The sequence below is a fragment of the Mesocricetus auratus genome, unplaced genomic scaffold (assembly GCF_017639785.1).
Source record: "Mesocricetus auratus isolate SY011 unplaced genomic scaffold, BCM_Maur_2.0 Super-Scaffold_100025, whole genome shotgun sequence".
In the NCBI taxonomy this organism is placed as follows: domain Eukaryota; kingdom Metazoa; phylum Chordata; class Mammalia; order Rodentia; family Cricetidae; genus Mesocricetus; species Mesocricetus auratus.
In genome coordinates, this window is record NW_024429206.1 from 4,995,500 (window position 1) to 5,066,468 (window position 70,969).

Consider the following 70,969-nt stretch of genomic DNA (forward strand, 5'->3'; position numbering starts at 1 on the left):
GGGGACCTGGCACAGGCCTGTCCTCCTTCCTTTGTGTCTCTCTTTTGTTTTCTTCCTCCTCCTCCTCCTCCTCCTCCTCCTCCTCCTCCTCCTCCTCTTCCTCCTCCTCCTCATTGTTTTCCTTACAGCCATGGTTTTCCTCTTTGAGGTCTGACTTCCTCCAGCTTCCCCAGGGTGCCTCTTTCTTCTCCATCTACCCCTTACTGCCCCTCTGCCTCCCTCTGCCCCTCTCACCATCAGCTTGTCTTGGTCCCTGCATTGTTGTTGCAAGTGTCTCTCCATCTCTACCCCTTGATCCTGAAGCTCTCAAGTCCTCTCTCCTTCCCTTCCTCCCTCTCTCCCACCCCGTCTCCTCGTCTCCTCATCCTGCAGAGTGGGGGGTGACTCTGTGGGATCCAGGCATCATGAGACAAATGTACCCGGGCTGGTAACCAAGGAAGTGGTTTCCTTAGCAACAGAATCTGCAGGCAAGGGCTGCACTGCCCTGTCCTTAGCTCTGCTATTACAGTAATGGGATAAAGGAAGAGAGGAGGGAGGAAATGAGTGAGACAGGGAAAGAGAGAACAAATGTCAGGCTGAGTACCTCAGTGTGACCACGGCTGGCTGTGGTCCCTCCAGGAGGGGACAATGCTCCAGCACCAGCACAGTGTTGGATGCTTTGAGAACACTCAAAATTGGAAGCACAGAGTGAGTGGGTGAGGGCTGAGAGAGGCGAAGTGGAGGGTGTTGGGGTTAGTACCTGAAAGACTAGACTATAGGCCAGATATGCAGAAAAGACAAACAGGGTCTGGAGCTCCCAGGCTCAGCACCCCCTCCCACTAGGGATCCTGTGACTGGGTGAGAACACAGTGAGGGGACCAGGTGGAGGTGGGAAACATTCCCAGAGTTTCCTGCCCCTCGGGAGCTACCCTTAGCAGGGATGGGAGTAGGACCGTATAAAGAAGGGTGCAGAGACCTCCCATCCCATCCTCCCCTTCGGAGCTGCCAAGGAGAAGCATGGAGGTGGGAACCATCCAGGGCGGGACCGAGGCACAAGATGCTCGAAGAAGTTAAGTAACTCACTCTGGGACATGAAAGTTGGTGACAGTGCTTGGGCTGGAACCAGACACCATCAGAGTCTGTTTGGAAGGTGGAAGAGGCCAGAGGGTGTACTGGGATAGTGGAGGGGGAGCCAAGAGAGAGAGGCAGAGGAGGGAGGAGGGAGGAGGGAGGAGGGAGGAGGGGGAGGGAGGGGAAGGGGGAGGGCATTAAATCATTCCTCTGGCATTGTTTTTACACACCTGAATGCATGAGCATCTGTGCAGCTCTAAATGACAGTCTCCAAAGAACACATCTGTCCGGGTGCATTCCATCCCAGAGAGATGGACTGGGGGTCCCCTTCTAGGCTGGTGTTCAAGATTCAGAGGGATGTAGGGGGCATAGGGAGGGGGCACAGAGAGCTGTTTGTGGGGACAAGGAAACATGTCCAACCTCTTTCCAAAAAGCACGGACGCACGGGGTGAGGTGCGCACAGCATCTGTCTAGTCCTTGTCTAGGCCAGCATACTGCTTCCTTCAGATCTGCAGCCTGAGATCTGCCAGCATTCGGGGGAGATGCCTGGAGAGAGGAGGGCACCCCTTGGAACATGGAGGAGGGAACGGTGAGGTGTTTCCCCACCCCAGCCCACCCCCACCCCCCACCCCGCCTTGGCCCTCATCTCAAAAGTGGTCACATATTCCAGCAGGCCCCACAGCCCTGCCTCTGGTTGAAATGATCAGGCCTTGAGGGAGGCTGTTCATCGATGCAAATGACTTTGGGGCGTTCAGGGGCATTGGCTACTAGACTGCAGGGAATGAACAGTCAGCAGTGTGGCAGAGCAGAGCAGTCACTGCGCTGGTGACCTTCATGAGTCCCCATGTAAAGGGCTGGAGGGAGAAGTCTCTAGTGAGGCCTGAGGTAGGCACTCATTATGGCCACCCAGGCTTCCTGACCATGACATGACTGCTGATCAGGTCTTCTGAAGCCAATTTTCCAAAAGGCTGGGCCCAAGGTCCCAAAGTTTCCTGCCGTAAGGACCACAGCAATAAGAGCTAGCAGCAGCAGGGGCAGCTCCTATGACCATGCCAATTTTGTGCATGACAGAGCACACGGATGTCTAGAACACTTGGACATCATCCTAAGGGTATGACACTGACAGCTATGGCTATCACCCCACTTGGTGTCCAGCACATCATAGGTGCCCAGGATCTCCAGAAGGAGTGTTGTTCCAATAAAACTGAGAGAAACCACAGTCCAGCCAGGGCAGGCCTGAGTTAGTTAGCCCTTGACTACCTGAGGTCTCTCCGCCCAAAACACTGAGATATCTCTTGCTATCACCCCCACCTGAACCCCCAAAGCTAACAGTGTGGTGTATCTGCTCATCCTGGTCCCCACGAGTCAGCAGTGCACATCACCCAAGTACACAGGCAGCGACGTCACACAGAAACTGGTGGATGCTACTGGACAGATGTGGGAGGGGTTGCTGCCCGCCTCCCACTGCTCCCAGGGAGAGGCTAATGACTAGCTGTCTATGGAACTCCATTCAGGCTTCTTCTCCCAGGCAACCTGACCACATGGACCACATCCAGCTTCTCCTCAGCCACCCTGATCATGCCTTTGGATGTGACAGTACGTGTGGTGTGTGTGTGTGTGTGTGTGTGTGTGTGTGTGTGTGTGTGTGTGTGTGTGCGCGCGCACGTGTGCGCGCGCGCGCATGCGTGTTGTGCATGAGATTTCCTGGAAGGCTGTGTTTGCAAAGGTAGGTTGACTCACTGGGACAGCAGCAGTGTGGGAAGGTTGGAATGTTGCCGGTACAGAGCCAGATCACAGTTTACTTTGGGCTACCTTCAGGCCCCTGAACAGCCAGCATTCCTTAGCTGCCTCTGTTGGCCCTAAAGTTCTATGACTAACAGGTGACACCTTCTGGAATGCTTTAGCTCAGCAGACCCTCAGCTTCCACCAACCGGGAAGCTGAGTGTCATCAAGGCAACGGAGGCCTTCAAGCGAGGTTCCTCTACCAGTGAATTTAAAGTGTCTTTATCTGTGATTGACTTTTTCTGTTACTATAAAAGCATGATACGGCTTCCATGTGAGGATGTGGAATTTGGGGAGACCTAAACCTGTGTTCCTGGGACACAGCCACTCCTATTTGTCTCCAGAATAAACTCTCTCTTCTTTTTGGGGTGAGAGCTGTGTTTTTGCATTGACAACGTGTATGTGTGTATATGTGTGTTTGCATGTACATGGTGTGTGCATGGGGGTATGCGCATGTGTGCTCATATGTGTGCATACAGCTGTCTCTCTGTGTGTATGTGCATGTATCATGTGCGAACTCCATGAGTCTGAAAACCCAGCCTTCCTCCTTCATTTACAGGTATCTCCTGATGCAGTGACAAGCAAGCACTCACCTGACAAAGAACAATGTGCCCACATTGTCACATCCAGTGCCCCCTGGAGCTTAAGCATTTGAGGCCCAAGAATGAAAAGATCCATCTGTTGGACACTGGCCAGAGAATGAGGGGACCATGGGAGATGATGGCTCCCATGGTGACTGATGCTTCTGGTTACTAAGCACCAATCATGTGCTGACAGATGCTAACACCCCAAAGTCACTCCCAGACTCCTGTGAGGAAGGAACTTGTATTATCCCCATTTTATATCAGGATACCAAGGCTCAGAGAGGGAAGGTAATTTGGCCAAGATTGCACAGCTTGAAGAAGATGGAAAAGGACTTTGAACTCCAGGAAGTCTGGTTAGAATGAAAATGGCCCCCATAGACTCATATATTTGAACTCTTAGTCACGAGGTGGGGGATGGCACCATTTGAAAAGATTAGAAGGATTAGGAGGTGTGGCCTTGTTGGAAGAAGTATGTTACTGTGCAGTGGGCTTTGCGGTTTCAAAATCTCAAGCCAGGCCCAGTGTCTTTTTCTGTTCGTTGATGTAGCTCTCTGCCTGCTGCCAGGCTTCCTGCCAAGATGATAACGTACTAACCTGTAACTGTAAGCAAGCTCCCAGCTAAATGTTTTCTTTCACATGAGTTGCTTTGGTCACGGTGTCTCTTCACAGCAGCAGAACCCTGAGACATCTGGTCTGAGAACCGACTTACGTAATCGTGTGCTGGATGGTAGGCGCGGGGCAGACATGAGGTCAAGTTGAAGAAGGAAGCTGTGGATCGAGAAGACACTGGAGAGGGGCACTGAGGGTGACTGTCTACCAAGGAGGAGAGAAGGAGACATGAGGCACACGGCTGGGCTTTCCGGGGTTACCTAGGACCCAGATTGGGAAATGAGAAGCCACTAAAGCTGTGGTTCCCAAATTCACACAATGAAACCCCAACTTCTCGCACAGGGGTGTTTAGCAACATCTGAGGCATTGTTGGGTTTTTCCACAGCTGGGGATGTCACTGGCATGTTAGTGGGTAGAGACAAGGAATGTGGCATCTCAACCCACAGTGCACAGAGCGTACCATGAAGTGACAGGGACCCAAGCCACTTGGAGTGCAGTGGGCTCAGGGGTGTCCATGCAGACACTTCCCAATTCTTAGTTGTACAGGTGACTTACAGGTTCCCATGACAACTGCCAGACAAGGAAGGATTCTTGGAATCATAGATTTTTCTGCAACTCTTTCTCCTGCTGGAACTACCCCCAATCCTCCCCCCCACAGTCCACAGAGAGGAAGGCGTGGTCCAAGAGCTTTTCCTGATGATAAATGAGGGTACAGGATTAATTTGGGGTGGGGTGTAAAAAAAGGAAGAGTGTAAAACCACAAACACCCAAATAGCATATGTGGAGGAAACTGGGTAAGGAGGTATTGAGCCACAGCCATGAATTGTCTTTCAAAAAAAACTGTGTAGACTCCCAATCCACTAAGGGGTTGAGGCTATAGCTCAGTTGGTAGAGTGTATAGTTCCATTCCCAGCACCACATAGACCAGGTTGATGGGGGATGCCCTTCTACATATATGTTTCTCTATTGGTTGATGAATAAAACATTGATTGGCCAGTAGAGGCAGGAAGACAGGCAGGATTAGGAGATGAGGAGAATGCTGGGGAGAAGAAGCAGAGAGAGGCCACCAGGGAAAGATGCTATGCAGAGTCCAGGAAGATGGGACACACCAGGTGTTCTCTGGTAAGATAAGACCATATAGAAATGCACAGACTAGAGTCATGGGTTAATAGTTAAGACAGAGCTAGCCAATAAGAAGCCCTAGATATCGGCCAACATTCTATAATTAATGTAGTGCCCATGTGTTTGTTGGGGCAAAGCAGCTGTGGGACCAGGCATGACAGAAACCCCCATCTTCACCAGGTGTGGTGGTACACATCTATAATCCCAGCATCCAGGAGATGGAGGCAGGGGAATCAGGAATTCAAGGTCATCCTGAGCTGTTGTTATTTCAAGGCTAGCCTGAGCTACATGAAACCCTGTCTCAACAAACCAAAAATGAACAAATCCATCCCTTGAGGCCTCAATTAGGAAATTAAACTCTCCATGTTAAAACAGCGGGTACCTGTTTTCAGGGTTGACAGTGGCCTCTATTATAGAGCTCCCCACCCTGGGGTGCACCCAGGAGATGTTTAAGCAAACAGAGTGAAGGGAGGTGTGCCTGGCATCTAGTAAGTTTGTATAAAACTTCACCTTACAAATTTGTAATTTGTAGTTTATTTCCTATGTGTCTTGCCTAGTTTTATGTCAACTTGACACAAGTTCGAGTTATCTGAGAGGAGGGAACCTCCTTTGAGAAAATGCCTCCATAAGATCCAGCTGTATGACATTTTCTTAATTAGTGATTGATGGGGGAGGCCCCAGCCTATTGGAGGTGAGGTCATCCCTGGGCTGGTGGCCCTGGGTTCTATAAGAAAGGAAACTGAGAAAGTCATGGAGAGCAAGCCAGTGACCTCTACATCAGCTCCTGCCTCCAGGTTCCCGCCCTGTTTGAGCTCCTGTCCTGACTTTCATCAATGAGGGATTATGATGTGGAAGTGTAAGCCAAATGAACCCCTTCCTCCCCAGCTTGCATTGCTCATGGTATTTCATCACAGCAATAGAAACCCTGACCAGAACACACTCTTCACCTACTCAGACCTGATCATTCATGTTTGAAATGAATCTTGATTTAAGATTCTAAGTAGGGAGCTGGAATCTGATGAGGGTTCAACGACCCCTTAACCCTTGCTTCTGTGAGGGAACGCCAACAGGCCGGATCACTAGTGGGTAGTCACAGCTGTTCTGGTTAAGATGGTGATGCCCAGTGGACAGTGTCCACCACACTGACTGTGGGTAAGGACTTCACCAGGATCCATGACAAAGAACATGATAGTTGCAAAGATAGTTTGAAAAAGTCTCTTAACAGCTGCAGTTCTCAGAAACCAACAGGAAATCTGGGAACTGTGGGAAACTCAAGCAAATAGGATATCCATCCATCCATTTACAAGTCATCCGATTCTTCATTTTCTGGTTCACGAACTTCTTGGCAATCCACTGGTCCATCTGTGCATTCATCTCCATCATCCTGCCCACCCCTCACCAGGAAGCTTCATTTGCCCAGTGCACCATAAATGCTTCTGACCCCACATTAGTCGCTTTTCTGTTGCTGTGACCAAGATGAGTTTATTTGGGCTTATGGTTCCAGAGCGTTAAGAGTCCATTGCAGGGAAGGAAGGCAGCAGGTGGCAGACATGACAGCCAGAGCAGGAAGCCAAGAGCTCATGTCCTCAACCCCAAAGCAGAGAAAGCAAGCTGGAAGTGGCGTGAGGTTTATCATCTCAAAGTCCACCGTCTCAGGTTTCTATTGCTGTGATAAACACCATGACCAAAAGCAACCAAGGAAGCAAAGGGTTAATTCAGCTTACAGTTCCACATCGAAGTCCATCAAAGGAGGTCAGGAGAGGAACTCACATAGGGCAGGAACCTGGAGGTAGGAGCTTGGAGGTCATGGAGGGTGCTGCTTACCGGCTTTCTCCTCATGGCTTGCTCAGCCTGCTCTCTGATAGAACCCAGGACCACCAGCCCAGGGATGATGCTACCACCCACACTGGGCTAGGTTCTCCTCCATCAATCACTAATTAAGAAAATACCCTTCAGGCTTGCCTACAGGCAGAGCTGATGGGAGGCATTTTCTCAAGCGATTCCTTCCCAGGTTTGTCTAGGTTAGCTTCTGAGTTGACAAAAATCCCAACAGCACACCTGCCCCCATGACTACTTCCTCCAGCAAGACTGCATCACCTACAACTTCCCAAACAGCACCACCAACTGGGAACCTAGGCTTCGAATGCCTGAGATTACGGGGGACATTTCTCATCTGAATCACCAGATGCTCAGTTCCAGGCTGCCCTGTGAGAGCTGAACCTGTGTCTGTCCAGCTGCTGTGTTGCTTCACCCTCAATTCATTTCTCGAAATCACAAGGCCCTGCAGTCTCCTGAGCTCAGTCCCCCTCTCTGCGAATCCAGGGTGTTGAACTAGGTGAGCCCCTAAGGACTAGGTATATGCATAGACAAAGAAGGGGCCACGTGTCGGCCTGGAGCCACAGAATCCAACCACGGAAGAACTGAAGGCTCAGAGAGGGGAGGGGCTGGTCACACCTACTTCGCTTAAACCATCAGCCCCACCTCAGTCTCTGCAAGTCTATGAGCTGAAGGACCCGAGGTTGGAGAAGCCTGGCACGGGCAGAGAAACCCACACCCACTTCCTGGCTTTCCTAGGCTGCCCAGGAGCAATAACCAGCCCATCCCTTGCGGTGGAAAGTGTCTAATTAATAAACACGTCTATAATGCAAGTTGATGTTAAAGAGCGACATTTAAATGCTAATTATTGTTATCAGGGGCTGTTTTCTGCCTAATTAAATACATGGATTCTGTAATTATTAAGCTAATTCCCAAAGAGAAGCCAGGCCCTCAGGTGTTACAACTTTCTCTTAGCCATTAACCTGATTCTCAAGGCCTTGGATGGCAAGCCCAAAGGGCTTGGGGCTTGGAAGGGGTGAAACAGGGTCCTGGGGAAGAAAATGGACTCCGCTCTCACTTTGCTGGTGTGATCATTAGGACCCAGCTGTCAGTTCCCTGGGGCTGGGCCTTAGGAATGTGACCCCCATGTATAGAAAATGAGAGACATGTGAGGGACCTGACCCTCTGAAACACTGGTGGCTGCAGCCGCTATGGGACTGCCACCTCCACCCTGGTTACGTTTCCTGCCAACTGTTTTGAGAGGTGTTTTACTCGCACTTGTCTTAGCTTCACATTGCTACAATTAAACACCCAAACTGCTTAATTTATGAAATTAAAACGTTTCTTTGGCTCTGGGATCTAGGAGTTCCAGCCTAGGATTAGGTAGCCCCATGGGCTTTGGACGTCTGTCCATGGTGGCATCACTGCAGGAGGGCTTGGTGGAGAAATCCACTTCTATGTTTTCGTCTTTTCTAGACCTTCACGTCAACAGAATCGTTCAAGGAGCCTGGCTTCTTCATTGTGTGCATTAGTATTCCATTGCTTTATAACTGTTGGACAGCAGTGTTCCCATGTGTAGGGAATGTTTTATTTCTATCAGCGGTAGCCAGCAATCCAGGGCTAATATTTCAATGTGTCTCCTCCCCACCTCGTAAAACTTTAATGCATGTCTTTTCACATCTCCTCCTGGGTGAAACTTTCCTTTAAGCAAAGGATCCCCTCTCTGCATTCCCAAAACTTCGGCTGTAGCGAATGGCCACTCCCCCTTCTCACTTTCTTTTAAAACTAGCCAATAACAGGGCTAGAAAGATGACTCAGTGGTTAAAGGTGCTTACTGTTTTTTGTTTTTATGGTTTTTGTTTTTTGGGGGGTTTTTCTTTTGGTTGGTTTTTTGTTTGTTTTTTGGTTTTTGGTTTTTTGAGACAGGGTTTCTCTGTGGCTTTGGAGGCTGTCCTGGAACTAGCGCTTGTAGACCAGGCTGGTCTCGAACTCACAGAGATCCACCTGCCTCTGCCTCCCGAGTGCTGGCTCGCAATCATCTGTAATTAGGTTTCAGGGTACCTGATGCCCTCTTCTGAGCTCATCACTGCACTGCATAGTGCACATGCATATATGCAGAGAAAACACATAGCCACAGAAAATAAAATAAACCTTAAAAAAATCTAGCCAATTAAAAGAAATTGTGAGTGGGATTCCAGCCAATGGAGGAAAGACTCTGTCACCACCTGCATTAGAATAAAACCCCAGTGGTAGTGTGTGGCGGGGGCACATCTCTAGTCTCAGCAGTCAGGAGACAGAGGCAGGCAGATTGCTGTGAGCTCCAGGCCATCGAGGGCCACATAGTGAGACTGTCTCAAAAATACAAAAACTGATATAATGTAAATGAAATGAACCTCCTACAGGTCACCACTTACCCTTTCCTTGCTGAGTTACTTTGACTTTGTTCCCAGAATTTTTTGTGCAACCACAAAAACATGTTTCCACACAGGTATGGGTGGACCACAGTTTGAACTTGCCCCACTTGGTACTTTGAGTTCTTTCCAGTGTGGGATTTTGGGGGTTTTGTTTGTTTCTATTATCAAAAACCTAGCTCGCACCTGTACTTTGTATAAACAGACAGTTTCACCCTCTTAAGCATCCAGAACTGCTGGGTCACAAGTAAGTTACCTATGAATGTTGCCACCAAGCTTCTCCCAAGAGGCTACAGCGTTTGTATTCCCATCTGTCCTGTCAGTCTCCCCCTTCTAGACGTGTGTGTGTGTGTGTGTGTGTGTGTGTGTGTGTGTATGTGTGTGTGTGGTGTGTGTGGTGTGTGTGGTGTGATGTGTGTGATGTGGTGTGTGGTGTAATGGGTGTGGTGTGTGTGTGTGTGTGTGTGTGTGTGTGGTGTGTGTGCATGTGTGTGCACCCTTACCCTTGTGTGCATATAAATGCAGGTGTCCATGGAGGTCAGAAGAGGGAGTCAGGTGACAGCCGGGGTGACAGGCAGCTGTGAAACACCCCACATGAGTCCTGAGAACTCAACTCAGGTCTTCTGCAGGTGGTCTGACTGCTCTGGTCCATGTTTCTCTCAGGGGCTGAGCTGGAGTATTGTTCACCCCAGGGCAAGTGCACTGCTGATGATGACACCGCTTGGCTCCAGAACCTTCCTTCCCGCCGCCTTTGGAAGAAGAAGAGCCTCTCAGTCTGGTGAGGTCCAGTGTGTCGGCTTTGCTGTTAGGTTGTTTTGGATTTGTCTCTTCCAGATGTCTCTGTGAACCCAGGCACACAGGGGCCTCCTCCCCAAAGCACTACTGCTCAGTTTCTCACACTGGTGCTGGTGCAGTCCCTAAATGTCCCCAAAGGGTAAAATCCATTTCTCTGGCTTCCAACCTACAACAGGTAGTAAGCAAAGGGTCCCCCGTGTCCACCATTAAAAATGAGCTGGGGCCTGGAGGAATAGCACATGGTTAAGAGTGCAGGCTGCTCTTGCTGGGGACCTGGGTCCGAGTCCTAGCACCCACATGGTGGCTCACAAACATCTCTACCTCCAATTTCAGGGGATCTGATGCCCTCTTCTGGCCTCTGCAAACATTGCACACGAGAGAGAGAGAGAGAGAGAGAGAGAGAGAGAGAGAGAGAGAGAGAGAGAGAGAGAGAGAGAGAGAGAGAGATGCAAAGCAGACATTTTACAAGAGGGCAAAATCACCACCCCCAACTCCATTCCAAAGGTGCCCTTTGCTGTAGTCTAGTGCGAAATAGACCAGAGGTTTCCATGTTGGATGCACTTTTGGAGGCTCTGGAAACCCTCTGGAGGTAGAACCTGCCAAAGGTCCCTGGGGACTTTGAGGCATTTCATCCCCCCCTTCTCTCCCTCTTCTCTCTCTCCTCTTTCTCTCCTATCTCTTCCTCCCCCTCCCTCCCCATTCTCTCCTCTCTCCTCTTGTCTCTCTCTCCCTCCCTTTTCTCTCTCCCTCCCTCTACCCACTCTCTCTCCTCTCTCCCCCTCTCTCTCCCCACCTCTTCTTCCCTCTCTCCCTCTCTCTACCTCCTGCTGCTTAGCCCAGACCCTCAGAAACTGTGAGCCAGAACAGAACCTCCCTCCTTCGTGCTGTTTCCATCACCCTGACCACACAACAACCACCTGCTCCAGATCCGGCTGGGGTCTTCAAGGAAGAAAGGGGGCAGATGCCTGACCTCAAGTCAGCCCTAGGTCAGCAACATGGCTTAGTAGGGAAGGTAATTGCCACCAAGCCTGACCACCTCAGTTCAGTTCTCAGGAGCAGGAGCCACGGGGCCGGAGGAGCAAACTGACTCCTGCAAAACTGTTCTCCCATCTTTGGGGGTTAACACCATCAACTCCAAAAATCCACCTCTGGTCCTTCAGGCCGGAAGCTGGGCTAGACGACCCCCTCCATGGAAGAGAGCATGGGTCACACCTGCTGGGGTCAGCCTCTTCACTGGGTCTCCAGCTAGCCCTGGGCATCCACCCTCCCTCCACTGTCCTAAGGCCAGGGCCACAGTGGTAGTGAACCTATCACGTGGAGGGCGACTTACCAGCAGGTATTCCCAAACTAACCCTACTGGTGGAAGCCACAGTCACCCCCCCTTCCTCCACAAAGCACACTGAAGTCCGGAGGCTGGAGCGAGATTTCTGAGAGCAGGAAGCTGAGACCAGGACACAGACCTGGTTGAGCCTTTTATCAAGTGGCACAGACCGGAGCGACTGGAAAAGGAGAAGTTTGTGGGGGGGGGGGGGGGGGCGATGACTGCCAGCCCATATTCTTCCAAGGCTCTGAGGAAACGCAGCGTGTAATGGGCTCAGCAGGAAGCCGGTGCTGGGTGCTGGAGGCTGGTGGGGGCGGGGTGCACATGGAAAGCCTGAAGTCTCCAACAGCCCTCCCTTCCTTCCTGGGCGCCTTTGAGGTTTAAAGTCCACAAGCCAACCCTCTCCTTAATCCAATTAAAATGGGCTTGTTTGTGCTTATCAGGTCTTTATTTTGGTTTGTTAAAACCAAGCAAATTACCCAGAGGTCTCTACAGCCCCTGAACCAAAAGGCTTCTGTAATTCCATTCTGGGGAATCTAATTAAAGTCAACTGCTAAAGCTGACTTTTCTGGAGTGGAACAGATCAGGGAAGGGAGGGCGGGGCTTTAGGGCAGGAGGGACATGAAGAGGCCCCCAAAGGGAACCACCCGGTCCTGCTGACCGAGGAGCCTTCGTGTAGTGGGATTTTGATCTGTTTTGTTGTTCTTGTGATATGGTCTCTCATAACCCAGGCTAGCCTAGCCCACCATGCTCTGTGTAGCCAAGGATGGCACTGACCTCCTTATCCCTCTGCAGCCATTTCCCAAGCTCTAGGATTGCTAGACATGCATAGCCACCCCGTTTGTTCATGTGACAGGCACGGGAACCCATGGCTGAAAATGCCAGGCAAGCACTCTGCTCTCTCCAACCCACTCCCAGCCCCACAGCGTTTCCTTATGTCAGCGGCTCCACCAGGCAGCCATGACAAGGGCCACTGAGGCTCAGTGTGGGGAGCGGTCTGCTCAGGCTGGTCCTGGAGCAGGGTTTGACCCTTTGTCTGAAACCTGGGAGTGTCAGAGTGGAAAGGAGGGTGTCCAGACAACATGAAGCCAAGAGTAATGCTCTGGTCTCTCTGCCCAGCGAGTCCTGCCTCCCAGCATCAGAAGCTGTGGCTCCACTCTAAAAAGAAGTACCTTGAACACAGTAGGTCTGCATAAGTGCTACACCCTGAGGACCTTGCTGTCTTTCCTTCCCCTGCTCCCTTTTCCAAGCCAGAAGGCCGAAGCCAGAGAAAGAGGAGGGTGATCTTGAAGAGGTTGCAGTGTTCCTTGTCTGTGTTGCTTGGACATGAGGCTGGGCCCTCTGTGGGCACTTAGTTGGCTTTAATCTGGGGCTCAGCTGGGGCTCATTGATTCCACTCACAGCTGAAGTCTGGAGTGGGCTGAGGGTAGACAGGTGAGGCCCAGAGTGGTCCAGGAAGCAGTTTGGAGAGACACTGGCTAGAACCCAAACCCACTCCCCACTCCCTGCTGAAGACACCCGCAGCAGGCACCAACCAGGGTATCTTTTCAAGGCTCCAAAGGCCCACAGGATGGGTTCTTGATTCCTGGCAACCCTCAGCCAAGGCTCTCAGGGTGGCAGGGGAGCCCAGATTCCAGGCAATGTTAATCCCATTACAGTAAGAACCCACCACACCACACCACCCTTTCGGTGGGTCTAGGCCAGCCACCAGCCCATCCCCAGGTTCCTAGGAACCTGTGGAGTTCCCTGTGAATAAATCCAGTATGACTGCACACAGGAGTCTGAGAGCAGCGGCAGGGGAGCCTCTGGGAAGAAGCCCTTTGTTGTCACCATCCACAGTTGGCCCTGAGTGAGACTGGATGTCACCAGACACGTTGTTCTGGCTGGTTCTATCCTTTGTGAAATGTGAAAACTGTATGAATCATGACGGAAGAGTTGTCCTAATGACCACTGGGTCTTTTCATTCTGACTTTTAGGGCCTCTGGGGCTGTGGTTGAAGTGTTTGTGTCCCCTGCATAGTTCATGATAGTTCTAAACCTCGAATGTGACAGTGTTAAGAGGAGGAACCTGTAGCGTGTATGTTTGTTATGTTAGCAACTCTGTGGCCACGGTACCTGCTGGGAATAACTGAGGGTAAAAGAGATTGACTCAGGTTCAGTCTGAGGGCTCGGTCGATCCAAGTGGGGAAGGGGAGGTGAGATCATTACAGAGGCAGGAGCTGCTCTAATCACAGTGGGCCAGGAAACAGAGACTGTGTGTGTGACAGACACCAGAGGCAATAACCCTCAGGAGCCCATCCCAGGCATCCCCCTGCCCCAAACAGCATTGACAGCTGCTCGTGGGGAACATGCCACATCTGAAGTGTAGCATACACTACTGTCTTGAAGGAGGATGTCCCAGCTTCTGTTTTTATTCATCTAGTTTATGGTGCTGAGGTTGAAACCCAGGGCCTCGTGGCCTCGAGGCAAGTGTTCTTCCGCTGAGCTGCAGCCCGGACATCCAGGATAAGCCTGGATTCTTCCAGATCAGGGACACTAACTTGGCTCTGCTTCTCCAGGCTCCTCTGGGTGTGTGAGAAGGGTATTGTTGTTCTTGTTGCATTGGCACAAAAACACCTGAAGGAAGGGTTTGATTTATTCTGGCTCAACGGTTCTAGGGTACAGTCCATCGTGGTGGAGAGAGTATGGTGCTGAGAGCCTGTCAGGCTGCATTGACAGTCAGGAAGAGAGAGAGGGAAGAAGGCTAGAGCTTGACTCAGTTTTTCAGTTCTTACTCAGCCCAGAACTTCAGCCCATGGAATGGTGCTGCCCAGATTGAGGGTGTGTCTTCTTCTCCTTTCTGGAAACATCCCTTAGACTTGCACCTGGAGGTGAGTCTCCATAGCGATTCTAGATCCCATCAAGCTGTCGATGTAGACTGACCCTCATAACAGAAGTAAAGGGGGAGGGAAGAAAGCAGGGGCAGGCCTGGTGGAGGCAGAGAAGCAAACCGCCCAAGCCATCACAAATTGTCCAGACAGAGCAGGAAGGTCCATGAGGTCACAGATCTCCAGAGAAACCAGGATTGTCTTTCCAAAGTAAAAGGTGAAAAACCTGTTCTTCTGTCCAGAAAACTAAGAGTTGGAAGTGATTGACAGCCTGGTGATCTGCATTATCTGTTGGTCCAGGACACACCAAGCTCTTACAACCAGGACCAGAGGTGACTAGTAATCTCAAATGACCCTGGTAGCCAGAGGCTCCCCCAAGCTCCTACAACCAGGATCAGAGGTGGCTAACAGCCCTAATGACCTCTAATGCTATCTGTATGACCTAGACTAGGTCAGGCCTGGGCCCTCAAGCATGTGCAGGTAGCCTATTTCTAGGACTCACCTTTTTGTGAGAAATGACTTGTACACTGAGTTGAGTTTCAATGTAATTACAATTCCTTGTGCAGCAGGGATTGTATTTACACCCAGAAACTTTTTCCAAATTGTACTGGACTTAAATATACTGGGAATAAACTCCCAAAGTCTGAAACAGGTTGACAAAGTCAATCTGCAACAGGTTTTCATTCCTATTTCTTTTCGTGGTCCACTTCCCTGTGTGACACCTGCAGGGATCCCCTCAAGCAAGCGTCCAAGCACAGGGACAATCTTGTGCCTGCCACAGATGCTGCCCATGGTTTATTTTTGCTGAATGTGCACAAATCCTACTCGGCTTTCTGGACTCCCAATCTTGCAGGTGGAAGAGAGCTGAGGCTTGGACTGTTGATCAGCTCGTCCGATGGGCCAGATTCCAGACACTGTGTGGTCAGTTCCTCCTTGGCAGCACCTCCCCCCCCCATATTTCCAAGTTGCTTACCTCCGAAAGCTTCTAAAGAGCTCTTCAGTCTGCCCCATTCCCACCCCCAAAAGTGGAGCTGGGACCCAGAGACAAGGCTGGCAGCCAAAAGCTAGGTGGCTTGGACTGCTGGTGTCTTTAGAGTCAACTTTACTGGATGTGGAATCTCCTGAGAGATCTGGGGGTGTCTGTGAGGGAGTTTCCAGAGAGCCGTAACCTTGGGGAAACCCACCCTGAATGGTGGGCATTGGCGTCTCATGGGATGGGGTCCCAGAATGACCGAGAAGCAGGGGGAAGTGAACTGTGAATCTGTGTCATCTCCCACTGCTTCCTGACCGTAGATACGGCAAGATCGGCTGCCTTCCCACCATGATGGACCGTACCCTCAAACTATGAACTGAAGTAAACCCCTGCTGCCTGAAGTTTCTTTGTCAGGTATTGGCAAAGCAATGGGACAGCTAACTGCAGAGGGCACAGGCGTGAGCTTCAGCAGCTCAGATCTACTGTGGTGGGGATACGATGGCAGGGTAAGATTGTCACTATAGAATTGTCTAGAAAGCAAAAGACCTTGATGGGGACAACCACAGGGACAGTTGACCCCAGCTAGCAGGAGCCCATGGACCGTGTACAGACAGCCATGGGACCTGCATGGGACAGAACTAGGCCCTCTGAATGTGGGGGACAGTTATGTGGCTTCATCTGCTGGGGGGTGGCTGGCAGTGGCACCAGGACTCATTCCGTGTGCGTGAACTGGCTCTTTGGAGCCCATTTCCTGTGGTGGGAGACCTTGTTCAGCCTTGGTATGGGGGGAGGGGCTTGGTCCTACCTCAACTAGGTGTGTCAGACTTTGTTGACTCCCCTTTGCCTCCTCTGAGGAATGGATGGGGAGTGAGAAGGAGGCCTAGAAGGGAAGACAGCGACAGGAGAAGGGGAGATAGGGAAACTGGTGTTGGTATGTAAAATGAAAAATAAATTGACATAAAAGATACTTAATTTATTAAATAAAACTAGATGTTACCTCAAAAAAAGAAAAGAAAGAAAAGAAAATGCCTAAATATCCAGCAATAGAACACTGGTTAAACAGACTGATACTTCCGCTAGGTCTGTTAATAAACCACTTGGATTATCGGTAGTGAGCAGAATATTTGGGGGCCAGATTTTTAAAAATGGCTAAGAATGTTGTGCCACAGAATCTGTATGTATTATTTTAAAGATACTGAAACAAAACAGACATGTAGACTGGACTGTAAAACATCAGTGAAAATGGCACTAGAGCTCACCCATGGCTGACTTAGGGGATGACAGATCTTACTTTGCTTTGAGAGTTTTTGCTTATTCATATATGCTAACTTTTAAAGATTTATCTATCTCTATTTTGTAGGGTACATATTTTACCTGTGTGTGTGTTTGTGTGTGTGTACCATGTGTATGCAGCAGAGGCCAGAAGAGAGACCCAGATCCCCTGGAACTGGGATTACAAATGGTTGTGGGTTCTGGGAATCCAGACCCAGACTCTATAAAAGCAGGAGGTGCTCTTAACTGCTGAGCCATCTCTCCAGCCCCGCATAAATTCTTAATTTGGACAAAGATCATACATCATTTAATATGAAGAAGGGGAACCATTGCTGTCAAGGAGCAAAGCGTTCTGAGAAGCAAACAGTTTTTAGGAGTTGGGCCTCTCTCCTTGGCACCACCTGAGAGCTGTGTCTTTGAAAAGCTGGTGGTTTTGAGAGCCCGGCTCCCTTCTCTAAAGGATGTCACTGGGAAACGGGGGCTCATCTAGTTCCCTTCTTCCCTGTGAATGGAAGCCTGGTCTTGCCTTTCACGTGTGATGCTGTAGATAGGCCCTGATGGTCAAAGCTTTCCTTTCCCTGGCAGTGATTGGTTTAGCAGCAGCCATGTGATCTGGTTCTAGCTAGTGATATGTTAGGAGGGGTCTCCAGAGAGCTTCCTGAAGACCCCATTTCCTCTTCTATATGATGGGAGTCAGTTTGTGGTCAGGACAGTCACACCTTGGGGACAGAGTCGTGTCCTCTGAAGGTGACAGAAGGCGCATAGGAAACACTCCTAGGCTCACCTGCTGAATTTCCAGCCTCGAGGTGTTCTGAGCATGCGGATGCTTGCAAAGTTGATGTGAGATAGATACAATCCTTAGTTCATGGCAAATGGTGACTCCCAAGATAGATGCCAACAAGAAGGAGGCTATCTATCTTCCTTCTTTCTAAGATCAGCTGGGTGGTGGTGGCACACGCTTTTAATCCCAACACTTACGAGGCAAAAGCAGACAATCTCTGATCCAGGCCAGCCTGGTCTACAGAGTGAGTTCCAGGACAGCCAGGGCCACACAGAGAAACCCTGTCTCCAAAAGTCAGGAAATCTACTGACATTCTTTGTCTGCTTCTCAGTTTCCCAGGATTGTGTTGTGGTTAATCTTTGGTTGTCAATGTGATAGGATCTAGAATCAGCTTGGAGACAAAGCCACCAGCTTCATAAGATGGAGAAATGGAGCTGGGCTTAACACTGGTGCCTCTCAACTGAAAGGCAGTGTGACTTGATGCCACGGTGGATTATAATCTGGAACTGCAAGCCCCCCCCAAAAAAAATCCCTTCCTTCCTTCTCAGGGATTTGCTCACAGCTAACACAGACACAGCTATCACAGCCAAAATACAAGGAAAAGGCTGAGCCATTCAAACAATGAGCTGGCATGGCTCATCTCAGTACTGATGGGTTGTGGGACCAATTGACTATAGAGGATGTAGGCAGGGCTGGACCAGACAGACCATAAAACCTCCACATAGCTGAAATTTGTTGTAGAACAAACTGTTCGAAGAGATGTTTACACCCAGGAAGAGACTAGGAAAATAACATGAGATTTATAACAGGGTCACTTGTTGAACAGAAACCAGTGATTTTTTTTAATTCTATCTGTATGAATGTTTCTGCTCACACGTGCATCTCTGCACCCAGTGTGCCGGGTGCCTGTGGAAGTCAAAAGAGGGTAGGATAGGAGGCCATTCTTTACCGACAGAGTGGATCCTAAGTGGGAGGTAGCCAGGAAATGAGAAGATAGTTTGGGATCAGGACGTTTCACACAAGCTGGTGGCTCACGCAAGCAAGTTTATTCAGAAGTGCAGCACCTCATATACTATTTCCAGGGGAGAAATAGGACAGAGTCATCAGAAACTATCATACAATGGGATGAAGTCATCAGGAAGCTAATCAGGCAATATTGCACAAGGAGAAAACAGCATCTCAAGAACATTATGGACCGAGCACACAGCAGCCTTGGGACTGTTACTGTAGCCCCACATTGCAGGAAAGCTGAATTCTCAGGGTCAGAAGCCAAAGCCCTTGCAATGCTCTAGCCCCAAGCCATTACCAATTCTATCAAGCATATTTCTGGTTCATTCTGTGTACATGAGGGCCTTGGGGGAAAACCTTGGATTTGCTCCAACCCTCAGCAGGATTCCCTGGAACTGGAATTATGAACAGTTGTGACCCACCATGCGGATGCCTGGAACTGAACCTGGGTCTTCTAAAAGAACATCAAGTGCTCTTGACCACTGAGCCCTCTCTCCACCCCATAGAAACCAGTGGCATTTGATTCCAACAGGCTGGGAAGCTGGAGGTCCCTGTGGTGAGAGTGGAGAGGGACCAGGGAGCTGACACTCATTTTTTTCTCTCAGGCTACCTCAGTTGCTGCCTCTATCAGTCATTCACAGGGCTTGAGGAGAGATGGGCTGTTGGGTCAGACCCCTTCCTATCCAGAGACTCAGGGCCAGTGGGGAGTAGCAGGCAAGTATGTGTTGGATTCCAGAATCGGTCTCCGCTCTACTCCCATCTAAGACTTGAGCCTTCTCTCTCCAACTCAACAGCAAGCCTTTCTCCCCAGTCTGCCTTGAGTCCCTGGGATTTGGCTTGTTTAGCAGGAAGCGGAATGTGAGATGATAGAGGAATACCATGGCTACTCAGAACCAGTTTGGATTCACGCTAGGCCACGTCCGGCACACGGTCCAACTGACTCATGAAAGTAGGAATGGTGCAGAGTCCCCAGAGCCTAACAAGTACTCAGGATGGGTGTCCACATGGGTCTGTCATCTTCCTCGTCCCTAAAGCGGAGGCTTCTAAGGAGGTGACCTAGGATGGCTGATGTGCCACTGTCTCTGGCCTCATCTCACCATGCGTGAGAGCCCGTCCTGATTCAGTCCTTCCCAGAGTGGCACCAGTGGCTGACCAGAGCCTTATATTGCAAACGCCTGCTGCTGACCAAGAGCCATCCATTCTATCAGCCGAACCCTTAGGCCTTGAGTCCCCTTTCCTGCCTCCTTCAACATCTGGAATCAAATCGGAAATTCATTCAGTTATCCAGATGCTTGCTGTAGCATGCCAAACATCTGTGCTGTGGAAACCAGGATGCAGAGAAGCCTATGTCTGTTTCTCCTGGCACATCTGGGCTGCAGAACCTCAGGGCGTCAGGGGACCCCATCCACAGCCAACATAGACTCGATGACCGGGCCGATTCTTTCACGATTTCCAAGCGGAAGGGTAAACACAGGAAGTCTGTGGTCGCAGCCATGCCTGCCAAGCCTTTAACAGAGCCCTGGCCTGGAAGAGATGGAAAACAATGGGGAGGGTGTGGGGCTGGGGTGGAGGTATCTGCTTTGTTTATTCCCAAGCTGCAGTAAATCAGACAACCAGGAAAGAAGGCCCGGGGAGGCAGAAGCCGTTAATGAAAACCTCCTCTGCCACGTTGGTTCCAGCGGTTCCAGAAAGAGCCACGGCACCTCCATTTTGTGCAGCAATCTGGTCTACCCTCTCCGTGGAAGTCCTTGGGGGTGTGGTGAGAGTACAGCAGTAGGGGGCCAAGGGGAAGGGACCACATCGAGGGGGAAGGACTTGCATCCCATTCTGTGACAATGTCGTTTCCAAGCTAAGCTCTGCCGTCGGTGCTGGAGGCACAAGGCCAGTGGGGCACATGGGTTCCTGCCCTGATGGAGCCCGTCTCCGGACAGGGAACAGACAGGAGACAGCTAAACACATAAGCAAGTGAGGTGATTCTGACGGCCATGCTGCAGAAAAATGAGAACTAATCTGTGACCCTGAACAGGGGTTAGACCGCCTCAGAGGAGGTGATGTCTTGGCTGAGGGAGTGACTCAATGTTTTGGTTTAGGCTTTTCTTTTTGAGGTCAGATCTCATTCTGTAGTCCAGCTAGCTGCAAAACTCCTAATCCTCCTGCCTCAGCTTTTTGAGCCCTGGATTATAAGTGAGCCTCCATGGCCAGGAGGAGGAGGAAGACATAGGTAAAGCCAGCACCAGAGGCAGGGTGACCCCAAAAGAACAGCCTGGGGAGTGGTGGTGGTGGCTACCTGTTTGCCTTGGTTTAGCCTCAGAAGCCAGTGATGATGTTGGTCCGTGTGAACAAGTACTTGTGCAGGGGTCTCCTATAGCTCTGCAGCAGCTCGGAGCTACAAACCACCCCATGGAAAAGGAAGATTTTCAGAGATGTTTCAAACTTCCTCAAGGCTCTTGATCACTATGCACAATGCGGGTGGGATTCCAGCCCACGCAGGCTGAGTAAGGCGACTGTCTTGCCAAGTCATCACCATCAGAAGCCATTAAGCCTGGCTATCTGTGAGGGCTCATTCCCTGGGTGGATTCTGCCGGGATCATTCCCAGGCCTGCTTCTCCCCTGCTATTTGCAGGGGTGTGGAGGGAAGGTCAGAAGACACTCATCTCAGATGAACAGACTGAGGTTTTATTATATGGAGGTGCCCTTGTCATCACCTCCCAGGTCCAGAAGACACCTGCATCTAGGGCAATAGTGAAGATGTCTTAGAAATATCTTCTTTCTGCTCCAAAGTGGGTTTTGCCAAGACCTGACTCAACTTCAGCCAGGATTCTGCTCGACCCTGGGCAGGTGGTCACTAAAGCTGGCACTCAAGGCTTAACCATGAAGAGGGCAGCTTGGTGAACCCCAGGTATCTAAGCTGACATTTTAAAAGTGACTCTCAGGAACTTGGTCACACCACTCTCATTGAGGAGGGGGTGTCCCCAAACTATTTGTATCCTGTTCAGTTTCATGGTCTGGGAAATAGGGGCTGAGAAGGGAGGAACTTGTGTCTCCCAAACTCCGATACCCACAGGCTGAGAGGAACTGATAAGGCCTGTGAACATCATGTCCTCCCCTCCAAGGACAAGGCAATCCCTCAGACTCATCGCCACCCCACCTCAAAAGTTGATAGGGGTGCAGAGACTGGCCAAGTAGCTGGAGAAAGCAAGAGCTTTCCAGACAGATGGACAGATGACAGACAGGGCTTGGCTCTCAGGACTCACTAGCTGTGCAAACGTGCACAGTTTACCTCCCCTGTCTGAATCTCCCAGCTTCTCCCTCCATCTACAGGCACCGCACTAGGTCTTAGCACAAAATTTCCATGGTCTTTCCATAAAGATTCAATGAGATTGTGAGACAGAGTGCTTGCCCCAAACTTGAGCACGCGGGATAATCACACTGTTACCACTGCAACTGCTGAGCCTCCCAGCCCAGGTGGGCATGCTCCAGACCTTCATGTCTTCCTCCCTTGCCAGCTCTGTGTCCCCATCCCCACCTGGCCAGTGACCAGGGTGACACGCCAGGGTTGTACCCATCCTCTTCGGGAGACAGATCTGGTTGTCCACGGTTAACCTCCAGCCCAAGCGTCGGGAGTGATTCCCACAGCTGCCACCGCAACAGCAGCATTAGCTTCTGTGCGTCGGGGCTAATGTATGTATTATTTACACGCTTTCCTGATGTACTCAGAACTCCCCTGAGGAGTATAATTGCACACTGGGAGGTACATTTGAATAATATTTACAATTAATTTTCATCAACAAACGAATGCATCAGGACCTCTGTGCCGCACAGATGGGCCCAGGGTTGGCTTCCCGCTAACCACTCCCCTGAGAAAGCTCGGAGCTTTTAAATACCTCCCAAGCCCTCCACTCTCTCCAGCTTTCCCAGTCCAGAGACCTCTGGGGCTCCTGCTAAGGCGGCTGTGCAGCTGCCTCCTGGCTTCCTCTTCCCAGTGCTTCCCAGAGAGAGAGAGAGGGGAGGGTTCAACACGCCGTTCTGGTAGGTTGGTCAGGGCCTGTGCCTCCCCAGCCCTGGTCCTCTGCCCACCCCCTGCTTACCGTGCTGCAGTCCAGCCCTCAGACCCCTGGAATCGCTCTCTCCTTCCTCAGCACTGATGCTCCTACAGTTCAGCCTGGAGCACCTCCTGACATCTCTACAGGTTCCTACTCTCCCCGGGGCAACACAAGTCCCTTCCCAAGGACATGTCCCTGGCCCCTCCAGGACAAGCATCACACTTCAGAGTGACTCTCTCTGCAAGGATGAACAACTTCATCTGAACCCAAGAACCACAGACCCCAAAGTCCCTTCCCTGAACAGGGAGCCCCAGGGAATGAGCTAGAAGAGGGGGAGTTCCAAGAGAGCCTGGCTAGTGGGGAGGAGGTGGCTCAGCGGAGGTGGAGGTTCCAAAGTCGAGGTAGCTTCCTCCTTCCCCTCCCTCCCCTCCCATCTTGCTTCTCTGGGCTGACAAAGGTGAAGTCTCAGGGACAGAGTTGGTTCCAAGTGTCCCCCCATGCACCCCACATCACTGCCCAGCTGTGTGTCCCCGGCTTTACTTTCTTCATGATCCAAAGGGACACAGTGTGTGTGTCCCCCACCTCCAGTCACAGCCTGGAATGCTCAGAAACACGGGGCAGTCTCCTCCCCAGTGCACTCTGTCCCCCTCCCCGACGCTCCAATGGTCTTCCCTTCTTGTCCCTCCACATCTTGTCTTGTTCCTTTGTTCCCTCAGCCCATCACCCACGCAGGAGGCATCAGTGAGGTGCTTTGCTGGGTCCCAGGCCCAGAGAAGGTGCTGCCCCTGCCAGTCTTTGGAGGGGCACAGGGGGCCACCACAGTTTGCCAGCGGCAAGGATTGCACATAGGCCCTGGGAGATTGGGGGTGCCTGTGAGAAGCCACAAGGACAAGACTGAAGGTTTCACTTAGTGCTCTGCATGGACAGGGATGTCACGACAACCAGGAGGAAGAGGGTCTGACTAGTGTCACCCTCCTGTTTGTCAGCTTTTCCAATGGCATCAAGATTTCCTGGTCCCCTGCCTGGTCTGGCCAACCCTGATGTCCAGGAAGTGTACACACAGTCCAGGGGGCCATGAGGCCCCAGTCACAGACAAGTGCCTCTGTGACATGATGAATCCCATACCGTGGCATGCCTCAGTTGCACATCTGTGGCCCTGGGGAGGACAATGGGAACACTAGGCTGTTTTTAAACCCCCCTCTGCTCTCTCGATCCCTGTAAGTCCAGGCCCTCTGAAGCAATCGGAGGTTCCAGCTTGTATCACTTAAGAACTGCCTCATCTCAAGCCCCAACAAGGGAGGAACAGTCTGTCCCCTGATGGACTGTGAGTCCTAGCAGCCTAAAGTTCAGGAACTGGCAAAGCCAGAGGCCATGCATCTGTGTATCACACCCTGACGGAGAACTGAAGGCAGACACTGTGGGCCCGACCCAGAGGGGCTGCCCCTGCCAGGTTCCTCCCTCTGCTTGTCCAGCAGACTTCAGGGTGTGTGTGACAGGAGCCAGGAGGAGGTGGAGGTTGGAGATCAAGAGCATTTCTATTTCTTTATGCATTCTGGGTTACTCCGAAATTAACATGCAATTCTTCATAAAGACTATTAAGACGCTTGCCCAGAGCCAGGCAGTGGTGGCCAGGCACTTGGGAGGTAGAAGGAGGTGGATCTCTGTGAGTTCGAAGCCAGCCTGGCCTACAGAATGAATGACAGGACAAGCTCCAAAGCTACACAGAGAAACCCTGTCTCGAAAAATAAAACAACAACAATAAAAAGATGTTCACACGGATCGACTGAAGAACGATATTTATGGCTAAAACCGCCAACCCACCCATCAGTTGCTTCATGACTCCACCTCCCCTTTGAGTCAAGGAAACTGAAGTTCAAATCCAGTTTGCCAGCATCTAACTGGGTCCCCTTGGGCCAGTCACTTAACCTCTCTGAGTCTCTGACTCCTCATGTGTATAAGGACCTAACTCGGGATTTCTGTAAAGAATAAATGAGAAGATACATGTGAAACACCCAGCGTGTGTGGGAAATGTTAAATGATGCAGGCTATCAAATCTTCAGTGAAGGAGCAAAGCTAGCCAGGCAGAGACCCAGGCTCAGGTCTATGTCACTGACCAGGAGTGTGTGGTGTCGGATGAGTCATTTCCCTCCCCTTGGCTTCCCTGCCAGGAGAAAGTGTCTGATTTGGGGAGGAAAGCTGTCCACCATCTGCCCACAGGGCTGTGATGCCTCAGCTGCAAAGTGTGATTCAAGGACTCAGATTAGCTAGTTAATGTCACAGCCTTTGGGATATGCTCGGAGGCTGGCATCTCAAACTCCACTCTAGACCAGTCTCCAAGCTTAAAGGGGATGGATGGGGGAGACGACCACTCCACCCTCCACCCTCCACCCAGGAAGGTGTATTCTAAGACCTTCCAGCTGGAGTTGAGAGATTAGGGAAGGAGAGAAGAGCCCCTGACGCGGAGTGAACAACTTCCGTAAAGATGTCCCCACCCCAGACTCGGGTTACAGTGCCAGGTGAATAGTCACTGAAGTCAAGGGCTGCCACCACCTGAACCCCAGGCACCCTCAGCCTAGAGCACTGTGTCCCTGTGGCACTCGTCTGCGATGTTCTGCAGATGTCCTTTGGGGTTCTCAGCTCTCCCTCTCCATTCTTTACCACCACAGCACACTGCGCCTTTTCAGGCTTCCATCGGTCCCCCAGGTCCTGGTTTTCCCAGTTCATTTGAAATCCAAAGTCAAGGTCTTGGAGAATGGTGGCGGGGAGGAGGGGAGGGGAGACTTGCTGTATGGCTGTATGGCTGTATCAGGTCTACAATAGGTTTGCTCTGGCCTCCTCACCCACACTGGAGACTGTACAGCACACACAGGGAAATCTTGTGCCTGTACGGAGAATCCTGCTCTTTTCTGTCTGAGTCAGTCAAAGCTGGCCCCCTACAGCCCCCACTCCAGAGGCTCGGACTTCCGTTTTTCTAGAAGAGTGTCTACACACTGGGAATCCCACTCAAAACATGAGTCACTTTGTGCAAAATGTAGTGGGCATTGGAGCATACCAGAAAGTTTCCCACCATGTCTCCCACTTCAGGAGACAAGTCCCTGGGTGTCCCTGGGCTGCAGCACCCATGAGAGTATTCCCAAGTAAGGCTCAGAGCGAGATGGTTTCCTTCTCATTCACCGAAGGCTTCTCGTTCAGTGAGGACATCTTGGTGAAGCTCCTGTGGCTGGGGTAGGAAGAAGGCCCCGTGTCCTCACTCAGAGCATTGACCAAGCGAGAGAAAAGAGCCACCTTGAATTTCTTAAAGTCATGGCCCATGAAGACATACAAAATGGGATTCATGCAGCTATTGGCAATGGCAATGGCAGTGGCCAGGGGCAATCCCAGGCTGAAGACGGAGCCCGGCACAGCCATGTGGTGGAGCTCCAGCAGGTAGAGCGTGTGGTAGGGGCACCAGCACAGGAAGAAGGTGACGATGATGGTGATGATGATCTTGAAGGGCTTCTTGGTCTTGGCCAGTCGGTTGCGCTGCAGCTTGAAGACGATGGTGAGGTAACAGGCAGTGATGATAACAACAGGGATCAGGAAGCCACAAAGGAAGCGGGTGATGGTGACCACCATGTGTCTCCTGAACCCTACAGGATGCCCTCGCGAGTGAGTGGAGTGTGGGAAGGACTCAGCGGCAGACAAGCTGAAGTTGTTGAAGCAGGTTATTTTCCCGTTTGCATTGTTCGTGTCCCGGAAGACAAGAGATGGGGAACTCAAGAAGAAAGCCAGGACCCAGACCACCACACAGGTCATATAGGCCAGCCGGACACTGCGGTGGTTCTGGGACCAGACAGGAAGTACCACAGAGATGCAGCGGTCAAAGCTGATGACCGTCAGCAGGAAGACACTGGTGTACATGTTGTGGCTGAGCAAAAAGCTGCTGATCTTGCACACGGCCTTCCCGAACACCCAGTGGTAGTCCATGGCGGCGTAGGTGATGTGGATAGGCAGGAAGATATTGAATAGGAAGTCGGCCACTGCCAGGTTGACGAACCACACGGTGTTCACTGTCCTCTTCATCTTGAAGGTGGCAACGACGATCACCAGGCCATTGCCTAGGATCCCAAGGAAGCACACCACGCTGTAGATCACCACCAGGAAGATGCGGGCTACCTTGGCCTCCTGCGGATCCTCCTCCTCCAAATCTATGATGGGGTCAAAGCCGTCAGGGTACTCATCGTTGTAATTGCTGGAATAGTTGTAAGTGTCGTCGTACTCCATCTCTGCAAGGGAAGACAGAGTCATGGGCTAAAGATCTCAATGGACAGGTGCTGAGGCATTGCCTGTCACAGCGAGGCCAGCCACTTCCTCCTCACCATCTGAGCAAGGCCAGGGCGGTAAGTCAACCATCTCCCCTTTGTCATTTCATTTCTTTGCTTTGTGTTCATTTGCCTAACACACGGGCATGTGCGTATGCTCATGTAGGTATGCGCATGTGGAGGGCGGAGGGCATTGTCAGAGGAGACACAGAACATGAAACTCATTAGTTCATTTAGTACTGACAACCATCTCCCCAGCCCCTCTTCTCTCCCACTCCTACTGCTCCTCCCCCAGTCCTCCTCCTCCTCCTCCTCCCCCTTCTCCTCCCCCTTCTCCTACTGCTCCTCCCCCAGTCCACCTTCTACTCATCCTCCTCCTCTTCCTCCTCCCCTGCTCTTCCTTTGCCTCTTACCCCTCCTCTCTCTAGTCCCCCTCCTCCTCTTCCTTCTCCTCCTAGCCCCCCTCCCACTTCTCCTGAGACAAGGCCTCACTATGCAGCCCTAGTTGATCTGGAACTCACTCTGTAGACCAAGCTGGTCTCAAACTCACAGGGATCCACCTGTCTCTGCCCCCACCCCAGGTGCTGGAATTCAAGGTGTGTGCCACCACACCTGGCCTACTTTATTTGTTTTACAAACATCTGTAGCCATCCTGTAAGACCCACACCATAATAAGAGTTAGCATATACAGACAATAACAGCTGGACCCCACAGGTTCAAGCAGGAAAGTAAGTCCAGATGGAGACCCAGCCCCAAACAAGCTGAACCTGCAGATGTGGGATGAGTTAGGGACTCTGCAGTGATTGAACAAGAGTGGCCCCCATAGGCTCATACGTTTGAATATTCATCCCCATTTGATGGAACTGTTTGGGAAGGACTGGGAGAGGTGGCCTTGTTGGAGGCAGCATGTCACTGGGGTGAGGTACTCTCACTGTCTCCTGCTTGTGAGATGTAGACACTCAACCATTATAGACCCTCTTAAACAGTGAGCCCAAGTAAATGCTTTCTTTTATAAGTCACCTTGGCCATGGTATTTTATCACAGCCATATAAAAGTAATTAACACAAATCTCAACAAGGACAATAATGAAACCGTTCACCGCCATCATAGGAAAAGACAGGGTTCCTAAATCAAGTCTCACCAGCCTCTTAAGGACCCTTTCTTCCTCACAGTCTGTGAGTGAGGCAATTAGTCATTCAAAGACCCCTAGGGTAAGGGCTATCACACCAACTCTACATGCAGTAGAGAAGGGAGCCTGTTGCTGTGACCTTGGTTCCACTCACATGCCCAAAGCCTCAGGGACAGCCATAGTAGCATCCTCCCCTGACCCCACCCTGCTGATGGCCACTAGTCACCTTTGGAGACACGAATCCCTACCTTTGGAGACCTTCACTGTTCACTGCTGCAGAACAGAACTCCAGTGTGTGTCTCCAGACAGTTGGTCACTATGCACAGCTGGAAATACCTGCAGTGGGGGAGAAGAGGCAGCGGTAGACCCGGAGCCCAAAAAGAGGAAATGGCAACTCAGAGAGGTGGGAGCAACTCAGCGAAGGTCTCCCTGCTGGGAAGGGCAGCGCCCTTCAACCTAGAACCACTGGCTCTACCTAGAACAACTGCCATACCCTTCCACACCAGGATAAGGGGCTAAACACAGGTGGGCAAAACGCCAGTGCTACACAGACTCAGGGGGTGGCTCCCTAGACACTCACCAACGTGGGAAGACCCAGAAAACACCAACCCACAGGGCAGTGGGGGGAGAGAAGATTGAATAACTGCTCCAGAACCTGCCAGGCACCAAGGATATATCCCTTCATATCATCTAATCTTCCCAGGGCCTCTTCCCGGTAGGCATTGCTGAGCTTACTTTACAAAGTATGGAAACTAGGCTGGTGAGATGGCTTGGCAGGTAAAGACACTGGCTGGCCAAGTCTGACAACCAGAGCTCAGTCCTGGGGACCCACACGGTGGAGAGAAGTGAGTCCCCAGAATTGTCCTTTGACCTCCATACATGAACATGGAGACATTCAGGCCCACACACATGTGCCAAATGAATAAGTAAATTATTTTTAAAATTAGAAACGTGCAGAACAAAAATGGCTCCTGTTTATAATCTAGTAATCCAGGGAAGCTGAAGCAGGGGCATCATGAGTTTGAAGCTAGCCTGGGCTACATAGTAAGACTGCCTCCAAAAAGCGTGAAAACAGAGGGCTTCAAAACCTTCTCCAGCCCTGGTGGTCACTGTGAGTTAGATACAGTCCTTCCTGACCTGGTGACCTTGTGTGGGGACAGTGACCCTTACACATTGTCAGGGCAGGCGGCCAGCTGGTCCTGAATCAGCCCCATAGCAACCCAGTTGAATTTCTATGCAGTGTCCTGAGAGTTTGTGAACCTGGAGGTGCCAGAGGCTGTGGCTGGGTGCAGGGTTCAAACTTAACTTTTGTCACCTGCCAGCTGTGCACTTCTGGCATATGACTTCTGTCCGAGCTTCAGGCTCCCCATCAACAAAACAGGGACGTTCAGATCACAGACCGTGTTCGTGTGTTAGAGTAATGGACATCAGGATAAGGGCAATTGGCTTGGCAAGGGTACACAGAAAGCCATCATACTTAGGAGTGAAACATCACTGCCCAGCGGTGCATGGGTTTGACTGAAGGCTCTGATCTCCACTGTCAGGGCCCTCTGGTCTTGACAAAGGGACTCTAACCCCAGGGAGGCTGCCAAGCAAAGCCTCCCTTTTTTAGCAACCAGCCAGTTCCCTTGCATTCAGCTCTGCTCCTCTGAGGCTTGAGCTCGGCCTCTCATTACAGACACTTTTGTTAAATGAAAGCCACTTGGAAAATTTCACTGGGGCTTTGAGCCCAAGAGACCCAGATGTGAGCTTGGGTGTCGCTGTGCTTTGTAGACTTGGAGCGCTTCCAAGGAACGGGGCAGTTAGAATGAAGGTGGGGTACACCACGGTGGAGGAGCACCTTCCCAGCACCTGAGCACTCACTCACCCGCAGCACCTGTGGGTTCATCATCCCTACTGTAGGAGGGGAAGGGAGGGAGGGAAGGAAAGAGAGGGGCCCTGGTGTTGGGAAGACTTTTTGTCAATGACAATATGAGGTGCGGCTTGTGACTCTTACGTGTTGAGAGACTGGCCAGAGCGCTGTCTCAATGCTCCCACTGTGTGTGTGTGTGTGTGTGTGTGTGTGTGTGTGTGTGTGTGTGTGTGTGTGTGTGTGTGTCTGTCTGTCTGTCTGTCTGTCTGTCTGTCTGTCTGTCTGTTCGTGGATGAGCATGCATGCATGTAAGCTTGCTTGTTGAGGAATATATCAAGTATCATCCTCAATCTCTCCCCATCTTTTTTATTTTATTGTTTTTTTGAGTCAGGATCTCTCACTGAATCTGGAGCTCGCCCATTCTACCGCTTTGGCTAGCCAGCAAGGCCCTTGCATCCTTCTGCTCCTGCCTCCTCAGTACAGGCATTTCAGATTGGTGCTGCTACACGGGTTTTTGCTTTGTTTTGTTTCCTCAGGATGCTGGGGTTGAACTTAAGTCCTTGTGAGTGCAAAGCAAGCTGTTCACTGTGTGAGCCATCTCCCCTAGCAACGGACCCACTCTAACCCTGGAGAAGCTATCATGGGACTTGGGGAGCAGATGGGCCTGACCAAGCACACAGACGGGTGAGAAAGCCATCTAAAGCCTGCAGGGCGAGCGCGGGGCTTGACTGCCACGCCGCAGTGCCTTGACAGCTGCTGCCACATGTGCGTGTCCACTCTTCCTGTGCTGGGCCTCACAGGCACCAGTGATGGGAAACAACTCCCTTAGGATCTCTTCCCACAGTGGACTCACTGTGCTGGGCCAGGGTGAGCCCCAAGTATCCCGAGAAGTAAGAGGGGCTGGCATTCCGCCTGGGAGCCGTCGGCTTCCTGGGACAAGGGGCCTCTGAGTGGGAGTAAAGGGCGAGCACAAATGAGGATGCAAAGGCTGAGAGAGGAGGGAGAGGGCTCCACCCAGCAGCCTCCATCATGGCAAAGGGACCCAGAGGCACTGCTGGCCATAGGAAGATGACCCAGATGACGTCATGTCTGGTTCTTAGGCTGAGCTGGGAGCAGCTAGGGTCAGAGGCTGTGTCATTTCATCTCCGAGCCAGGGCCACAGGAATGGCTCGGGAGGCGTATATGTCCCTTTGCCAGGTCTGTCATGGTTCATCCTATTAGAAGCAGGTCCTCTCTTGGTGTAGCCTTCACCTCCCTGTCCCTAGCCCTCCTAACTGGGGGAAGTCCCTCACCCTCTGCCTGTCACCCCATACTTCTAGACCCCATAACTTGAGCTGCACGGATTTTCTGGGGTGGTGGGGGGGAGTCAGTAATCTCAACACTCAGTTGCCTTGTCTGCAAAGATGTGAGAGAATAGAGTGATAGGTCCTGCCTTGTAGGTGGCACCAAGGACTAACTCCAGTGTCAAGTCGCAGCTGGCTCCCACATGCCTCTTGGATACCCAAACCCTCACATCCATTTCTGAAATAGCATATTTGCATGTGAAACCACACCCATTCTGCCAGATACATTAAGCTTCCTGGGGATTGAGTTCAATGTCTAATGTCACAGACATGCTGTGTGCATAGCCTTTGTATCGCAGCATTCCATGACAAGAAGCGAGACAAAAAAGGCCACATACTGTCAGAACGCAAGCAATTTCAACCGAAATGGTTTCCTCTCTTTTTTTCCCTTTCTTTTCCTTTTTCTATTTTGCTTCTTTTTTTCTTCTTGGTTTTGTTTATGGTGTTTTGTTTTGTCTTTGTTTTTTTGAGAGACAGAATCCTGTTTTGTGGGCCAGGCTGTCTTCAAACTGGCAATCCTTCTGCCTCTGAGTACTGGGATTATGGGTATATGCTACCACATCTGGCTTTCCAAAATTCTTTTTATCTTTTCATCCAGTGACAGAACATTCATCAAACTGGCTATGCTGAGAACTTGCCTGGCATACTGCGTGGTTGTCCTTCATGCCCCTGCTGGGGGCCTTTGTCAAGGGAGATGGGCAAAGGGCAGCCAGAGAAGCTAAGAAATGGCATGTTCCAGTCCATCTGCCTTTCGTGCTTGGGTTCAGGGCCAGGACACGGTCACAGGGCTGGCCGCTCCTGGTTCCTAACCCCTGTCATAGTGCACCTCCCTTCCCTGCCCGGAACACCATGTGCTGTGACAATGGGTGCCCGGCCTCTGCCAACGTCAAAGAGTGATAGCATTTCTGTCACTCACATTCCCTATACACCATCACCAGCTAAAGAGCTGCTACAGCAGGGATAGAGCCCCAGATGTCCTGCATGCATCTGGCCAAGGTCCCCCTAGCTCATCCCAGTCCTGGTGAGCTTAATGGAGAAAACCCAGAAAAGCCAAGTCAAGGCCCCAGGAGGCCAGCACCTTCCAAGTGTAAAAAAAAAAAAAAAAAAAAAAAAAAAAAGTATGGTGGTATAGGCCTGTGATTCTCACACTTAGGAAGGAAGCAGGAACATTTTAGATACCAAACCAACCAGAGCTACATAGTGAGGGCTTGTGAGAGAGGGGGGAGATAGGAAGGTAGGGAGGGAAGGAAGAAGAGAGAAGAGAGAAGAGAGAGAGAGAGAGAGAGAGAGAGAGAGAGAGAGAGAGAGAGAGAGATTTGACAGTAGAAAATGAGGCCATGTGAAGATGAAACCAAGACAGCCACCTGGAGCCACCAGAGAAGGGAGGAGTCCCCCTGGGTGATCCCACCTGACCCATTGGATCCCACCTGACCCATTGGATCCCACCTGACCCCTGCTCCCATAGCTGTTTTCTCAGCCTTAGGAAATAAGCACCAGGACTCGGGCCAGCTCCCATGGCAGCCTGTTTACACGGGCAGGACCTGTCCTCCAGTAGTAGACTCTGGCTGCCTTATAGAAGTGTGCAGGTGGCTGGTTCCCCGAAGACAATGGGGCCTGGTTCTGCTTTGTCGCCTCAGGTCAGTGAGAGCAAACTGGGACTCCAACTGTGGCTCCTTCTGCTCTGTTCTATTCTGTCTTCCTAACATTGGGTGGATGCAAGGGATTTCTTCTCAGTATGGTGACCTCCAAGCCATGGCGTCTACATCACAGCCCTGGGTTCTGGGAGTGAACAAACCCTACCATCACTTCTGCCTCCCCCATTTTATGTGTCTGTTAAAACAGTCCCAGGCTCACAGCCAAAATACACCCTACGTGGCTCTCTCCCATTTTAAAGATGAGGAAACAAGCCGGGTGATGGTGGAATACACCTTTAATCCCAGCACTTTGGAGGCAGAGGCCAGCCTGGTCTACAGAGCAAGTTCCAGGACAGCTAGGGATACACAGAAAAACCCTGTCTTGAAAAACAGGAAGGAAGGAAGGAAGGAAGGGAGGGAGGGAGGGAGGGAGGGAGGGAGGGAGGGAGGGAAGGGAGAGAGAGGGAGAGGGAGGGAAAGATGGGAAAATTGAGGCTTTAGAGACACCAGCTCTGGCCGCCCTCCTGTGCCTTCGCATGTGATGCTTTTGCAATTCTGTGTACAATATTGCAGAAGCAGCATTGTTCAGTAGCAACCAAGCTTCCAGTTTTGAGTTTGGATCTTTTCCCAGATCACACATCAAGAGCTGAAATGTTCCATGGGCCCAGGTTCTGCCTTAAGCCTCTGCTGCCTTCGATGGAGCCTGGGACATAATGCCTTCTCTGCCAACAAGGACTATATCCCCTCAAACCAAAACCTGAAGTAGACCCTTCATCGTTTAAGTTGCTTCTAGGGATGGGAAATCCTCAGTGATCAGAAGTGACTACAGCAGGGCCTACCCCTCCCCCCCCACACACACAATCAGAAGAACCCTACCTCCAAAGAGGACCCACTGTCTAGAATGGCCAAGGAGCCCCAGGACAGGCAACCCCAACAGGAAAACAGACAAAGAATGGGAACAGATGACATTCAGACAGAAGTCCTTAAATCAAACACACACCAAGCTGAAGAGCAAGGGAAAGGCACGCTGGGGTAAACACTGGAGAGAGCTGGAGATGCCTCGGACATCCAGTGACAGTGACAGCTCATGAGTGAACACCCAGTCAGCCCTCCTCCACAGCCTGGCACACAGAGTCCATCTTCTCTGTAAGGAATATGTCTTCCTCCACAAACAAACACCAGTGAAGATTCCTACATACAAGGGACGTCCACCAAGCAGGCCGGGAAAATTGGGTTGGAGAGAGGGACAGAAAGGCTGAGAGTCAAAGGAGGTCGGGTATGGCATTATGCAAAGGGTTGCCTGGGCTCACCCATACCTACGCAGTGCGAACTGCCACGTTGTGGGAACGAGACAGGCCATGCTCCATGCTACAGAAGGTTGCGCTGGCCACCTCCTGCCCTTTTCCCATCAGCATCCCAGGTGCTTCCCACCTGCCAGCCCTCCAATAGAGCCCCAGGTCCTAGGTGCTGGGAGCAAGAGTCCACCGGAACACTAGCGCTTAAAACCAGTCAAGGTTCTAGGGACCTCTGCCAAAGGCTGGGTGCTGGAGGTCCTGCATGCCCATCATGGGGGAGGGGCAGGAGAAAGGGAGGCCTAGTCCCACCCTGGGATACTGAGCCACTGTAAGGAGCTGTGACACACTGAGCCCCACAGAGAGGGGAAGTGTGCCAAGAAGCAGAACCCAGCAGGGACCCTGTGACCCGCTGACCCACACTGGACCAGCTGCATGGCAGGGAGAACTCGGGGAGCAGAACTCAGGGAGGAGTACTTGCAAGAAGAGGACTCTTGGAGGAGCACTCAGGGGAGCACTGGGAAGGGGGAGAAGTCTGGGAGGAGCACTCGGGCCTGAGGAAGTACACTGTAACCAGAACAGAGGCCAGGCAGTTAGGCATGGGCATGATGGCATAGGATTTCCCTTTTCTCATCTCTCTTGAAGGCCAGAAAAACCTCCTAAGAACAAACACCCCAAACCCTTGTCTGGGGTTCACACCTGGGTCACCCGCCCCACAACCAAGCTACACTAACAGACAGAAAGCCAAACAAGCCCTCCTCAGGGCCATACTCGACAGCCTTCTCTGCTGGGCTGGAGTGGCCCAGGGGAATCAACAGGGACAATTCAGTGTCCCCACATCAGAGCGTCCTCAGCCAGCGACTTGCAGGACCAGCAGGGCCCCCAGGCAGATGGCTGCTCCTGCCCATAGCCACATCTGGTTTTACCAGCCACAGAGAACAAATCCCTAAGGCAGATGTCATCACCTTCTTCCTCGTTAAACTGACATGTGCACAGTCCTTGCTACACTCTGGTCACCGTCCCACCCTGAGTACGAAGAGGTGGCCAAGGCACAGAGAGGCTAAGCCATGTGCCCAAACTCACACAGCAAACGCAATCAGGAGAGGCGCATCAAATCAACCACTTGGCTTAGCAGAAAATGCAGAGGTGGGTGGGAGCTTTAACCCGGGGTCTGGCACACCAAGGATCCTTTGTCCTTGGCCTTAGAAGAATCTCCTAGAACCCCCACAGGATGGATGTCACTGTGTTTGCTGTTCTGTGATCCCGTCTAGTCGTTCTGCCTCTAGTGAGTGGCCATGTGAGGGATGGATGCTCTGGTCACACATTGCAGACAGGCTCTCTAGAGGGGCGCTCACTGTCTCCCATCCTTCAAGGATGCATGCAGGGTTCAGTTTCCCGAAACTGGTGTGGACCCTGGGATATGCCTAGGCGCAGCAGATGAGAACACACACGCCTCTTCCATCCTCATCCCATTTAGTGGTCCCCACCTCACTAGAAAGGCACTCGAGGCTGAGGTGGGGGCAGGCAGCAGAGCTCACTCTCTCTCCCAGTCACCCCCCCATCTTACCTGGTGAGTGGCAATGCAAGCCTGTGCTGCCTAAGAAGCCAGGGCTCCACCTCTGCTGTCCCTCGTTGGCCCGTGCCCCACCCACACCCATGGGAGGAGGATGGTAGGGCCAAGAGACATCTGGGCAGCAGAGGTCTGTCTTCCGCTCTGTTTCTGTCCCTTCTTGTACCCCTGAGCCACATGGAGTCCTACTCCCTGCCTGTCCCTCCTGCTGACTTCTGCGCCTCACTCCCTCTCTTTGTGTCTCTTTCTCTGCAAGCCCCCTTCCCTGGCCCAGCACCCCTCCCTCCCTGGCCCTAGTCCCAGCCAACCCAAGGCCTTTCACCTACATCCCTCACTCTCACCTCTGCAGGCACCTGGCCCTCCAGGCAGCTGTTTCTCTCTGTATGTTTCTGTGTGTCTCTCTCTTTCTCTCCCCCTCCATCCCTCCCTCCCTCTCTCCTCCTCCTCCTCCATCCCTCCCGCCCCCCCCACTACCTCTGAGTAGATGCCGACCTCTGCAGCAGCAGGCCCAGGACAAACACAGGGCCTTATCAGGGCAGTGGGTGTGGGCGTGGGAGGAAACTGGAAACCCTTCTCCAGCTCCAAATGGCCTGTATGTTTGGTCTGGCTCCTGTCCCCATCTCCCACTGCCCCAGCTGACAGTCCAGCTGGGTGATGGCTCAGCCACGTCTCTAATTCTCTCAGTCTCCAAAGGGCCTTTAGGAGAAGTCCCTCAGAGGTTGTCCTGGGCTGGGAACTGTGGTCCAGGGAGGGTGACTGGACCTCTCTAAGCCACAGGACAGGAGAGTTGGGCTATCATGTGCCGATGTACCCAGATTCTAGGATCCAGAACCTTACACATCTTAGGCTTTCGTGGGAAGCCTTGGCCCTGTGTCATAGGTTTGCACACACAGGTTCTGAGAGGCCACGTGACCAGACAGGCTCACATAGCATTTTCTTCCCAGGCTCCCCAGCGTGAACAATTCCAGACTGGGATGTCTTTGATGGTTAGTCCCATCTACTCAGAGCAAAGAAGAGCACCCCCCCCCAGCTCGTGTGGGTGGTTCCAGAATCACTTAGGGGCTACAGTGCATGGGGCCCCAGGTGTCTGGAAATCACACAGATGTTCCAGCCACAGGCCTGGCTCCCAGCCTTGGACAGAATTAGTTCTGTCAGAGAGTTTCCTCCCTGGTCCCACGCCCCCGCACTAGCTCCCTCTGAGTCACCACACCAGAGCCTGGAGACAGGCCTCATGGGCTCTCTGCTTGGAGGGTACTATGCCTGAGGCCAGGACTCTGAGGATTGGCAGAAATAAGAAGCCCACATGCTCAGAAGGCCGGCAGACCCCAGAATACCTGCTGTGTCTGGTAAGCACACAGATGAAAGGAGATTCCTCCAAACACCACACCACTGCCTGTTTATCGCACTAGAGTATCTGCGACTCACTCTATGAGCCCAAAAGCCTTTCTTGGAGTGCTGGGTCTTTGACTCATTGCCTTCCTGCATCTACCCCAAGGGTGTCCTGGATGAATCCCCACGAGGCCTCTCTGTTTGGCATGAGAGTGCACAGCTGTAATCCCAGCTCAAGAGGCAGGGGCAGGGTCACTGCATGTTTGAGGACAACCTGGGTTATATGGTGAGTTCTAGACTAGCCAAGGACTACCTAGTGAGACCCCCTTCTAAATAAAAGCCTCTCTGCCTGGGGCACACAGTGTGACTGCGAAGCTTCAGGCATGGGGCACCCATGGGGGCTGTGCAGTCTGGGCTGGAGACAGAATTCTCTGACACTTTCAGGCGGCTCCCACAACCCACCAGCTGGAGACTAGAGAGTGAGCCTTCCGGGGTCCCAAGGTTTAACCTCATGCTTTTATTTCCCATCTATCATTTGAATGAGCACAACTTATCAAGCTCCTTGGCCCCACTCAGAGCCCACTCGGGTGTGTGTGTGAGACCCCTGGACCACTCACTGGAGCCCAGAGAGTCAGGATTTAATATGAATATCAGTCGCCCCACTAGCTCCATCTTATTGCATGCCTACTATGTGCTAGAATGCCAAGAGGCACTATATGAGCATCTAACCCAGACTGTGGGCCGGTGGCCATGACTGCAGCCACTTTACAGTTGAAGCTCTTCTCTATCCTTGGCCTTACTTAGTAAATAAGTAAGTCCTTAGAAATAACTTAGCTGGGTGTGGTAGAATGTAGGCTGCTTAACAAGACCCTGGCTCAAAAAAGAGGAAAAAAACCACAAATATGCCCAACTCCTTGGAGTCTGAATGATTTAGTGGGCTCTTGTCCAGTTTGACACTGTATTTGGGCCAAGTGTCTATACCCAGTGTAACACTATGCCTCCTAAATGGACAGCATACTTTGGCTCTCCCTGCTGTGTGATCCTAGGCAAGTTACTTTGCTTCTCAGAAATGTAAGTCAGTCATTTCTTGAGATAAGGGGGAACAGAGGAAAGAATTTGGGGGGAATCCCCTGAAGCTACAATGTCTTAGGCCAGTGAAGTTCAAACTTAGTCTGCCAAGTGTAAGACTGCATTCTGGCTAACTAGAGCACACGTTCCTAACTGCAGGAGTGGCCAAGAGTCTGTAACTAGGAGCCAGACAAACCAGCGAGGTCAGAGGATCTCTGTAGATCTCGGTGTGGACTAGCCACCTCTGTTCTCTGAGCTGACTCTGTAATCGGGGGTCCCCCAACCCTCTGAAGGTACCCATGAGCATGGCAGGAGAGAGCGGTGAGAGCTCACAGTAGGTGTTCAGCACACAGAAGGAAGGCAGACTGGGCCACTGTGCTGATAGCCAACTGCAAGTCTGTCCTCCGGAGTGACGCAGGGAGGCTGACCAGGCTGCCCATCCTGAAGCTGGGACTCTGTTTTCCCTTTTAGACATACAGCTCAATTAGGGAAAATAGCCGGGTAGGGGCTCGGCGAGGCAGGCACCTCTGTGGGTCTCCAGAAACATCACTAGCTCTTCATCCCCACTTCTCAGCTAAAACACTAAGATTCACACAAGGTAAGCGTCCTTGAGCTGTCCAGCGATGAGTGAGTGCTCCCGCACCGTGGTTGACTCCTCCCCTGAGTTTCCCAGGAATCAGATGCATTCCAGCCTCAGCCCTTTCGAGTGGCCTGTGTGAGGTTGCTTCACTTCTCTTGGCCTCGGGCTCCTCCTCATCTCTACTGCTCTACTGCTCCTCTCAACTGTGGATGATGAGGCAAGGACAGACATGTCCCCAGCACTGTGTGGCTCTGACAGCAAAGGGTTGTCACCCACGGAGCAGCTGCCATACATTTCCTACCAGCTCCTTGGGAGCTCACTGCTTTAGGGTCCTGGGTCCCCTCCCCACCCAGTCCTCTCCAGCTGCCTGAGGGCCTAGAGGCCCTTGTTGGCTGCATAACGGTGGCCACCATATTCCAGAGACGCCTGGCTTCTGCATGGCAGGAAGTGGGCTTGGCAGGACCCCAGGTGTGGTGGTGGTAAGGGACAAAGCTCCATTTGGCACCTCTACCAAGGAGGGATCAGGAGACAGAGGTCCTCCTTGGGGCCAGAGTGAGCCTCCCCCAGACAGGCTTAAACCTCCAAAGGATGGAGACACTTCCAACACAGTGATACTGACTCGGGCTAGGCTCTGGGGACTCTTTGCACCCCTTGCTGCCTCCACCCTTCCAGAAAACACTCACCAAGCAGACCTGACTGGGATGCTGGGACACAGCAGAGAACAGAGTAGACCATGGCTACACTCGGGGAAGGGGCATGAGTGACAGACACTGGCAGTGATGCATGACAGGGCAAACACCTCCGAGGCACACTGCCCAGGGTTAGCACCAGCTCTGCTGTGTCACCTGAGCAAGCCCTTCACCTCTCAGTGCCTCTGTTTCTGCATCTGAAGATGAAGACTAAGCTCCTGCCCCGTTGGGTGTCCGCAGAATGAAGTCACACTGATAGTCTCAGAGGCAAGCCTGGCCCCCCTCCCCCACCGAAGCATCGCACTAATGCTTTTAAGTAAGCACTGTGAACAGAGAGCAGCACCCAGTCTGTGCTGGCTCAGACAGCGCCTTCAGGGTCACCTCTGAGGAGCTGACATTTGAGTAGAGACATGAGTTCAGGGATGGGGAGCCATGTGGTAGAAGAGCATTCTGGGAAGTGGGGATGGGAAGCACGGAGGCAGGAGCCAGTCCAACGCCCATGGAAAAGCCGCATGTGAGTACCTGGCTGCCACCCTGCAGGATGCTGTGGGGTGAGATGACCCAGTCCCTACCCTCAGGGACAAATGGCATGGTCAGAGTCACAAGATGTCGTTGCCCTAAGCCCCGACGTCCAGCCAACTGCCATCTCTGGCCTCTACTGTCCCGTTTGAGCCGTCCTCAAACCAGGGGCACTAACTGAGCGGCAATTTACAGTGCCGTGTTCTCTGAGTCCCCACCACTGTGGAAGGAAGAGCAAAGGAGGGTAAGTAAGAGAGAAGAGCAAAGGCCTGCCGCTGTCGCAAGAAAGCGTGGGGCTCTGCAGGAGTGAAAAATGTCTGCATGCAGGTTCTCCGTGAGTCCTGTCTGAACCCACCGGTCACCATGTCTGTGAGTCCTGGCTCTGCACAAAACAAGGAGCAGGAGGCTGGGGACAAGTGAAGCTTCTAGGGGAGGTGACATTCAAACTGATCTCTGGAGGGTGCTAACCGCTTGCCAGATGGATGGAGAAGATGCCCCAGTGGAGGGTGCTGGTAACACGGATAGAGTGAGGGGAGATGGCAGAGAGACTCACAGTGCCCCAGTAGACCTCTGGCTGGATCATTCAAGCAGTAGAGAGCCATGGATACAAATAGAGGGCATCTGTCTTTCTTAAAAGGTATACCTGGGTGAATGGCCAAAGAAAGGAGGCTGGAGGGGAAACTGAGGCACCAGGCAGAAATAACTCTGGCCCAATACCACAGAGCCAGGAAGGGCCAGCAGTGGGATTTGAATGAAGTCAGCCTGACTCTTAAGACCTGTATTATCAGTGACAACAACTGTCCACTAGCCATGTTCTGTGGCTCAACTGTTGGGTTTGCCCTGTTCCCAAGCTGGCCTTGGTCTATCTGCCATTGCAGCATGCCTCCAACACCTCAAGAACCTCCAGTGACCCCAACTTACCCATCTCTTCTCAGGGCTGTCTCCAAATAGACTCCAAGACAAGCAGAGAACTACAAAACCCATACAGCCCAAAGGAACATGAGAGAAACCAGGGCTCAGACCTGCCCCAGGCACCCCAGCTACAGTCCTGCTCATGAGAATTCCCTGGCCTTGGCCCAGGCAGTGACAAATGGGCTGTCACTGCTGCCAAGATGGTGGAGTGTGAGGTCCCACCCTGTTCCCAGGCTCTGGGGAGGAGGGACAGGGGCAACCTGCCCCTCCCATCACCATTCCAGTTACCTCTTCCAAGGCAAAGCCCACACTTTGACCTGGGAGTGGTCTGACCAGGGAAACGGCCCCCTCACCCTGCCCTGACACCATCAGAGAACAAAATGCTGGCTGTAGACCAAAGGGAATTCAAGACTCCTAAGAGTGATTGTCAAAGAGCTTCGGGGTGAAAGCCTGCCACCTTATGTTGGATAAGAACAGGGTCACCAGGCTCAGTGTCATTAGCTCTAGCCTTATTTGCTGGCAGCAAATCTGCCCCAGGGCTGGGGGTACAGTTCCGCCAGCAGGGTGCTTGCCAACCATGCATGAATCTCCGGACCCTGTCCCAAGCACCTCATAAAGCACGCATAGACATCCAAGCCTGAAACCCTTGTCTTCTGAAGAGGAATCATGTCTCAAGAAAGTAATAAAATCAAAACAAACACACACACATGACTTACACACGCACATGACTTACACACACACCTTACACACATACAATTTACACACACATACAATTTACACACACAACTTATACACACAACTCACACACTCACACACACAATTTACACATACTCACACACATATACACACAATTTACACACACATACAACTTACACATACATACAACTTACACACACACACACACACACACACACACGTCTAGCTCCAACCTGGCTTTCAGTTGCCATGATTCTGTATCACAGACCCTACCCCCACATCTGCAGACAGAGTCTACTTTGGACCTCGTGAAGCCTCACATGCAGAGAGTATGGTAGGACCTGTCCCTTGCAAGGACTGCAGGGTATCCCAGGACACAGGATTCGGTGTGCACTCAGGTCACCCCACCTTTGGATTTAATGCACACATCATTTGTCTGGTAGAGAGGTGACTCGGGGGTCAGTTAACAGTTTGGGTCCCTAACCAGCGAACTTCTAGTAAGACTGACTCATAGAGAGCTCTTCCCTGTTTACTAACTGAACTTGAATGGCCTGGTTTCAGGTCCCTGGAGCCACCCAGAACACACCCGACCCTCCCCATCCTGGCACTGACCACTTCCTCCCTTTGACCTTAGCCAGCACTTCCTCAGCACCCTTCTTAACCCTCTGGCCAGCTGGCCCACCCTGAGTCCTCTGGAGGCAGCGTGAGGGAGGGGTGTGCACAGCGGGGTTGGGGTGGTAGGCTTCCATTTGTCTGTTTGCGTGGTACTGGCTCAGTCCAGAAGCGGGTGAGCATTCAAAGGAGACGCTTGTGTGTGAGGAACATATATTAGAAGTAAGAGTGAAAGGAGGAAGGAACCTGGAAGGAACAGACTACAGGTCTGAGAAGGAAATGGACCAGACGACGGTGCCGGAACTGCTCACAACAGGGGCCTTGCCTCCACCTCCGAGGCTCCCGGCCGGAGAAGAGATGCCAGCTTCCAGGTCACGTGGTCCTGGCCCTGGCACAGTCCAAACAACAGTGATGGATTTCTGCTGTTAAGATCAGAACAATTTTGCCCAGGCTAACAGATAGGGCTCCTGGGGACCTAACCACACCCAACCTGGGCTATCTCAGGAGAGGCTGGCCATACTGAGTTGGTGACAAGGTTCCAAACAGCAGTTCAACAAAGCCATTTCCCCTGGGTGTACCAGAGAAGGTTAACTGTTCAGTCCAGCAGGGATATGTGTGGCTGGCTTAAAACTGGAAGAAACTTCTAGAATATACCAAGAGTGTCAGAACAGTATCCCTTTGCTTCTCAGTGCTGAGGTCCTGATGATGTCAGTGAGCATCCACGAATGGGACACTATTGATACTCTGCACTGGTGGAGGACAGCCTGGGCCAACTCTGTGGTCCCTGCTGTCCTTCTCTATTAATATGGTTGACCATATGAATTGAACAAGGCTTGTGGCTTCCACGCAGAGTACCTGCTTGCCACGGACAGTCCCAACTCACACCTATTATTCCTGTCCCACACTGGGCACCTCGTTCCCTCTCAAAATGCCCAGGCTTGGTCTCTCTAGCCTCATTTACCAAGCTTTCATCCTGACTCATTACATCCCAGTAATAATCCAAGAGCCAGACACTGTGACCCACGCCTGACAACTAAAGAAACTAAGACTCGGAGAGCTACTCACCAAGGCAGCCACAGGCTGTTCAACCGGTGAGGAGACACCCAGGCTCCTCATGGCAGCTGAAGGAGCTCCTCCTTGCCTCTGTGTTCCAGCTGTGAAGAGCCGGCCGTTTGGCTCACAGGCAAGCAGATGACCTTACTGGCTCCAATCACCAGGTGCTACCGAATCCCTGCCCTTCAGAGTCCAGGCTTTATTCCACCTGGCTCACAAGCTGTGGGCCCTTGGGCAAGTGACTTGGCCTCTCTGGATCTACACTTATTTCACCTGTGCAACTGGAAGAAGTCCAGTTTGCCCCCTGCTGTTAGGCGACCAAGAGGCAGCCCAGTCTGGCGACCTCCACACAGCCAGCAGAGTCGTGGACAGGCCCATTGCAACACGAAAATGCAGTCAGCCCCTCCTCCCTAAGGAATCACAGAACTCGGGACAGATGGTTATAGAACCTCAAGTGAATCCCTACCTGGGCCTGGTGCCTGCACGGGCTGCTGTCCTCAAAGCTGGCCTGCCTTTGGCTCTAGGGAAGTGCAGGACCAGTCCTCCCTGCTTCAGACTCCTGCGGAGCGGGGGCCTGGTAGATCTGGAGACCACAGTCAGGAGCAGGGCACCAAGGAACTAAAGGAGGTGTGGAACATGGTGGTGACTGGTGACACTGCGGTACGGACAGAAAGGCAAGGGGTTGGGGGAGAAGTGATGGAGAAAACTTAGGGGGAAGAGGCAAGACACCAAGACAAGAAAGATGAAGGCAGAGAAAGAGACACCAGAGAGACAAGGACTAAGGGGCAGGCTGCAAGGTCAGAGAAGAGAGCCAAGACCCAGATCCCAGGCAGGAGTGGCCTGAGCTTTGACCTGGGAGGTTTGAGCCATGGGCACTGGGCAGTCCCTGTGTTGGGCAGAAGAAGGGTCCATCTAGGGCTTTGGGTGATGTCACAGAAAAGCTCTGGTTTGTTTGTTATTCGCTGACTTACGCAATGCTGGAGGAGATGGACCCCAGGGCCTTTTGCATACAAGGCCAGAGCTCTGCCCTGACCTGAAGCCTCTTTCAGAAGAAGCGTTATTCAATGAAAGGCATTTGGTGACAGAGTGGGGGCCCGTATTTGGGAAAGTCCTGGCAGAGACAAGGAGGATTAAGACATATCAGGCCTCTCTGGATGGAGTTTGGGGTCACTGACTTCTCTAGAAGCTTCCACCACCCACCCGTTGGAAGTGAGCAATGAGGAGGGCCGGGAGGACAGGTCATTCTCCTGAAAGCACTTACCAAGGGCTTGTGGGAAGGAGGCAGCAGATCTGTACTATATGTCAACCTAGTCCACAGGAGGCCACCACACAGCTACCAGGAGGATGGGAGCTAGACAAAGGAGTGATTCCTACAGAGGCCCCACAAGGACCCGTCTTCCCCTGTGATACCACAAAGAGCTAGAACCAAGTGGAGGTTAATTCGAAATCCCAGGCTTGTCACCGAAGGTCACAGAGACCACAGGCCTAGGAGTTGGCTCCACACACTCAAAAAAATGAAAAATTGCTGTTGATATTTCCTGAGAGGGTCACCATCCACAATTCAAGTTTGATATCTTTTCATCATTAAATTTCTGACTAGGTGCACAGCTCCACCCAATTAGAGATGTTCAAACCATGTAAAACTATAGAGTTAGAACAGAAAACCCTACGCCTTCCACACCACCGTTCATCTGTTCCCCAAGGCACCCAGCTCCTGTACTAGGTTACTGGGTGTCCTTCTGAAGTCTCTGAGTAATTACAAACGTTTTTCCTGATCCCCCCCCAACACACACACTTTGTATAAAAAAAGAAGATACATGCACCTTCCTTATCCTATAGTAGATTTGGGAGATGGTAAAACACAGCCCCTCCTTCTAGATAGCTGCAAAATATTTCACTGTTAGGTTGACCAGCTTCTCAATAACCAGTGCCCTGGGCATGGGTTCTTGGCTCCTTCCAATTTCTTACTGTTGGGAGGGATGGGCACTTGATCTCTGTCTAACCTCTCGTGTTACATGTTGTAGGCAATCTTGTCACATGTGTTACAATGTTACAATGGAATCCTTAGCGCCCCCCCCCCCAACTCCATCTTACTGGATCTCACTGGAGTTTGTTGTTTTAAGTTTTCCTTTGTGTTATCCTTTTTGTCATTTTTGTTGATATGTGCTGGCCTGAGACAGAACCCAGGGCCTTGTGCCTACTAGGTAAGTGTTCTATCTCTGAGCTCCCCTCCCAGTCCCTGGGGGGGGGGGCTTTTATAATCAGGAACCAGGGCTGGCCCTCCTTTGAAGAGCCATGCTGTGTTAAAGAACGTGAATTGCACCCTCCTGTGCCAAGGGGTCCTCACACAACACAGCCACACCTGCAGTACCAGTCACGGAAATATCTGCTCTGGCTCTGATCATGATAGCGAGCCCACTTCAGGCCATCAGTTTCCACATTTATCCACTGCATCTTGGGCTGCTGCAGAGAGCAGGAGAGCTGCAGTGTGCTGGTAGATGGATCCCTGGGCCCCAGGCAACCCTATGGGTACAGCTGGATGGTGGGGGTTCAGAGAGTAGCCTGGGGGAGCTAGAGAGGCAAGTCTCTGCAGAGGGCAGGTGACCAGCATCGTCCCTGAGCCTGAGGCTGGAGCCTGCGTACCCAAGGAGGGTGGTTACCTGGTGTGCTGAGGACTCCTAGCTGCTGCCAACTTGAAGTTGCATTCCATTTCTATTTGCTTCTAAAATAAAACAGTGATAGCCCCGGGTGTGGGGTGGAGAGAGGAAGAAGCCACTTCCCAAGCCCTTCAAGAAGAGTCCAGAGGAATCTTCCAGCCTGGCCCAGGAGCAGTCCCTGGCAAGCCACAGTGCCAGCCTGCCTCTGACAGGAGTCTTGTTCTCGGGAACACTCATGGTTCTTCCATCAGGTCCTCCCTACAGGCCCTGAGTGGCTGACAGAGGAACCTTTGTCCTCCTCTCGGCTCCCTTGTCCTCTTGCCAAGAGTCCTGGCTGTGACTTCTCTATTGGTTCAGGTTTCCAAGGCCCCTTGGGTCTGGAGCCAGGAATGAAAACCCTTGAAGCCCCAGGACCCTCACTGGCCATCGCTCATGCTCCTCCCAACCCCTAATTCATCCTCAGCCTCCCCAAAGCCCTGATGACTCCCCCCCTCGGGAGAGAAAACTAAAGCTCAGGAGAGTCAAGCAAGCTGCCCAACACAGCTAAAAGATGGAGAAGCCAGGAATGGAGCCTCAAAGACAGAGTCAGAGCGTGGTGGTAACAGATGGAGCCCGGCCTCCAGTCCAAGGCTGTTTCTTCTTGGATTCTGTGTCAGTGTGCCCAAGTGAAGCAGTGCCAGTATGTACCTCGGAGGGTAAGTATTAGGATGTAAGAGGAAGAAAACAGACCTCGAAGAAAGCAGACCTCAAAACAATAGTGGTGGAGCCCCAGCAAATCCACTAGAGCCCGTGCTATTGCGCTGTGTACTTGCACGGTGAAGAGGCCTGAGCGGGACCCCAGATTTCTTCTGTCACCTTCTATTTTACTTCCGTGAGGAGGGCCTCTCACCAAATCAGAGGGTCACGGTTTGTATAGGCAGGGCCTGCAGTGCACTCTCAGGATCTACCTATCCCTGTCCCGCAGTGCTGGAGCTACCAGGGACAGCAGGGACCCTGTTCAGCTTCCTACGCAGGTGCTGGGGATGTGAACCCAGACTCTCATGTTTGCAGAGGAAGCATCCTCACCCACTGAGCCATCTCCTAGACCCACTACTGTTACAATTGAACAGGTTCTCACTGCTCTGTGCCTTGGCTGAGGGTGAGCCCCCAAAATCTCCTCTCCTGCCACTCACCTACCTCAGCATGACAGAAAATGTCCTAGGATATCTTCTCACACGCCTGAAGTGTAAATTTAGGAGAGAGGGGTGTCCCCAAGCCCAGTAGTGTCCCAAAACTCGCTAATCAAACATAATGATTTCCTGGGACAGCGTTAAATTTTAAAGAAAAAAATTCACAATGGAAAAGGGGTCCACTTTTAAATAAAAATGAGCTCATCCTGACCAGGACCCTGAGACATACCCTCAACATATCAAGGCACCCAAACCTCACCTCATCAAAGACAGCTGTCTGAGCCACAGTCCTCGGTAGAATGTCCAATAATGTTCTTTTACTTATTTCTGTCCCTTATCAGGCTCCTGGCTCTGCAAGGAAGGATTCTTCGATGTCCAGGAAACCGATTTCATCTGTCCTGTCACAGATGTGAGGTGACAGATACAAACGAAACCTGCCAAAGTGACACCTTTGCGAGCACTGTGGTTAAGGCTGCCTGGCTTCAAACTCTGACTCAGGTCAATCACTTACTGTGTGTCTTGGGCAAGTCACTTAACCTCTCAGTGTTCCTATTTCCTCAGGGGGTTGTGGGGGGAGGCAAGAGGAAGAAGGCTTCTCACCTGCTGGAGACTCCCTCAGACCACAAGGCACACTCTCCTTCAAGTTTCTTATCAACCACATGACAGGAGGCCAACCCTAGCCTCCACCTCTGCCTAGAGCTGCTCTAAAGGCTTATGGAGGCCTCCAGTTATTTTCCTTTTTGTTTTTTTGGGGGGGGTTGTTTGTTTACTTGGGTTTTTTTTTTGCAGAGATGGGTTATTTGTTTGTTTTTAGAGATTGAGTCTTACCATGGAGCTCAAGTGACCTCAAACTCTGCATCCTCCTGCCTCAGCTCCTGAGTGCTGGGATGACATGAACGGAACATCATATGCAGCCTAAAAGCCACATTTATGCTTAAAAGTACATGGACTTAAAAAAAATACATGGATTTGTGTTGAAGAATGCAGACATCTTAAGCTGTCCAATGCATGCCTGCACACACACACACACACACACACACACACCCTTAATAATGTTATATATCTTCAAAATAAAACACCACACACACCCACAATAACTGTAGCTAAGGTTTGTTCTTCCTTGAGGAAGAGAGAAGGCCTCGGTGACACCCCAAATCCTATTCCCTGAGAGTCTGTCCCTCAACTGTCAGGCTTGCCTGCTTGCCCAACCCCTCAGTGTCTTCTGAGTACCAGGATGTGGTGGATACAGGGTGGGGTTGCTGGGTGTGTGTACTAGGCAGCAGACACACTCCCTCCCACAGCCTGGTAACTGGGTCTCACCACAGACAGCTTCTGGAGGGAGGGACCACCCAGACCCCTTGCTCTGAGGTCATACATGTGCCTGGCCACAAGAATGGAGGCAGAGGGAGAGCAAAAGGGCATAGGTGTCCATAGAGTCACCAAGACAACACACATACACTCCACACCTCTGCATCCTGCTCCAGAGAAACAGCCCAGGACCCGAGCCTCAGGGATCCCAAGATCTAGATGGGTCCCCAGTTTTCTCACACAGCATCCCAGGAAGAACAAGCAGGTGCTACCCTCCCCAGGGGCAGGCCAGACAGCCATACTGATGGTTCCAGAAGCATCTAGAGGGCCAGCTGCTTAATGCATTACCAGGGCCCTTCAATCACATAAAGCACAGAGCTACTGCCCCAGCTTCTAGAAAACTCTCTTTTTGAAAAGGGGCTCAGTTTGCCCACCACATCCTGTGTAACCAAACCCATGTGGCTAAGGACTAGCCAGTAATGAAGATGCAAACAGCAAATCCAAGCTAGCACCAAGGCCAAGCTAGCAAGCACTTCTGAGATAGCAACAAAGTAACCGAATTGAAGCACTCAGGGGCAACAGCAGCCTGCATCCCTGCTGATGTGATTAGCCTAATTCCCAGGTCCAACCCATTTGAATGGGCTATAGGAAATAAAATTAATTAATTGGTTAATTTATTTTTAAAAGATAATTTTTCCCTATAAATTATCCCAAACCATTGCCACAGCTCATTTCTCAGATGGGGAAATAGAGGCTATGTCACTAGGAGGCTGCCTCACTGCATACCCTCAACGAATGCTAACCACCTCATACATCTTGCCACACCCCCCCCCCAGAATGGTGTAAGGCCCACCTCTCCCCATACCAGGTCAGTCAACACCCTTCCCTTCCCAGAGCTCACTGTCGTGTCTGCTGAAGAAGGGAGGACACTGATGAAGAGCCACCGTGGTCCCCAGGCCGTGTCTGAGTGGCCAGCAGTGGCTGGCAGTGTAGACACAGCACACCCTGTGTTTGGCTCACCAAGATGTTGTGAGTTCGAGGACAGAGGAAGGAATAAGCACACATCCTACCTGGGCCTCCGTCTCCCTGACTGTAAAGCAGGGTCACATGCTCCCTGGCACGTGTGTCATGAAGACCCTGCAGCAACAGTCTGAGAACGCCGATCCCAAGGTGTGACCTTGGGGTAAAGGAAGTGGGCGTGGGTAGGATCTGGGCTGTGAGGCAGCTGTCCCTACAGACACTGCTGGAAAGACTGACTCCCTTTTCTCCATGACCCAGATCCTGGGAGTTCAGACCTGTCGTGAAAGAGAGACTGAAAACACCCACATTCCCTCAAGGACGGCTCCTCCTGTGGTTTGGTCTCCTTCCCCTCCACAGGAACCTGCGATGCCAGCCAGGCCTGTGTGGCCACAGCATGTGTGGCAGAGCATACCTCTGCCAGGAAGGAACCACCGAACATGGCAGGCAGATTAGGGCTCACACCCTGAACCCCCTTTCTAACACCATCTCTGCCCCTCCCACATCTGTGGCTGCGTCCCCACACACACATCCTGCAGCCCCCGCCCCCAGCCAGAGCTGACAACCCGGTTTATGGCCAAACAACCCAGGACACAAAGCCCCAGACTTCAAATTTAAACTCAGTTAGTCCTAGCTGTCTGGAGTCTTCCATTTTCGCAGCTGAGTTTGATGAGGGTGAGTGCGCAGCGCTGGTAAGATGGAGTTGTCAGGCCACGCAGGAAACCGGGGACCTTCCAGGTCCTGCTCCCTGCCCACTTTACCACACGCCCCCCGTCATCTGCCTCCCACTCCTCATCCATGCTCCCTCTCTGCTTCGAGTTTCCCTTTCCTGCCAACTTTCCTTCGGGCAACTTGAGGCCAGCTCATGCTTTGAACCCAGCTCAAAGGCGGGCTTCTTGTCTGGCCGTTCCCATGTAAGCCATCTCCTCTTTGCTCCTACAGCCCTTGGCTACCAAGTGTCTCCAGCAGACATCAGCGTGAATGCAGTTGCCAATTTGTTCTTGGTCTAAAAAGCACATACTTGCCTTGCCAGATGGGCGGGTGGTGCTTCCACCCCAGGAGTGGTGTACGCCAAGCTTCCCAGAGGGAAAGCCGGCCTTCTGACCACATGGGAACACTCTGTCTCATCTCAGCTGTCTTCCTGGGAGCCTAGGAGCTCTTCAGGCAGGGCTGGCTCTTCCCAAATCCCCTGCCATGAGCATTTAGCAAAGCAGGCTCTTAATAGATGTCCAAGAATGGAGACTGTCTCTCATCTCATCCCCAACCTCCCAGGCTCATTTTTCCCATCTGAGAAATGGGATTGTGGACAAGCTTGGGTGGTGTAGTGGCCATCTCAGGTGGCATCATCATCCTTATCAGATTTAAGATTAAGTCTGTGGGTTACAAGTTCGAAATCACCCTGATAGCTCCTAACAGCATGCACACACCATTCCTCCCACCAAGAGACCGACTCTTTGTCCTCCTGAATCTGGACTGGCCTGGGACCAGTCTTAACCAACAGAGCAGGGTGATGCCTGTAGCAGACTGGGCCTTGTGGCTTTGGCCTGTAATCCCATCTACTGGGGAGGCTGAGGATGGAGGAATTCAAGCCAAGGTCTACTTGGACTAGAGAGCTGAACTTAGTTCAAGGATAGCCTGGGCAACTTAGTGAGACTTGCTCCCCCATCCCCTGAAAGCAAAGAGAGAGAGATAAAGGAAGGAAGGAGGGATGGAGATAGAGAGAGAGAGACAGAGACAGAGAGAGGGAGGGAGAGAGAGAGACAGAGACAGAGAGAGAGGAAGAGAGAGAGACAGAGGCAGAGAGACAGAGAGGGAGGGAGAGAGACAGAGACAGAGAGAGACTGAGTCGGAGGTATGGCTCAGAGTTAGAATAATTGTCTTACATGCAAGACACCCTGGGGTCCATTCCTGGGGTGTGGGGGCAGGGTGGGCAGGCATGAGGAGACAGCCTGGATGGCTGGCAGCCAAGCTGGGAGCTACATGCTCTTCTACTGAGGGGACAGAGATTCAGAACCTGGCAGAGGACCAGCCAGACTGGGCAGCTGGTTCCCACCCAGCTGGCACATTGACCTCACTGACAAACCTAACAGCAAACTTGACTTCCAGCATGGAGCTGACACAGGTGTGGAAATCACCTGTGCCTGGCACAAAGACACCCAACCTAACGAACGAGGCTGTCAGGGCCTTGTGTGATCACATTGAGCATCTTCAGAGGCCCAGACCCTACACACTAGCTAACTCCCATAAACCTAAGAGCCCTGGGGGATCTTATCGCCACCCCTTCCACAGCAGCTTGCTGTGGGCAGCTCCTACACGCTAAAGCAGGGACCTGACCCCACCTCAGCGGTGTGGGAGTCCAGAGCTGAGACTAGACCTGATGACCTCTCCTGATGCCTGGCACAGCCCCACCGGTCGGCCCCACCCACATCTGTGCTCATTGGTTCATACTGTGCTCCTCAGAGCCAATCACAAGGAAGAGAAATGAACCGTCACTCTCAACATTTGGGTTGCCCCCCCCCCCGCCCCCGAGGTAGCCTGCAGAGATAGACAGTTCCTCAAAGATGCCCACATCCTGGTCCCCAGAGTCGACGCACCTGTTCTTACACAGCAAAAAGTCACTTGACAGTTGTGGTTAACAGGAAAATGACAGGGATTTCAGGAGGGAGTTGTTATGGAATAATCTTTTTGTACACTGTGAAGATGGTCTTTGCCAAGGTACCTTCTGATTGGTTTAATAAAAAGAGTTGACAGGCCAGAAGCTAAGCAGGAGGTCTAGGGGGGACAGCAAGACAGAGGGTGCTGGGAGGAAGGCGGAGTCTCGGAAGTTGCAAGTGATGCAGAAATAAATCGAATGTGTCACGTTGAAAGAAGGTGCCGCTGGATGGCAGGGGGTAGGTAAGAAATAAGGGTTAATTTTAAATGTAAGAGTTAGCTAGTAACCAGCCTGAGCAGTCAGCCGAGCATTTACAATTCATATTAAGCCTCTGAGTGTTATTTGGGAGTGGCTGCCGAGGCACAGAGAGACTCCGCCTACAGGCTGGGGAAGGGGCGACATCGGAGGCGGGTCCCCTTGCTACCAGCCAGTTAGATTAGCTGCTAACTTGACACAACCTAGAATTCCCTTGGAAGAGACTTTGGGGTTTTCATTCATTTGTTTTAGATTTTTAATTATCCGTGCATGCACAGTGCCTCCCGGGGCCAGGAGTGCTGGATCCCTCAGGGGGTGGAGTTACAGGTTCTGGGAGCCGTCCAGTATGAGCTCTGGGAGTCATACTGAGTCCCTCTGATAGAACAAGATGCACTCTTAACTGCTGAGCCATCTATCTCTTCAGCCCTGAGAAGAAAATCTTCATGAGGAATTATCTAGGCCAAGCTGGCCTGGGAGCGGTCTGTGGGCCATTGTCCTGACTGTTAATTAACCCAGCCCGTGGTGAGAGCGCCAGGCAGGCAGCAAGGACTGCTTGACTCCTTGCCCCTGACAATGGCTGTGACATGACTGGCTGCTTGAGTTCCTGCCTTGAATTCCCCTCAGTGACGACGGACTGTAACCTAGAATTGTGAGCTGAACAAACCCCTTCTTCTCCCAAGTTGCTTCTGGTCAGGTTGTTCGTCGCAGTAAGAGAAAGGAAACCAGGACGGCGCCCGAGCCTGTCCCTCGATCACAAAGGGACTCAGACTCTGTAGACTGTTGAGACAAGTTCATACAAGAGGGACGAGCTCTGAACATCTGTCCTTATCCACGTCCCTGGGCCACTCACGGAGCATGGACTACAGGCCCAAGAGCAGGGCAACCTAAGCAACTCTGAGGGGAAGAGGCTGAGGCCCCGGAGCTGAGCCAGAACACAGGCCTGCTGCAGCTGCCCCTCCCCAAGCGCCCCCTCCCACCACGCCCCTCACCCTTGAGCCCCAGGGGACACTGGGTGTGCCTGCTGCTCTCTGCATCCATCTCCCTGACCACCCACCTCCTTGCACAAGAACTACCCCATCACCAGCCTGGCCTGCCGTCCCCGAACCTGTACCCCGAGAAAGCAGAAGTGATCCTGAGCCCTGCTGACTCAGCTGTGGGTACTTCCAGCATTTCCACAGCACGTGGACGGAGGACACCCAGGCACCCCCACCAGAGTCAGACACAAGGTCCAGACTGGAGCCAAAGGCTGCTCAGATCCCGCCCAAGCACATTCCAAAGCCCATGCTTCCTCAGGGAGATGCGTGCTGTGCGCTGCCCTCTGTGTGCACGAGTCCCCACAGCCAGGAGGAGGAGGCCAAGGGGCAAAGCTGAGAGCTGAACCCTGGAGCAGCTGGCTCTGGGGTCTCTGGCCACAGCCAACTGCAGACTTCTGTTGGGAGCATCCTTTCTTTGACAGCGCCATGGAAACCCACGGCGTCTCAGTTCTATCCAGCAGTGACACTCTTTCCCAATCTCACTTGTGACCCTTGCTGCAAATGTGCTGAGGCTCCAAAACCCAGAACACAGCACAGGGCCCTGAGTCCAGAGGCATGTAACTAGGTTGCTAGGAGGAAGAATCTTGCTTTGCTCTATCAAACACAGAGTCGGTACTAGTAGACGTTTGTTGAGTGAATTAGCAAAAATCTGCGCTTCAGATTCAAGTTGCTCTTCTGTCCCCTGTTCCAGGAGCTAAAGGACAGGAAGTCACTCCTGACTCTGGCTTCTCACGGTGCTGGGGTTTCCTCACTTCACCCCCAGTACCACCTTGAGCCCTCGACACTTCCATGCACTGTCTCATCTCTGCATGAACAGTGTCTGGAATAGTCAGGCACAGCCGTGGGCCTTTCTGGTGGGCCACCCTTTTGTTTTTTGGGGGGCAAGTATTTTTATTGGTTTTCAGGTTGCATCTTTGCAATTGTTTTATTTTGATAAATGGACTCTGTCTCTTAAAGTAACTGCAAAGCCCCCACCCGTGGGGAACCGGTTCGATCGAACATGCTGTGTCCCGTAAGACGGAGTTGGAGTTTCACTTCTCCACAAAGCCTCCTGGCCTCAGCTGCTGACACAGAGCATGTGGCTTCAGAGAGGTCTGTGGGTATTTGCTTAGGAAGGAAAAAGAACTAAGCAAAGAATCAGAAGCCTGGGCAGAGAGCAAAACAGAAAAACCCTCGAGTGCTCCGGTCAGTCGTGCTCCGGTACGAAAGGCATCAGAACCTCTGAGGGGCCCATTTGGGGCACTGACGCCCTAGGCTCGCCCTCAGAGAGCCTGATTCACAGATACTGAGGTTCTGAAAAACACCCATGAGGGCTGGGGAGGTGGCTCAGAGGGTGAGAAAGCTTGCTGTACAAGCTTAAAGACCCAAGTTCAAATCCCCAGAACCCAGGTTAAAAGCCAGGTGTGACTGTGTGTGCCTGTAACGCCAGTATGGGGGGGGTGAAGACATGTGTATTCTTGGAGCTTGATACCCAGCCTGTCTAAGTTGAAAGAGTGAGCTGCCCATTTAGTGAGAGAGAGAGGAGAGAGAGCCTGTCTCCTCACAGTCGTATGGTGGACAGCGATAGAGGAAAACACCCTGCATCCTGTCATCCTATTCTGGCTTCTCCCTCCCTCTCTCTCCCTCTCTCCCTCTCTCCCTCTCTCTCCCTCTCTCTCTCTCTCTCTCTCTCTCTCACTCTCTCTCTCTCACACACACACACACACACACACACAGAAAAGTAGCCCCCACCTTACCCCGATCCAAGCGTAAGACCCCCCCCAGAACCTGGTAGTCACAAAGGTCACAATGACACCAGTGTCTGAGGTGCAGGGAAGAGGACACAGGTGTTGTTTTCCTGGGCACTGATAATCTGAGAGGAAACCCATGTTAAGGTCTAGGGAGATGGCTCAGTGGTGCAGCATTTGCCAAGTCAGCATAAGGACCTGAGTTTAAACTTCAGCACCCATGTGAAAGCCAGATGTGGCAGTGTGCGCTTGTAATCCCAGTGCTGGGGAGGCAGAGACAGGAGGGTCCCTGGGTTCGCTGGCCACCCAGTCTAGTCTACTCATCAAGCGCCAGGCTGCAATAAGAGCAAGGTGAAGGATTCCTGGAGAATAGCATAAGAGATCAGTCCCTGGCTTACACACACATGCATGAAGGTCTGTTCTCACATGAACATGCACACACACACACACCATATTGGCCTCTCTGTGGTACAGATGAATGACACAGGCAGGGGCTGAGTGTCACAGACATATGAAGTAACATTGAGAGCCTAGAGGATCACCATCTGCTGCTAGTCATTGTCAGGTTCTATGTCATTTCACCTTGGCGAAAATCCTACTGGGTAGCCCCTGTTCAAGAACCCCATTTTACAGATGTAGAAACTGAGGCATAAACCCACCTCTGTAGTTGTAGAGCCCTACGGAATCTATGATGGTCTACCCTTGGAATCCTTCCAAGGCCTTGGATTTCTACTCTGCAGACTGGGGTGTTACTCCCATCATGTGGCCATGATAGAGGGCGGAAAACCGCCTCCAGCCCTCATTCATAATCCAACGTCTAAGAGATGGGACTACAGTCCATTCTCCCAGCCCATTCTGCGGAGGGCAAAACTGGGGCCCAGCTTCTTTGTGGATCCAGCAGACACTGTCATGTGCATAAGGTCTTACACAGGGGTCGGAAGACCCAGAGACATAACACTGAGCTGTGGCCTAGGGAGTTCCAGGTCACTTGGAGACAGACAAGACGACTGACAATTATAAGACGGTATGGGAAGAGTTGTGAGAGGGTAGAGGGATGGGGGAGGGGAGTGTGGGGTTCATCTACTCCTCAGAGTCAGGGGAGCCCAGAGCCAGCACCCCTGCCTCTGGGAGATAGTACCCCGACCTCCCACGTGACTGACACCCAACAAGTTTAAGCCAAATCTTTTCAGAGGAGAATGCTGAGTCAACCCCTTCAACAGCCTGACTGAACCAGGCACGAAACGGCAGCGAGGCCCGGAGCCGATCATGCCTTTCTCTTGACAGATGCAAGAACCACAGATCCCCTTGGAAAGGGGAAGGAGGGTGCGGCAAAGGGGAATCGGGGCTTTCTTAAGACACAGAGCAAACACAAGAGCTCTTCCGCCACTTCCTCACTGTGTGACCTCAGACCTGACACTTGCCCTCTCTGAGCCACATACAGAGGGCATCAAACTCTCAGCCGCTCCTGGGACGCTGTAGGTGGTGATTTTCTGTACCAGGGCTCCCTCATTGTAATTGCTTTGGGATGGAAGCAGAGGGAGTGTGGTGCTTTCAAGGCAGAGCTTGGCCAAAGGGCTCCTGTCTTCCATATGCAAAGAACTTTCAGATATCAATAAGAAAACATGAACATGAGGCGGGGGTGGACTGATACAACAGAGTCAGAGACAACAAGCGAGCCACAGACTCACTAATCAGAGGCCGGGGATATGGCTCAGTGGGTGAGAGATGGTCTGTTCTTGAACATACAGATCTAACTCTAATGCACTAACTGAATAATGGAGCTTGGTCTATATGGAGATTCCTTGCTCAGCCTAGACACGGGGTGAGGGGGGCTGCCTTGGTCCTGCCTCAACAAGATGATGAGACAGACTTAGTAGACTTCCTACGGGAGGCCTCACCCTCTCCGAGGAGCAGATGGGAGGTTGGAGGGGAGGGGGAACTGGGATTGGAATGTAAAAAATAAATTAATAAAAAATGTTAGAAAAATATATGAAAGGGAGAGAGGGAGAGAGGGAGAGAGGGAGAGAGAGAGAGAGAGAGAGAGAGAGAGAGAGAGAGAGAGAGAGAGGCGGCCTGCCCTGCCAGCGTGAGAACTTGAGTGCAAATACCCAGAACCCACATAAATAGCTGGACATGGTGGTACATACATGTAATCCCAGTGCTGTCGAGGCAAAGGTGGGAGGATCCACAGGGCTCCCTGGCCAGCCAGTCTTGCCTAATCATCGAGCCCAGGGTCCCACCATGAGATCCTGTATCAAAAACTAAAGAGGCACCAGAGGAGGCATATCAGGTAGGGGGCAGAGAGCCATGGTGGGGTGGGGGGAGGCTTCAAGGCTACCAAACCCCTACGTCATAGGGAGTGTCCGAGAGCAGAAACTGCCACAGTGGGGCAGCTCACATGTCCTCAAATGGGTAGTGAGGCTCTGCAGGTGATAGTACGATGCTCTTCCAGAAGACCCAGGTTCAATTCCCAGCAACCACTTGGCAGCCCACAACCATCTGTGACTCCAGCTCCAGGGGAAGTTGACACCCTTGTCTCCTCAGGCACCTGCACCCATACACACAAACCCACATAGAGACTGACACACGTATACATAACTAAAAATAAGATAAACCTCTTTTCTTTTTTTTTTTTTTTTGAGACAGTGTCTCTCTATGTAGCCCTGGCTGTCCTGGAACTCACTATGTAGACCAGGCTGTCCTTGAACTCACAGAGATCCTCCTGCCTCTGCCTCCTGAGTGCTGGGTTTAAAGGCGTGCGCCACCATGCCCAGTGCAAACCTATTATTTATAAATTGGCTAGTGAAGGCATAGGGAGATTTGCTGTGCAAGCATGAGGACTTGAATTTGAACCCCCATCGCCCATGTAAAAAACTGAGAATGGCCACATGTACCTGTTACCCCAGCATTGGGGACAGAGAGAGACAAGTCAATGCCTGGAGCAAACTGGTGGCCAAGTTACCTAAACCAGCCGGCCTCTGAGTCTATCTAAAGAGACATTGCCTCAAGGACACCACGTTGTCCTCCCTCTACATGTACATCTGGACGAGAGAGAGAGAGAGAGAGAGAGAGAGAGAGAGAGAGAGAGAGAGAGAGAGAGAGAGAGAGAGAGAGAGAGAGAACACAGACAGACAGACAGACAGACAGACTGACTGACTGACTGACTGAATGACTGAATGACAGAGATGGGGGCATCAAGATGTATCCATAGGACCAATAACCAAAGCACAACCATTCCACAAAGCTTCCATTGCAGAGACTCTCACTCGTAATAATAAAAGCAAAATGAGAAGTAGATGTGACAGCAGTTACATCTGTCCCAGGACAACCTTTGCCGGCTGGACAACACGGAGAACCTGCAGTTGATGGCCTGTGGCTAGGCACAAGTTGGCTTCAAGCTGGTTTCGGGGAAAGATGGACCTTGGGCGGCCAGGCTGGTTTTCACAAGCACCTACCAGTGCCGCTCTTCAGGTCCGACTCAACACTAGAAACTTTGACAAGCACCACCTTCGGAGAAGTGCTCCGTCCCTGCCGGTGAGTCCCTTCCCGCCCTCTGCAGGACTCCAAGCCAAGTGCAGTACCTTCCTTCTCCCCGGTCTCCCTTAGGGTCCGGTGGCTTCAGGCCTCCTGCTCACACAGTTGTGCTGGTAGGGGCTGTTTGCTTGGAAGCGTTTGTCCCATTCACGCGCGATTTCCTCGGCGCCCCGCGGAGCCCCCCAGCCACATCCTAAGAGCTTCACTCTGTCCAGAGTTCTGTGTGGGACGGGGACAGAACCCAGCCTGAGAAACAGCTGGAGCCGGGAGAGGAGGGAGGAGCAGGAAACGGCGTGCGGAGGGCGGGGGCGCCAGCTGTGCGGAGTGGAGGCGCTAGAGGAGGTTGTGCGAGCCTGCCAGCCAGCCTGCGCTCCTGGGTGGTAGCAGCCCACTGGGGATGACCCGCCCCTTGGCTGGGAGCATAGCTGGAGCCGCAAATGGAAGCTTGAAACCAGGCTGCTGGGGTGGGGGGAGTCCTCACCAACCTGAAGACCTGCCCGGTCTAGGGGCTGTCTCAAACTCCAGGCCCCTGCATCTGCTGTTCTTTTTCTCTGAGTGCTATTGCTGCCCCGGTTGTGGCCAGATGATTTCCAGCTCCTTCATCTTGGCTGATTCCTCACCCAAATAAGCCTCCCTCCGCAGGCTAGCAACGGACTGCTCTGGGTTCCCATGTCACAGCAGGCACTGACCTGACCGGTACCATGCTGTCCCTCCCTGGAGGAGCTTTCTGCCCTAGTCTGTCCCCAGCACCTAATATAGTGCCTAGTTTATTGGCTACATCATCACCAACAGCAGCAGAACTATTGAAGTAACCTAGAACTAGGCAGGGTACTGGATGCTCAGTGCATGATCTCCACAGTGCTAGGCACACAGTACTTATTCCTCTCACAGCCGTGCTGGCGGACAGGTGTTTTAATTGTCTTTGTCTATTGGTAAGGGAACTGGGGGCACAGAGAGATTGAGTCTCTTGTCCAACCCCACCCAGATGGTGAATGGCAGAGCTGGAGTCTAACCAGGCTGGATCCCAGTCCTTGGTCTGCAGATGAAATAGCAGTCTTGGTGTGTGTGTGACCCGTAGTAAGTACACCCATTGAGAAGGTCGTGACTTAGAATGGCTCACCCGAGACAGATGGGGATGCTAAGGCCATCAACAGGAAGTTGTGCCCAGGCAGCCAGCGTGGGGCTGACATCTGATACTTAGCTGAAGTTTGTCTGAAGTCATGTTGCCTGAAACCTCTTATAAATGAGGAGAGAGGAGAGAAAGGAAAGGGGAAGAAAACGGGGAGGGGGGGTAAATGGAGAAGGGGAGGAGGGGGAGGAGAAAGAAGAGGAGGGAATGGGAGAGGAAGAAAGGGGGAAGAATGGAATAAGTAGAGGGAGGGGGAGGGGAATGGAGGGGAGAAGGATAAGGGCAGGGAGGGGGAAGGAGGGGAGAAGAATGGAGGGAGGGGAAGGAGAGGTAATTGAGGGAGAGATGAGGGGAAAGGAGATAATGGAGGGAGGGAAGGGAGGAAGAGAGAGGGGCTGGGAGGACAAAGGCAGGGGTGGGGAACCCGGGTTCACATTCTGGGACAATTGGACAATTGGTCTCTTATCACCTGTGGCAGCGGGGGGGCCCTCATCAGCTGGCTTTGCCTTCTGGGCTATAGTGGGACACTCATAAGCAGGAGTTTATGTGGCTCTGGGTTCTGGAGGCGGGAAGAGGTCCGGAAGCTGGTGTCTGGTAAGCTTCCTGCTGCCCATGGTGGGAAACAGGAGGTGAAGCCACACAGGAGTTGAGAGGAGGGTGCTGAGCTCCGCCTGTCAGCAGCGACGGATGGCATTAGTCTGCTGGAACACTGAACACTTCAGACAGAATTATCCCTTAAAGGCTCCACCCTTCCTCACTGTAACACTGGGATGAGGTTCCTAGCGCCTTCACAACAGGGACACGAGCAAACCGCAGTACAGCCTGACCCCCTCAGATCACCACGTGCCATTCCCAATCACGTGACATTAACACACAGAAGGCAGCTGCTCTAACCTTCCCATTTCACAGAGAACTGCCTGAACCAGAGTGGTCAAGTTATTTCCCCAGGGTCACACAGTACACTGAGGACCAGCCTGTCTGATGGCACACCTCTCTCCTCCCTCTGCTAGGCCCTGGTTCAAACCCTTCCTTTACAGAAAGTAACTAAACCCAGAGACGGCAAAGGACTGGCCATTCTCATTCAAACAGCACACCCCACTCCCTGGTCCCACAGGCTTGTAGCCATATCACTATGCAAAACACATTCAGTCCAACCTCACAAGTCCGCATAGCCTTTCAGTGTCAACACTGTTTAAAAGTCAGGAGGCAGAGGCAGGCGAATCTCTGTGAGTTTGAAGCCAGCCTGGTTTACAGAGCCAGTTCCAGGACAGCCAGGGCCACACAGAGAAACCCTGTCTCAAAAAGAAAAAGAAATACCTCTTCAGAGACTCAAGGCAGTCTCTTAACTGTAACCTCCAGTAAACTCACTTCTTCCAATGGATACAATTGCATACAATGACACAAAACATGCCCATTCCAAAAGGGAGGAAAGAGCAGAGTGAGGAAACACTGGGTCAAAGCCAGTCTGAAACCCAAACTCCAAACCCTGTAGCTCCACGTCCAAAGTCAAAGAGCTCAGATGGCTCCCCCCTCCAAGCTCTGTTGACTGCACACACTTCTTTCTCCTACGCTGGTTCCCCTCCCGTTAGCAGCTCTCCTCGGAAGGTATCCCATGGCTCTGGCATCTCCAACATCTCGGGGTCTCCAATGCAATCCAGGCTTCACCTTCACAGCCTCACACAACGGCCTCCATGCAGAGACAGCCCTGACACGTGCCCTTTACACAAATGACTTTATTCCTGTCTCGTTCATGACTATAAAACCAGAACCACGTGCCCAGTGCTGCCAAGTGCTGCTACCTGCTCTGGATGGAGCCTGCCTCTCCTTGGATTACATTTCGTAAGCTTTGATTTGTTCATACTGTCCTTTGTTGAGTATGTTTTCCTTTGCTTCAGGAGCCTAAGATTCCTTAGGGATTGCCAGTTTACAAATTGGAAGCTTAGCTGGGTGGGGTCTTGCCCTGAGGTCATCTCTCCCTTTATTCCATTTGTTATTAGCCCTGTCTTTAAACTTCTCAAGGTCCTGGCTCCAACAGCACACTCTCTGCTGTTCCTTTCTCATCAAACGGTGCATTTTGTATTTCTTGTTGCCCTGCCTGCTCCTTTTCATTGTAGCTCAGCATAAGAGTGGTCACTAATAACCACACGGCACAGAGAAAACTAGGCTGTCTGGAAATCTCCTCTGGCAATAAAATTACTCCAGAACTCTTCAATTTAGCCTCAGACAGATTCTTAGGATAAAAGAAAAAAAAAGCCAGCCACATATTCTTTGTCAAACTATCACGAGAATGATCTCTAACCCTGTGGCTAATATTGCTTCCCTCTGAAACCTCTCGCTGTGAGCATTCTTCACACTGCTCTAGGCACTATTGTCATCCACGCTCCCGGTAGGATGGTCCACTGAGCCCTGCTTACAGCCTTCAACCACTTTCTTAGTCCAAAGTCCCAGATGTGTCCGCATTCCTCCGTAAACCCACATTGTCAGACAATACTTCATTGCCTGAGAGGCTGGGAGGGCAACACCTTCCCTGAGAGACAAGAGGCCAGGCTGTAGCTGATAGAAGCTGGGAGGAGTTAGAGCGTTCCCGGCGTTGCTCTTAGGTAACACAGACCCCATCTGCCTGATACCATTTCTATCCCCGTGTTAGAAGAAGCTCAGAGAGGTAAAGTCAGTTCCCCAGTGGCAATCAGCCCCATGGGCAGAGCAGCCTCTGACTCCTCTGCATAAATGATCCTGCAAAGACTGATGCCATCCCAGGCTCCACTCCCAGGAGCCCAGAACACAATCCACAGGCTGCACCCACACCCTACAAAGCTACTTAAAAACAGAAATCATGAGCGAGCAGAGGCCAGAACCCAAGAGGAGATGGCAAAACCAAGTTAAGCAAAGTACGCTTGGGTGTCTACTTGTGAATCAACAGTGACTCGTGTCCTCAGAAACAGAACATCGCAAAAATCACAGGGACACGGTGGATAATTTAACTCTCAGCAGAGCACAGGGGCACGGATGCTTTTAAAGCCCTCTCCCGTACTTGCCTATGAACACACCTTTGCTGCAGACATAAGAGACTTTGGAGAACTTTCTATGGCGTGCAGCATGGTTCCCGAATGCTCAACACTCCAGAGCCTTCAAAGGCTACAGACAAGTTGTCTTGGCCCCGGGCCCTCTGGTCCAGGGTTTTCCACGAATTTTACAAAGAGGCTGTGTGTGCCCTTTAAGTGAGTCATTACAAGAAAAATTTTTAAACTTTAAAAACACTAAGTATTTTCACAGCAACAGGGCTGCTGTTTTTAAAACCTGAGTGGCCTACTCTTTCCCTTGGTTGAGAGCTTATTTTCTTACCTTGGGAAAATGCAGGGCTCCAGAGAGATGGGGCTGTCAGTACACTGGTTCCAGCCCGAGAGAGGGGCAAATACCCCAGGACCCTGACCCGCATTAATTCCACAAACCTGAGCCCTTAGCATGGCTGGTCACCCCCAAACCTCCCATGTTGATCCTCATCCACCCCACCCACCCACGTGGTCTCTGCATAAAGTCCTGCCCGTGGGCTGCTGGGAGAAGCAATGAAAAAATGGTCCATTGAGAAAACCCACTCTCAGCATCCTCCCTTTGGTGGAAACCTGGGAGCTGAAGGAGCAAAGCTGGCAGCAGGAAACCCAGAATCCCAACTCAGAGCTGTATTCTAATGGGTCAAGACCCAGGGATGTCACTACAGCCTCAAGACAGTAGGTGCAGAAGGTACAGCACGGGTTCAAATCCTGCCCTAGCACTTTGTTAGACGTGTGACTTAGGCAGATGACTTCACCTCTCTGGGCCTGAGCTCCTGTGTGGAGATAATAATGGAAGCAAGTGGGTGGTGGGCTGTTTCGACTGATGTGACCCTGACGAGCCACGAGCTGAAGGGCTTACACACTGCACACACCTCTTGTCCCAACCCTGGAGGCCAAGAGGCCCCAGACCAAATGCTGGCAGATGCTGTATCCTCTGAGGACCGTTTTCCCATAGATGTCTAGTTTCTCTCTGTGGCTTCAGTGTTAAAGGAACTCTGGGGTGGGGGAGGGGGTTCCTTTATAACATCACTAACCCCAGTTTTCATGACTCCAGCCTGACAACGTACTCACCCCCAAAAGTCCCCCTTATGAACAACATTAATTTAGACTTGCCTCATAAGAACCCCAGCCAGCCATGGCCGGGCTGTGTGACCTTCCCCAAATTGCTTACAGAAGGCCATAGGGAGCTTCCACTGGCTTCCCTGAGACCAGTGGAAGAGCCAGAACACCAAGAATTTGGATAGGTGAGGAGCCAGACCCTGTCAAAATCAATATATCCACTGGGGATGGTAGCACATGCTTGCAAACCCAGCACTCTGGTTAGAATGATCAGGAGGAGTTCAGGGGTTAGCCTGGGCTACCTGGTGAGGTTCTGTCTTGACACAATCAACTATACACTTAGTTTTCCCAGGCACACTTGTTTCCAGACAGATTCGCTCAAAAAAAAAAATCTAGGTTCCTGGCTATGACTACCCTTCCTCTGTCTCTGCCTCTCAGCGCTGGGGTCTCAGGTGCCTGCTGCCATGTCTAGCCTTTTACACAGTTACTAGGAATCTGGACTCAGGTCACCAAGCCTGCTCACTGGTTGGTTTTGTTTGGTTGGGTTTTGGTTGATTTGATTTGATGGCTGAATGTTTGGGTGGATGGGTTAATGGAAGGGTGGGTGGATGGTGGGTAGGTGGGTAGATAAATGGATGTTCGGATGGGCAGGTTCATGAATAGGTAGGTGGGAGGGTGGACAAATGGGTAGATGGATGACTGGGTAGCTGTGCTGGCTAGTTTCAGGTCAGCTTGACAAAAGCTGGAGTCATCTGAAAGGAGGGAACCTCCACTGAGAAAATGCCTCTATAGGATTGGGCTGTAAGCAAACCCATAGGGCATTTTCTTAATTAATGATTGATATGGGAGGACCAAGGCCATTTTGGACAGTGCCATGCCCGTGCTGGTGAACTAGGATCTATAAGAAAGCAGGCTGAGTAAGCCATTAGGAGCAAGCCAGTAATCAGCACACCTCCATGGCCTGTGCATCAGTTCCTGCCTCCAGATTCCTGCCCTGCCTTTGGTGAACTATGGTAAGTGAAATAAACCATTCCCTCCATAAGTTGAATCTGGCCATTGTCTTTATTGCAGCAATAGAAGACCTAATTAAAACAGTGGATGCATACGGATAGATGGATGGATGATGGATGGACAAATGGATAGATGGGTTGTAACATCTCACCTTGTCAGTGAATTTGTGTTAGTGGCCACACCCCTTTGGACATGGCTTCAGGTGCCGACATGATCAGAAGGAGAGAAGCGTGGGCAGGTTCTCTCTCCCCAGGGTCGCAGAAGTATCGGAATGGCAGAGACTTCATTTTATGGATCAGGAATGCCGAGGTGGTTCTTTGCTATTATCTGTGTAAGTTGTTCCCCAATAAAACACCCATTTATCATTGATCTTGGGTCTAGTGAACTCGTTAATTCCAGGCCTTCATGGACGAATGGATGCATGGATGTGAGTAGATGGATGATGGGTGAGTGTGTGTGTGTGAGTGTGTGTGTGTGTGTGTGTGTGTGTGCTTAGATAAGTGGATGGCTAGAGAGACGGGTGGGTGGACAGAGGGGTGGATAAATGAGTGGGTGCGTAGCTGGTTGGTTGGGTAGATGGTGAGGGATGGATAGACAGTTGGGTAGATGGGGAGAATGAAAAGATAATGGACAGGTAGGTGAACAAGTATATCAGTAAGGGGCTACATCAATGACAGCATTAGACACCAGCCTCTGTGGTGATCAGGACGTTTTCTGTATGGTCAACCCCAACTAATCTACCGTTTGGGGGTAAACTTTTGTCAAAACACTTCTTGTTGTCAGGGTGGAAGAAAATTGCTGCAAACCAGAATGAGTGATGCCTGGTGCTGAAGGTGCCGCTGTCAGCAGGAGCAAGCCTGCAGCATTGGCGCCTTGTGACCTGTGGGATGAGCAGGCTCCCTGTGTAAGGTGACACTGCTCTCTCCCAGGGGATTGCTATCTGAACAGAAAAGAATAAAACTGTTATCTCTCAAGTGTATCCGAGATAGCAATTCCGAGATTTAACTTGGCCAGCTCCTCTGCCTGGAGGTGCTTTGATGAGTAGCCTGCTTTTTTTCCTCCATGACATACCATAGCACAGCTGAGCCTAGCCCAGGCAGAGAATAAACCCAAGCCCTGAAGGAAGGATCATGGAAGAAGTTTTCCTTTGTAAACAGCAGCACCAAAGGAGGCAGCCACGGTCCAACTGAGGTCGAGGTAGGCGGTGGAGAGGCTCCGAGGCTGAGTCTTCCAGCACTGGCTGAGGCTGTGAAGTTGCACTTCCAGAACTTTATGCTAGGGAACCCACCAGACTGATGATGCATCCAGATTTATTTGCAGAGGATTGGAATGTCACTCAGTAACAGAGGGCTTGGACAGTGTGCACAGACCCTGGGTTTGATCCCCACTGCGTTCTCCACCCAACTCAAAAAGATTGATTAATGGAGATGTATTCATAAGAGAATTCCGTTATCGTAGTAGGGAAGATTACTAGGGAAGATTACTAATCTATCCGATATACTAATGATAGCAAAGACGCCAGAAACAATGTGGTAAACGGCAGACGTTAGTAAAACCACAGTTGTGTTGTTATCCGTGTTCCAACTGCATTCCTATGGGAAATGTAAAATCAGATCTCAAAACCATGGCCTGAAAATACTCTGCAGAATTTACATAAGACATTTTAAAAAGTAAGAGCTCCCAAGGATATACCCAAACAAAACAAAAACCAGAAAGGACAACACATAGACTTGAAGGACGTATTTGCAGTTTGCATGTCTGTTAAGGGGCTCCCATGGAGACTGTATAACTTTATAACTCAACAGGGTGGGGGAGAGAGGAGCAAATAAGCCCATAGCTCAGTTTTCAAGTGGGCCAAGAATCTAAACAACCTGCAGGGAAGCCATAACAAGGACTCACAGCTCATTAGCATATGGGTATTGACATCACAGATCACCAGGGAAACCCCAATCAGCATCAGAATGAGGCCCCACCTCAACCTCACCAAGATGCTACAGTAACTCCTACACACTGTCAATGGGACTGGAAACTATTCCAATATGAATAAACCAATGGGCCACACAGTGTGTAGTTCCATTTATGTGAAGAATCAAGGGCAGGTGAATTTGATTAAAATATAGAGTTTATAGAGAAAGTAGGCTAATGTCTGCCTGGGACTGGGGAGAGCTGGGAAATTATCACTTATATGAATACAATATTTCTTTCTGAGACAATGAAAATGTTGTAAAATTTATTGTGGTGTTGGTTGTACAATTTTGAGAACGCGATAAAAACAACTGGATTGTGTACTTTCCTTGGGCAAATTATGTGACACATCAATCCTATCACAGTAAAGCTATTACTCGGTGTGCAAAGTATTTAGCTATTAGAAAGCATACAGTCAGGGGCTGGAGAGATGACTCAGCAGCTAAGAGCACGGGCTGCTCCTCCAAAGGACCCAAGTTCAGCTCTAAGAACCCACATGACAGTTCACAACCTACTGTAACTCTAACTCCAGAGAATCTGACTCCCTCTTCTGGCCTCCAGAGGCACTGCACCTGTGTGATTGCACACAATCCAAAATAAAGTAAGTCTTTAAAAAACATGCAGGTGGGCTGGGCATGTCTTTTATCCCAGCACTCAGGAGGCAGATGTAGATGGATCTCTGTGAGTTCAAAGCTACCCTGGTCTACAGAGCTAGTTGCAGGACAGCCAGGACTATACAAGAGAAACCCTGTCTTGGAAAACAAAACAAAACAGGCAGGTGGACTTTTCTCCTGTGCCCATCACCTGGCAAGCATTATAAGGAGAGACACCCCCAGGTGGAAGACTGGGGTACAGCCCACACCACATTTTTCTTTGAAGCCTTGTAGCTCATTTACATAATCCAGGTACATTTGCTTCTACTTCAAAGTGTGGCTGTGGTCATCTTAATACAAAGAATAACATCAGGTTAAGGGTGTTACTCAGTGGATAGAATGCTTACAGGACACACAGAGACCGACCGTGGGCTGGGTCCCTAGTACCTGAAAATTGATTATTTTTTTCCTCCAAACCTATGAATAAAATCGATGCTCTAGGGAAAAAAGAAGAAATATTTAATGAAGTAACTAGTGCCCACCATGGATGACAAATGGAGAAGCCAAGCATAAAGCCTGTGACCAGCGGGTGAGAGAGGAAAATAGATGAGATCTTGATGTAGACATCAACAGTGTATACACTCAGAGAAACGAGCCTGGGAGGAAATGTGGTAAGGAAGATGCAGTTGGTGTCTCAGGTCCTACGTTTTCCCCAGCTGAGGTTTCCCTCTGCCAAAAACCCTCACTACCATTGCATAACATTAAAAATTAAACATGGCTCTCTGCCGCTGGAAACCCTAGAGGGAGAGTTGGGCCCTCCCTGTCTTTGGGGATATGGCTTGGCACAGGCCTCTGGCCGACACACACACCCTGATCTCATGCCACCACCACCCCCACTCCACCTCTGGGGAGCCTTCCAGAATCCCTGCTTCCTGCAGGTGCTCAGGGAGATGAAGCCAGAGCCTTTGCAAAGTTCAGGGAAGAAAACCATGCAGATGCCAGTGATTGAGCACAGCTGGGGGAGGCCAACAGCCCGGCAACGGGGCCTGAGGGGAGAGTTAGAGAAGAGCCCAGAAGGGCTGGCTTGCAAGCCTCTGCTCTGCTGGCCAGCGGGATGAGCTCAGTCAGGTCAGCTGTGTCTCCAGGCCTCAGTTTCCCCTCACAGAGGCCCCGCAGCTCTCCTGCTATAATGTCTATGATCCTCTGGATCAACTACTTCAGCACCACCCTCCACAGTCCGAAGCCCTTCATACTGACTGACTGCCGGAAAGCCCCTCCTACTTTCAGCCAGAGACAATCTCCACATTGACAAGACGCTAATCCCCTCCAATTACAGCAGAGGATTTCTCAAGAAGCCTCATGAGCCAGGCATGGCCGTGCACACCTGCCACCCCTGCCCTTAGGAGGCCAAACCAGGAGGGTGAAGAGTTCAAAGTCAGCCTGGGCTGTGCAGTGAGATGGGCTACAAACAGAACCGCAAGGTAGTGTGGGTAGCAGCTCCCCATCTATACCCACCCCTGAGCACCATTGCAAGAGCCTTATCTGAGCCTCAGCCAGATGAAGCAGCTTCCTGCTTTCAGAAAGCCTCACACGGGCGAGCTCTGCCACTGAGCCACATTTCCAGCCTATTTACGTATATCATTCAGTTATTCGTTCACTTTCTTATTTCCAGACAGGCTCTCGCTGAGCTTCCCAGGCTGTCTACTGGGACAGGCCTGATGTCTTCCCAGGCTCTGCCTCAGCCTCGTTACCTGTTACCTGTTACCCTCACAGTTTAGGCCGTGGTAAAATAGCTGAAGACACCCATCTCTGTCCTTTGGGCTTGGTGATTAGAAATAAATAAATAAATGCTGGAGAGAAACTGCAGAAAGCCCAGTGCCCAAGCCTCAAATTTGCCCCTGCTCACACATGGGTTTGTGTGACCAAACAGTACTCTGCCACAAGGACAAGAAGGTAAATAAATGTGATATAGCCACAGGCAGAAGCCGCACTTTCCAGCTCTCATTCAGTCTTCTGACTCCCGATTGGCTTGCAGGTTTTTAATATTTTCTCAGGCCTTTGAGCCTTGCCACATCAGGGCAGAATGTAACATGCTTTGTACATTCGGTGTATGTGCACCTGTGTAGGTGAACACGCCTGAGGGGTCAGAGGTGGACATCAGGTGTCCCACGGATTCACTTGAGTAGATGTCTGTTGCTTAATCTGGAGCTGGGTTGGCAGCCAGCAAGCTCCAGTGACACCCCATCTCCAGCACACACAGCGCTGGGGTTCCTGGAACATGGGCAGCCATGTCTGTGGAGGAAGTCCTGTGATTATGTCCATAAAGCACTGTTGAGCCAATAGGAATCTAGATAGGTGAGACTAGGAGTCCAGGAGGACTCTGGGAAGGAGAAACACAGGAGAGTCGAGATGTAACGCCATGGGGTAGGAAGCCCGGTAACTTCTCCAGTAAAAGACATACTTAGATTAACAATTATGAGCTTAAGTCAGAGCTAGCTAGTAAGAAACAAGCAAGGCCAACAGCTTCATAATTAGCATAGCCTCCTGTGTGTTTATTTAGGACTGATGAGCACTAGAACCAGGCTGGCGGAAAGGCTTCTCTGAAAGAAAAAAGCCTCTCTTTACAAATGGTTGTCAGAAGCGGGATTGAATTTCCACGTAGAATGACAAAAGCTTTAAAGGAATTTTAGAAACAGAAGAACGGAGAGAAGCACAGAATTTTGGTAACAGCATTTTCTCAGGTGGTCTCTGTTTTGCTAGCGACAAGTCGAGATTCACGCAGCTCACTTACTGCAGTCTTCCTGACTCGGCATACAAAAGAAAAGAAAACCAGCAAGGTTGTTTTAAGAGACTCTGCTAACGATTGAAAGGTGTGTACGTACAGCTGGAAGTGGCAGCATGGACTGAGGCAGTAAGCTGGAGTCACGCTTACACCCGCCATCTTGGAAAATATGGCAGTTTAAACAGCCGGGGTTTTAACAGATAAGGCACGTGGCTAGAAAAACATAAAGATTTACAGTAAAGTCAGACTTGGATGAAGAAAAACCTCTAAAGGTTTACAGTGTGTTTAAAAATATACGCAAGACTGAGAGAAAAAGAAACGCCCTGGCTGTGGTGGCACACGCATGTAGGATTTGCTGCAGAGGCAGAGGCAGGCGGATTTCCAAAGAGAAACCCTGTCTCAAAGAAAAATAAATAAAAGTAAAAGAAATAGAGTAATAATAGATAAATAAATAAGCCACGTAAAGATGGAAAATACACAGAGAGTCTGGATACTATACGCTATTGTGTTTTTCAGTTTTTTGATTGCTCAGGAAGGAACAGCTGCTAAAGTACACTTGATTATAAATGCTGCTGAATTAATTCAACTTCTATCTTTTGAAAGTGCCTTGACTTCAAAATTTAAGTATAAGGCTATGTTACTTGGAAAAGGAGTTTTAGTTTATGTTTCTACAGAAAATGAAAAGCTAAGGATTCCTTCCACGCTTCTGTGGTTTGATGAACCAAGACCCCTGGAAGCAGTGGGCCAGGTGTTCCAACAATTGAAACAGCTAAGATAACACAGCTTTACAGACCCTGAAAATAAGGACTTATACAGGTTTCTGAGTTTTGTCATGATCCCCATGGTATGAGCAGCGCCCCCTTCCAGCATGAAGCAGTTTAGAATGAACGACGTCCTAATTCCCATCTTGTTTATAAATCTTTGTTTTCATTTAAATGGGGTTGTTTATAATTGGTTAATGATCACAACCAATCTCCTTTTAATGGTAAAAAGGGTAATTATGGTATGGGTATTG

The 70,969-nt window shown here is 51.3% G+C and overlaps 1 protein-coding gene across 4 annotated transcripts; it reads right to left on the reverse strand.

Annotated features, from left to right (window-relative positions):
- Positions 1 to 24,213: 24,213 nt before the first annotated feature.
- Cmklr1 (chemerin chemokine-like receptor 1) lies at positions 24,214 to 58,693 on the reverse strand. Of its 4 annotated transcripts, none has more exons than XM_013119711.3 (3): positions 58,413 to 58,692; positions 28,111 to 28,198; positions 24,214 to 26,697 (listed from the first exon to the last, which is right to left on the reverse strand). In XM_013119711.3, the coding sequence occupies exon 3, from the start codon at positions 26,693 to 26,695 to the stop codon at positions 25,577 to 25,579; it is 1,119 nt and encodes a 372-aa protein (XP_012975165.1). In that variant the 5' UTR covers positions 26,696 to 26,697; positions 28,111 to 28,198; positions 58,413 to 58,692; the 3' UTR covers positions 24,214 to 25,576. The 4 variants fall into 4 exon arrangements, with proteins under 4 accessions (XP_012975165.1, XP_021088020.1, XP_012975166.1 ...); XM_021232361.2 differs by lacking the exon at positions 58,413 to 58,692 and adding an exon at positions 43,024 to 43,313; XM_013119712.3 differs by lacking the exon at positions 28,111 to 28,198 and having other exon boundaries at positions 58,413 to 58,693.
- Positions 58,694 to 70,969: the final 12,276 nt, after the last annotated feature.

Bases quoted from the DNA above. Each gene is read 5' to 3' on its own strand.
- Cmklr1 (XM_005078925.4), bottom strand. From the start codon at position 26,824: ATGGTTGACTTACCGCCCTGGCCTTGCTCAGATG. The intron at 26,698-26,790 runs GTGAGGAGGAAG...CTTCCCTTGCAG, and splicing joins GCCCTGGCCTTGCTCAGATG to AGATGGAGTACGACGACACT.